General features: G+C 43.4%; 1 protein-coding gene and 1 non-coding gene across 2 annotated transcripts; one reads left to right on the forward strand and one right to left on the reverse strand.

Annotated features, from left to right (window-relative positions):
• Positions 1-27,277: 27,277 nt before the first annotated feature.
• Positions 27,278-57,106, reverse strand: SNX18 (sorting nexin 18). The gene is made up of 2 exons (XM_043887176.1): positions 55,259-57,106; positions 27,278-29,939 (listed from the first exon to the last, which is right to left on the reverse strand). Exons 1-2 carry the CDS (start codon positions 56,892-56,894, stop codon positions 29,686-29,688), a joined length of 1,890 nt encoding a protein of 629 aa, XP_043743111.1. The 5' UTR covers positions 56,895-57,106; the 3' UTR covers positions 27,278-29,685.
• Positions 34,657-34,749, forward strand: LOC122683983. The gene has a single exon (XR_006337891.1). It is a non-coding gene; the product is annotated as a small nucleolar RNA SNORD116 (small nucleolar RNA).
• Positions 57,107-72,089: the final 14,983 nt, after the last annotated feature.

Raw genomic sequence — 72,089 nt, forward strand, 5'->3', positions numbered from 1 at the left:
GAAACCTCTACTGCTTCGTAGAAATGAGGAGAAAATTATTCTAAGGGTTCAAGGACCTCGTGTAGGACCAGAGCAGGAAGTACAGCAGGCTCCACACAGACAACAGGGGAGCCCCTGGGACCAGGTCACTTCTCTCCATCACCGTCTCTCTCCCTGGGGCAGGAGGACCTCTTACTGCTGCTATACACCTAATTTATTCTGGTCTCTCTGGAGATTAGTCAAAAATGCAACTTCAACTCCTTGGTCTCCATGGCCTTCGGCTCACTCCCTGAGGCTTCCCATTCCCAAGTACACACACAGCCAGAGAATCGGCTGGGCTTAGCAAGGGCTGACCAGCTGCTGCATTGGAGACAGGGTGGGTTAGGGCTCTGGGGCCTCTGCTATGGGGCCTGTGGGTGGGGAGGAAATGATTGGCATCTGCATGCCTAAAGCCAGTGAACACACTCAGATTCTATCTCCTCTGGTTTTACCACAGGGAGAATGTCTTTGTTTAGAGAAAGGATTAATTCTCCTTTCTTCTCTGGGGCAACTACCCTGGCAAGTGAAAAGTGGAAATGTCTGTGATGTATCACTTTGCAATGGATGTGTTTGTTTCAACAGTAAATTAAGTCATCAGACTTGATTCATGGGCTAAGGTTGAAAAGTTGGGAGGCATGGAGCTTACGGGACCTCCAGAAACAGCACATTGATTTTCCAGAGCGATGGACCCGGCCCCTCCTGAAGAGCTTTAATTACAGATGGGAAGGAGGTGGGGCCCAGCCAGTCTGGGAGCAAACAGGGCATTTTGTGTCCTAACTTGCAACCTCAGTTGCAAATCTGTGGCATTCTTTTTGCTTTGTGTCAGGCTTGGATCTGACCTAGTTTAGTTCTTCACACCATAGGCTCTCAGAATTCACGGGAGTTTCAACAATCACACGTGGTACTGCAGCCACTTCCTTAGTTCCTACACACAAAACCCAGAAGTGGATGGAAGGAAACAACTATGGGTAACTCCTCCCCCTTCCTCCTGGCCTTTACAACTTCACCCACCCTGTCTCAGTTTTCCACAGGCCTTCAGGAATGCCAAGCCCTCAGCTTACACTGAATCCCACTTCATCCCTACATCCGCCTTAGTCTCCTGCATCCCTTCTCCTCTGTTCAGCTTAATGTAGCTGAAAGAACAACAGGGACTGAAATACTAATCCTAGCTCTGCCATAAATTAACTGTATGACTATGGGCAAATTGCTTAATCTCTCTGGGCTCCAATTTTCTTCTCCATAAAAATGAGGCCCTACCAAAAGCAAAGTCCTAGATCTATGATGCTGCTCTATATCCCCTGAGCTGGTTTTCTCATCTCTCTTCTTACAGATGAAAAATGCTTTCTGAGAAGACGAATGACTTGCTGAGGTGTTGTGGCCAAGATCTGATGGAGTTAGAGGACTGAGATTTAAACTCAAGCTCAGAATCAGGTCTTCATTTAAAACAACATAGCTCCTTGCTCCCCACCAAATAAACACCAGGACCCAGGGCTGCTGTGGCCCCATTAGGAGAAAGGGGAATGATCCTTGCATTGTTCAGCCATGGTTTAAGGTTCACGCTTCTACTCTGATGAATTACATGAGGTCAGGCAGATCAGAAGGGGAGGATGGTGCTGAAGGAGCCAAAAGGCATCAGTAAACTATTCTGTCCTTGGTGCTTACTGAATACCATCAGGGTAAAGGCTGATGATCCCAGGGAGCTGAGGTCTACTGTGATTGAACCCAACCATCTAGTTCAGATGGGGAATCATGAAACTCTCAAAGGACTTCATTCCCACAGGCCACTCTGCTAAAAGAGGTCCCAAGGACTCCAAGCCTCAGGAATACCTGCATCCCGTAGTTGCCTTGTGCTCTAGTTACTATGGTTACATAATACATCCCCACTAAACTTAGTGGTATGGACCAACCACTCATTATGCTTATGGATTCCATGAGTCAGGACTGTATACTTGGGGAGGTGGCTTACCACTGATACACCCCATCGACTGCCTCAACTGACTGACCCAAAGCATCGGGGCATGTGCTTAGAATCATCCTAAGGTTGGTCCTCTCAGATGTTCGGGATCGGAAGACTTGGACAGCCGGGTTCATTGACCATCCCTGTCTTTCCTTCCAGCACTGTGGCTGAGGGTAGTGGGATTCCTCACAGGACACCTCCGGACTCCAAAGGCATGTGTCCCAAGAGAGCCAGAGCCAGGAGGCAGCCGTACCACCTTTCATGACCCTGCTCCAGTGGTCACTCAGGAGCACTTCCACCACATTCAGTTCATTGAGCAGTGACAAAGCTGGAGGGGCTGAGGATGGCAAGGTGCTGGAGCAGATCGTGCTGAAGGTATTGCTGTGACCAGCTTTAAAAACCGCAGTCTGGTATCCTTAAGGTCAAGATTTTTCTCAACAGTTACACGGTCACCTCTATGCGACAAGGAAGCTGGCATCAGGAATAAATCAACCGCCTAGGGCTGAAGGGGTTGGTGTTTTTCTCTATTCACCACCCCTCCCCCCCGCCACACACACACACAATTAGGGTCCGATTAGCAAAGGAAGAAAACTACATCTTGAGGAGGTAGTCAGAGACTTCCCTCCAGCCAGGTTAGTTTTCTGGTAAATCCTAGAGTGTGACGCACAGTAGGAGACCAACAAGCACTCAGCTCTCACTTGCAGGGGGGTAGAACTGGCGGAAAATCCCATGGACTGGTAGGCTGCAGTCCATGGGGTTGCGAAGGGTTGGGCACGACTGAGCGACTTCACTTTCACTTTTCACTTTCATGCATTGGAGAAGGAAATGGCAACCCACTCCAGTGTTCTTGCCTGGAGAATCCCAGGGACGGGGGAGCCTGGTGGCTGCCGTCTATGGGGTCGCACAGAGTCGGACACGACTGAAGTGACTTGGCAGCAGCAGCAGCAGAACTGGCGAATGTGCAGTGCCCAGTCTCCCCCTCCCCACAATACATAAGCTGCCTAAACTGCTTCATCCTGCTTGTGCAAACAGTAGAAGAGGAAAGCCACCTGACCCCGCAGGACTGGGGCCACTAATTGTCCATCTCCACTAGTGACCACAACTTAAAAAACCCAGGGAGCCTGGCTAGGGGCACTTTCTGCAGCAGTCACAGCACCAGCAAGCATTGTTTGTTTTATTTGTTTTTTGCTTTCTTGACTTTTACTTTTTATTAATTTTTTTTAAAACTTATTGAAGTATAGTTGATTTACTGTGCTGTGTTAATGTCTGCCGTACAGTCAAGTGACTCAGATACATGCATGTGTGTTAGTCACTCATATCATGTCCAACTCCTTGTGACCCCATGGACTGTACCTGCCAGGGTCCTCTGTCCATGGGATTCTCCAGGCTAGAATACTGGAGTGGGTTGCCATTCCCGTCTCCAGAGGATCTTCCCGAGCCAAAGATCGAACCCAGGTCTCCTGTGTCACAGGCAGATTCTTTACCATCTGAGCTACAGGGACGTCCTGTGTAGACACAACGTCCATTTGTCCCAGAGGAAATGGGGACGTCTCTGTGGGGGCATTTCCTGAGGGCATCACCTCCCAGATATTCAGAAAACATGAAGATTTCAAGCTCTTCCAATCAGCTAGCCTGCAATGAGCACCTACGTGTGCAGCACAGTTTTCTTTGGATTTCCATACTGAACTAAGAATTCAGAGCAGTTTTTGTTGCACTTTAGTCGTCCAGACTGTTATGTTCAGAGCGGCTAAAGACTTTGAGAAAGTGGCAAAAAGCACTGCCAAGCATCTTAGAGTTAAAAAAGGCTTTATTTTTTTCTACAGGCACTTTTGGAGAAGACTCATGATCTGTGGAAGAAAGGAAAAGAGGAGCTTGGAAGGGCTTGCAGCCACGCAACTTCCAGAGCTAAGCACCCAGCCTGCTGCTCTGACTTGGCACCGGCAGAGACCGGGAGGGGCACCGTGGCTCCCCTCCAGGTTTGCCCCATGCCCGCCCTTCTGTGTAGAGGAAGTCACAAATGAGCCAAGAAACAAAAATGCAGGAGGCCTCATCCAACCCAGGAGCCATAAAGAAGCAGCAGAAAAGGTCTAGAACGCGCGGGGTACGTTTCCGTAGTCGTCTGCCAGGATTACATTTCTGAGTCATTTCTTAACGCTTGGCAAAGAGGCTTAGATGTTTAAAACTGCTTTTGTGGCTGGGGAACTGGAAGTATCACATCAGTAAGAGCAATGGGATTTAACCTTTTTGTACTATAATCACTTTCATTTTAAAATATTTGATGTTTTATAGGAGTGCTCAGTTAAGTTGAAGTTTTTACCTGTCTCTCCAGTCACCTAACCAAGAAGGTTTCCAGAAGGGCCAGGACTGTCTTGAAAACCTTAATATCCTTAATATTGGGCATCCTTTAATATAATGCTGGTAGGTGATCAGACTTGGTATTTCCTGGTACACTCTTGTTGGTGTTTGTAAGTTAATTGATATTTAATGAAAGCTAAGCCCTGTGGAGGAAACAAATGAAGTCTGTGAGAGAGGTTATGAGTCACCCATTTTATTGCATAGAATATAATCTCATGCTAGTTATTGAACTATATTTCTTAGACCTATTTAAGATTGATTAAATAAGTGATGATAAAGCATTCTATGGTTACTGTCAGATCTAATCCCTTGAATCTATTTCTCAAGGGATTTCTCAGGGATTAGATCTGATAGAGTGCCTGATGAACTATGGACGGAGGTTCGTGACATTGTACAGGAGACAGGAATCAAGACCATCCCCAAGAAAAAGAAATGCAAAAAGCAAAATGACTGTCTGAGGAGGCCTTACAAATAGCTGAGAAAAGAAGAGAAGTGAAAAGCAAAGGAGAAAAGGAAAGATATTCCCATTTGAATGCGGAGTTCCAAAGAATAGCAAGGAGAGATAAGAAAGGCTTCCTCAGCGATCAGTGCAAAGAAATAGAGGAAAGCAACAGAATGGAAAAGACTAGAGATCTCCTCAAGAAAATTAGAGATACCAAGGGAACATTTCATGCAAAGACAGGCACAATAAAGGACAGAAATGGTATGGACCTAATAGAAGCAGAAGATATTAAGAAGAGGTGGCAAGAATACACAGAAGAACTGTACAAAACAGATCTTCACGACCCACATAATCATGATGGTGTGATCACTCACCTAGAGCCAGACATCCTGGAATGTGAAGTCAAGAGGGACTTAGGAAGCATCACTATGAACAAAGCTAGTGGAAGTGATGGAATTCCAGCTGAGCTATCTCAAATCCGAAAAGATAATGCTGTGAAAGTGCTGCACTCAATACACCAGCAAATTTGGAAAACTCAGCAGTGGCCACAGGACTGGAAAAGGTCAGTTTTCATTCCAATTCCAAAGAAAGGCAATGCCAAAGAATGCTCAAATTACCACACAATTGCACTCATCTCACAAGTTAGTAATGCTCAAAATTCTCCAAGCTAGGCTTCAACAGTACGTGAACCATGAACTTCCAGATGTTCAAGCCGGTTTTAGAAAAGGCAGAGGAACCAGAGACCAAATTGCCAACATCCACTTGATCATCAAAAAAGCAAGAGAATTCCAGAAAAACATCTATTTCTGCTTAAATGATTATGCCAAAGCCTTTGACTGTGTGGATCACCACAAACTGTGGAAAAATCTTAAAGAGATGGGAATACCAGACTACCTGACCTGCCTCTTGAGAAATCTGTATGCAGATCAGGAAGCAACAGTTAGAACTGGACATTGAACAACAGACTGGTTCCAAATAGGGAAAGGAGTACAACAAGGCTGTATATTGTCACCCTGCTTATTTAACTTATATGCAGAATACATCATGAGAAATGCTAGGCTGGATGAAGCCCAAGCTGGAATCAAGATTGGTGGGAGAAATATCAATAACCTCAGGTATGCAGATGACACCACCCTTATGGCAGAAAGTGAAGAAGAACTAAAGAGCCTCTCGATGAAAGTGAAAGAGGAGAATGAAAAAGTTGGCTTAAAGCTCAACATTCAGAAAATGAAGATCATGGCATCTGGTCCCACCACTTCATGGCAAATAGATGGGGAAACAGCAGAAACAGTGAGAGACTTTATTTTTGGGGGCTCCAAAATCACTGCAGATGGTGACTGAAGCCATGAAATTAAAAGGACTCTTACTCCTTGGAAGGAAGGTTATGACTAATCTAGATAGCATATTAAAAAGCAGAGATATTACTTTGCCAACAAAAGTCCACCTAGTCAAGGCTATGGTTTTTCCAGTAGTCATGTATGGATATGAGAGTTGGACCATAAATAAAGCTGAGTACTGAAGAATTGATGCTTTTGAACTGTGGTGTTGGAGAAGACTCTTGGGAGTCCCTTGGACTGCAAGGAGATCCAACCAGTCCATCCTGAAGGAGATCAGTCTTGAATATTCATTGGAAGGACTGATGTTGAAGCTGAAACTCCAATACTTTGGCCACCTGATGTGAAGAACTGACTCATTGGAAAAGACCCTGATGCTGGGAAAGATTGCAGGCAAGAGGAGGAGGGGATGACGGAGGATGAGATGGTTGGATGGCATCACTGACTCAGTGGACATGAGTTTGAGTAAACTCCGGGAGTTGGTGATGGACAGGGAAGCCTGGCATGCTGCAGTCCATGGGGTCACAAAGAGTCAGACATGACTGCGTGACTGAACTGAACTGATGGTTACTGTGCAACTCTGAAATGGTGACACAGATCTATGTTAATATGGGTAACTGTGTTTGGTTCCTAGGGCTGCTATAACAAAGTACTTGTTATAAACTCTGGTGGCTTAAAATGACAGATATCGATTCTCTTACAGCTCTAGAGAACAAAAATCCAAAATTAAGGTGTCAGCAGGAACGTGCTCTCTGAAGGTTCTAGGTGAGGGTCCTTCCTTAGTTCTTCCCAGTTTCTGGTGGTGCTGGCAATCCTTGATATTCCTTGACTCATAGATACATCACTCCAATCTTTGGCTCCATCTTCACATGGCATACTCCCTCTGTGGACTGTGTGTCTCAGTCTAAATTTCTTTCCCTATACGGACGTCAGTCATTAGATCAGTCATTAGCTTCAACTACCCTGAGGCCTACCATGTCATGAGGAAGCTCAAACCACACGGAAAAGTCACATGCAGGTACTCTCACGTACAATCACAACCGAGTCCTGAATCCCGCTGAGCCCAGCTCAGTTGTTAACTCTGTGAGTATAAAAAGAAGCTTCCAGGTATTTCCAGACCCCAGATAATCCAGTTACCCCTAGTCATTTGAGTTTTCCTAGTTGATGTCCTAGACTTCATGGAGCAGAGGAAAACTATCCCAGCTCTGTCCTCTCTGAACGCCTCACCTAAAGAATTCATGAGCTGTAATATAATGGTTGCTCTTTTATACCTCTAAGTTTTAGGTTGGTTTTGTGTGGCAATACATCGGATGGCTTACAAAACATCATGAATAATACAGTCACATTTTTTTAAAGTATAAATGGATGTGCATGCATAGGAAAAGCTTAGAAATTTTGACCCCAAAATTCTTAACCAGATTATTTGAGGGTTGGGAGGGGGTACCCTCTTCTTTACATCTTTCTATATTTTCTGAAGTTTTTACAATGAGTTCATATTATATAGACAATCAGGAAAAAAAGAAAACAATTTTCATTTAGAAAAAACCTGCCACTTAACTCGGGGTTTTCAGCCACAAGTAATGAAGGACAACTGATGATGGTTGAGGCCTTTCTGCACTCTAACCATTATCAACACCCAAATTATTTTTGAATCAAAGTTTATTTTAGCTAAGTCCTCTGGGCCTCACACTAAGTCTAGCCCCTTCAGGGCTGGGTTATACAGAAGAAGTAGGAACTATAAAAGAGGTTGGGGCAGTTTCTTGGGTGCTGTCCTTTTTCAGACCCAAAGCTCTCTCTCCTTTGGGAATGAGGAGGACTAGGGTTGTGCAGCAGTTTGGAGAGGAGAGAAGGTGGACAGGACAAGAGAAGTGGGAGTATACATTGAGGGCCTAGATGATGGAGGCCAGGTGATGTGGCAGAGAACGGCATAGCTTCTGCTTTTCCAAGGCTTGGCATAGGGATGCCCACACCTGCCATAGAACTGGGCTTGTGTACTGCTGTTATTTCTTTTTTCTGAAAAAAAAAATTATTTATTTGGCTGCACTGGATCTTAGTTGCAACATGCAGGATCTTTAGTTATGGTGTGCCAACTCCTCATTGCGGCATGTGGGATCTAGTTCCCTGACCTGAACCCAGGCCCCCTGCATTGCGAGCTCAGGGTGCCAGCTACTGGACCACCAGAGAAGTCCCCTGTTGGTGTTATTTCTGCCACCACTAGCAAAATTTCTAACCCGAAGTGTGTCACTGGAGCACATCCTTCTTCTCCAGAGATGTAGCACTTAAAGGTTAACAACACGTCCTGCCAAGAGCACAGACACAAATCTTGGCGTGACAAATGAGGCCTTGGCCCTCTTGAATAGTCACACTTTGGAGACTGAGGGAAAGGGGAGAGAAACAAAAGGCCACAATTAAAAAGCACAGTCCTTGTGACTTCCACAAAAAAAAGTGTCAGGACAGAGCCAAGGGTGAATTAAGTATTATATGCAAGGTTTCTAAGGAAACCTTCAAAGCAAATAGTACATTAAGAGGCAGACACTCATTACACACAGGAGAAGTTCCCAAACCCAGGGACCAACATTCCCTTCCAGCAGCAACTCCCCACAAACACAGAACATTCCACGCAGAGACCCCAGGCGCAACTGGCACACCAGCGGTCTCCACAGGGTGGAGGGAGCCCCAGGAGACCAGGCAAGAAGTGGATGCCAAGGTACTTTGAGCTGCTGGGCCAACATGAGATACTTCCTGAGTGTCCTCCGGGGCACCATCACGCTCTTTACAGCCAACAGTCACTTCTGCTAAGTCTGTGATCTTGTCTGTACCACTTGCTTGTTAGCAGATACTCTGATGGTTTACAGTGAACTACTTAAGCAGCTCTGGTTTCTATAGAGTAAGACGTGCAGTGGAAAGCAAGGCACATCCTTCTAGTGCCTTTCTTTTGTCCTTCCATCACATGGCCCTGATGCTTTTCTAAGGACAAAATGAACCATCTTTAACGCCCAGCCAAGGCAGTTTAGGGCTGGGGAAAGCCCCAAATCTCCCTACTCTAAAATGCACATGACACCTTCTGGTTGTTTCTGGTCCCCCGCTGATTTGCCTTCACTGAACAAACAGCTCCAACAGATCTTTCACACCCTGCCCCTCCTCAACCTGTCTTAGGTCAGAAAAACCTCACTCTAATTCTTTCCCAGTGACTTTTGTCCTCACACATAATTCATGAGGGCCACAGCATAATACCAACTCTCCCCATCAGATGTGTGTGTGTGCGCGCGCACACACACACACACACACACACATCCATACTTCTGCTTAAAGGCTAAGTCACCTTTGTTCCCAAATTAGCAAAATTTGATTGTACTCGCACAAGTTTGACAAATCTAAAGAAAGAATGTGGGGTGGACAGTATTTTGTCAAATCCTGAAAGAGAAGAAAACTAAAGAAGCAAAATTATTCCTTTCCTCAAGATTATAAAAAGAAATTCCAGTAAATGTCCACCTTAAATGTTTATGGTTTATGTTTTGTAAAGAAAGGACTTCCCTGGTGGCTCAGACGTTAAGGAGTCTGCCTATAATGCGGGAGACCCCAGTTCAATCCCTGGGTCAGGAAGATCCCCTGGAGAAGGAAATGGTAACCCACTCCAGTATTCTTGCCTGGAAAATCCAATGGATGTAGGAGCCTGGCAGGCTACAGTCCATAGGGTCGCAAAGAGTCGGACACGGCTGAGTGACTTCACTTTGTAAAGAAATCTGATATATATAAGTTTATTATTTTGTTGTAAGAATTATAATTTGTTTTCTGGAAACTTCCCTGGTGGTCCAGTGGTTAAGACTTCATGCTTCTGCTTCAGGGGGCTTGGATTTGATAGCTGGTCAGGGAAGTAAGATCCCACATCCCCATGCTGCAATGCAAAAAATATATATGCAATTTGTTTTTAAACAAGAAGCAAATTGGTCCCAGTTTATTTATGAATAATATCTTTTCTGCAACGATTTGAGGGCCTTATTTTGCATCTACTTGTTTCCATTAAAATTAAAATCTATTTCTAGACATCATATTCTGTTCCATTGATCTGTTTAGTTCTGCCTCCATGTCATACTATGGTAATTATTATAACTTAAGGCTCAATATCTAGAAGGCAAAAAATTTCTTTTGTACTCTTCTTCTCTAGAATAGCACACTTTAATTACTAGATTAAGTTTAGCATCATTTTAATAATTTCCTTCAAAAATTTACTGGAGTTTTGATTGTGTTTATATTAAATGTGGAGACTAGAGGCAAGCTGTATGATTTTTAAGACTCTATACTTTCTAAAATATTGTATCTCTCCATTTATTCATTAGAATCTTTAATATGTGTTTAATGTTTTTTCCTATATGTTCAGTTTTTGCTACTACCATGAATGATATTTTTCTCTATTTTTATAAATGATTATTATTTGAATATAAGGAAGCTGGGTTGAATTTCTTTAATATTAATAATAGATTGCTTCCAATAAAATTATTACCTTCTAAACCATAATTGCGGAGAAGGCAATGGCACCCCACTCCACTACTCTTGCCTGGAAAATCCCACGGACAGAGGAGCCTGGTAGGCTGCAGTCCATGGGGTTGTTAAGATTGGGACACGGCTGAGCGACTTCACTTTCATTTCATTTTTCACTTTCATGCACTGGAGAAGGAAATGGCAACCCACTCCTCTGTTCTTGCCTGGAGAATCCCAGGGACAGGGGAGCCTGGTGGGCTGCTGTCTATGGGGTCTCACAGAGTCGGACTGAAGCAACTTAGCAGCAGCAGCAGCAAACCATAATCGGGGAATGTTACAGAGAGTTTCAGAAAGAGATTATTACATAACGGTGATAGAATAATTCTTTATGAAAATATGAATTCATGGTAGAGAAATCTTTTTTATTTCACATTTTTATATATTATACCATAAGTTTCTCTGAGCTTGAAACAGCTACTGTTTTCTCATTACAGAATACACCACCCATTTTCACAGCATAAATACAACATTAAAATCTAATGATGGAATTGCATATGTCTCTTCAGAGATTGCATTTCCTTCCATATGCCTTTGCACCTACAAAAAAATGGAATCCTAATGCACTCATGCTTGTAAGGAAGAGATGAGAAGATCCCATCATTGACTGAAATAAATCTTTTTCATTAAATTTTATTTATTTTGGCTGTATCAGGTCTTAGTTGTGGCACGTGAGATTAGTTCCCCAACGAGGAATTGAACCTGTGTCTCTTGCGTTGCAAGGTGGTTTCTTAACCACTGGACCACCAGGAAAGTCCCCAAATAAATCTTAATTGTGGTTATTTTAGAACATACAGTAACTTCTAGATCAGAGATATTATATTTATTTACCCACACCACCTATTTCAAAAATCTATAAGGAGATCAGAAGAATGTGCATAGTATATTACCATGTATATAAAAAGGAGAGACAAGTTTACATGTATGCTTATATATGTACAGAATATCTCTGCAATGACATATAAGAAACCAGCATCAGTGGTAGCCTCTGGAGGATACAGGTAAGCAGGAGACTTACTTTGTATATTCTTTTGTACCTTTTGAATTTTCCATGACATGCGGGTGTTGTGTTTATTAATCTATGCCAGACAGATACTGAGGAACAGTAATATTCCAGGCTAGCAGCACTGTGATGAGAATGAGCTGGGAATTTTTAAAACTTTCCAATGGGATATAAGTTGGTACAATTATATTTGACACGTCAGAAGGCTTTAAAATTTTCCTTTATCTGCATCTCAGCTTCTTGCTGCTGGATGGACTCCTCAGAGCAGAATTACTGCATGTGGTAGGCAGAATCATGGTTCTCCCAAATGGTTCCCCACATCCTGATTTCTGGAACCTGTGAATATGTTATGCTATATGGCAGGGAGGAATCAGGCTGCAGGTGGGACTGAGGGAGCTAAGCAGATGACTTTGAGATGGAGAGATGATCATAGATTACCTAGGTAGACACAATGTAATCACTAGTGTTGTATAAGTAAAACAAGGGGCAGGAGAGTCAGTGTCAGAGTGATGCATCATGACAAGGATTCAACCAGCCATTGCTGTCTTTGAAGATGGAAGGGTCCAGGAGCCAAGGAATGTGGGCAGCCTGAGGAAGAGGCAAGGAAATGACTCTTCCCCTAAAACCTCCAGAATGAATGCAGTCCTCCCCAACACCTGGAACTCAGCCCAGTAAGAGTAGTTTTGGACTTCTGGCTTCCCAAACTTCATGTTGTTTTAAGCCATTAAGTCTACAGTAATCTGTCACAACAGTAATACAAAATGAATGCACTATGTCCAAAAAGTACTCATTTATAACAGTAAAAATCTGAAAAGAATCTAAATGTCCATTAATAAAGGAATAGAAGATAAGTGATGCTACATTTATATAAAGGAACATCGAGGCTTCCCTGGTGGCTCAGACCAAAAAGTAAATACTTCACTGTAAAATTTATTCAATATTTCTGAGAAAATATTAACCTGAAAAAATAACTTGTATCTGGTTTTAATTATAAAAATTGCATGTACTATAAAATTCATGTAATAGATATGTCATTATTAGTCCAGGGTTCAGCTCTAGAAAAGAAAATATTCAAGCTATCTCAAACAGAAAGGGAAATATAAAGAATCAGATCCATACAAAAAACTGTAGGAGTGGCTCTTAAGGGGTCTCCTGAGCCGTCAAACCAGTCCTGCCAGGCTTAGAGCTACTACTGCTTGGATCATAAAGTAGAGGGAGGGTCAGGTGGAGTCCCAGCCTGAGAGCCTGCATCCAAAAGGCGGAGGAGAAGAGATGGTCCCTTTTCTTACCAGTCCCTTCTCATAACCACCACATTCTACTCAAATGATACAAAGAATATTTAAATATCACAAACAATTGATCTGCCTATATATTATCATATTTTTATAAAACAGGCCAGAAACAAACAGCGAAGACTATATTATCATTAAGAACACAGGCTCTGGAGTTAGATGGCATGCGTGCATGCTAAGTCGCTTCAGTTGTGTCTGACTCTTTGTGACCCTATGAACTGTAGCCCTCCAGGCTCCTCTATCCATGGGATTTCCAGGCAATAATACTGGAGTGGGTTGCCATTTCCTCCTCCAGGGGATCTTCCCGACCCAGGTATAAAGCAGTGTCCCTTGAGTTAGATGACCTGGATTTAAACCCCTCTGGAGAGTTACCTCACTCTTGATGCCTGAGCACCGTTGTCAGGAAAGGGCTCTTAGGATGGAATGAGCTCATGGAAGCCAAGCACTTAGCAGGGAGTTCTATGGGTAAAGGAAAACTGCTCAATTAATGGGAGCAATTGTTTTTATAACACTTCCTTATACTTAATAGGTATTACTTATCATGTATTAATTTTATCATCAGAAAAACAAAAACCTCATTTCAGAAAAATCCAAACTGAATGCTAAGCTTCCCCCAAATAATCATGGTCTGATGAAAAAATATATATATATAAATTTTTAAAACTTGTTGCTTTGTATGAGATTTTGTCCTTTGTATATCTGCTTCCTGTTGATAAGGGGAACAATAATGACACACAAGCTCTATTTAAAAGTCAATAGTCAGAAGACCTGGAGTATTTTTCATTCTCAAGACCATGAATTCAACAAATGACATTCTCCATATGTGTTTCATAAAAGCACCCTATTTCAGCATTTGACAATGAATGAAGTAAGTTTCGGGGGACAAGAGGGAAATTTCTGCTCATATAAAGGGGTAAAGGAGACAATTGGTTTAGTGAATTACTAGCTTGACTCTTTATCATAGAGCCATCTTAATATGGACACTAATAACTGATAAAATGTAAACTTCTCAGAGCTCACCCTCTTGGTAGTGGCTACTCGATACCCAGCTGGTCTCCTAATGAAGAGCACAAATTCAGACATCACCATCTCTCCTTACAGGACAGGGACCCTACATTTTCACATAGATTTGTCACTCAGTATGCCTCCCTTTGGGATCAGCAGCTCCATCTTCTCTTGCCAAAATGAGGATGTAAGTCCGGTGCCTTTTCTATTACCTCACACTGCATAGGGTACCATCCAAGAACTACATGGGGGTGATTTAGTTTATAATAGCTGTCTTTTAAAATTAATTTTAAAACCTCCATGCTTTTACTCCTTTCCAGCCTTCAGCAAGTTTTTGGGTCATAAAGACATTCACTAGTACATGAGTAGTAGGTAATCCAGGACTCCCGCTGAATTTCAGCATGACATTTTATGGCTTGTTCTTTGTCTACATCAAACAACTTTAATGGTCCCCAGAGATGGAAAAAGCATCCAAGTACATGAACTTTAAGGAACCTAAGTATAAACTCCAATAGGAAGTGGTTTTGCTTTTATTTCTAAATTCCATTACACATAAGTAAAGGAAGTAAGGCTAATAATTTAGTCAGCATTCAAGATAAGGACCAAGCAGGAAATAACTTTTTATGTGATGTCATACAGGGCCCGCATCAGAAGAGGAACAGGAGGGGCAAGCCCTTCGTCCCTTAAAGATCTTTCCCAGCCCTCTCTGGATGAAAGAATGATATGGGTAGAGGCAGCTCTAATTATATATATATTATATATATATTATATTATATTATTATATTGCTCTGTGTGACCATGATGTAGACATTACTCTAATACTGAAAGAATGAAAGGAGGGAGAAAGAAAAGGAATTAACATCCTATTACTTAGTAAGATAAACCTTAGCTGGGGAAGCCAGTGACTGTTTCTAGGAATTTTATATTCCAGCTAGGTGTGTATCCTTGTGTCACTTTTAATATGACCATGTCTACCATGTCCTTGGACAACAAGGAGATCAAACCAGTGAATCCTAAAGTAAGTTAACCTTAAATATTCATTGGAAGGACTGATGAAGCTGAAGCTCCAATACTTTGGCCACCTGATGCTAAGAGTTGACTCATCAGAAAAGACCCTGATGCTGGGAAAGATTAAGGGCAGGAGGAGAAGGGGACGACAGAGGATGAGCTGGCTGGATGGCATCACTGACTCAATGGACATGAGTTTGAGCAAACTCTGGGAGACAGTGAAGGACAGAGAAGCCTGGCGTGCTGCAATCTATAGGGTCACAAAGAATTAGACACAACTTAGTGACTGAACAACAACAACTTTAGAGAATACTTGGGATAGCGTTCCCAGTGTAAATCACTTTCATCTCACTCATGCACCTTCAGTGATTAGGCATGAGGACACAGGAAAAAGATAAATCCAGTTCAAATCCCAGTCTGTGTGACTCTGGGCAAGTTACTCAAGTTTTTTCACCTACAAAACAGATCAAATAATACCTACCACAGAGGACTGTTGAGAGGATTAAACAAAATGATGCATGGAATTGCCCAACACAGTTAGCACTCAATAAATGTTTGCAGTAACTTCTTCCTTTGACTGCTTGGTAGATTATCATCTTTTAGATTTTTAAAAATCATGGGTAAAACATATAAAATTTACCATCTCAATAATTTTTGAGTGTACAGTTTAGTAGTATTTAGTATATTTCCATTGTTCTACCACTGATCTCCAGAAATCCTTTCATCTAATAGCAAACCTGAAACTCTATACCTGTCACACAAGAAGTCCCATCTTCCCCTCTCCTCAGCCCTGGCAACCACCAATCTAATTTCCATCTCTATGAATCTGACTACTCTAGGTACCTCTTATAAGTGGAATTTGTGTTTTTGTGACTGGCTTATTTCAGATAATCAAATTTTTAGATTATTTTCTGAGACTTAAATTTTTATACTGAGACAAAAGTTTGGCCACTACATGTTATATCGATATATTGCTCATTTATCTATTTAGTTAAAAATCATAAAGTTTTCCAAAATAAAGGTGACCTATTATAATGTTAGATCATATAAATTTCAGTGGATGACTTTTACATAAGTACAGTCCATCCTCAAATCATCTGCCATGTACTGGCACTTGTGTCTTATTCCTTTCACTGTTTTGGAAATTCTTGGAGGTCAGGCAGTGCCTGGTGTGCATTAAGAATATATTAAATATCAATGGACTAATTAATAAATTAATAAACCAGTGGATTCGGATTCTATTTTATGAATTGCTAGCAAGAAAATGTTCAACACAGGGTATTTCCCTTCTCACTGATTCTGTGTCACATCTTTAGTCATCAACTGATGGTACTTAGAGAATGCAAAATTATTTAAATATTAACCTAAGCAAAACACAGTGTCAAAGATTAAGTAGATGAAAAAAACACTTTCATTAGACCTTCAAAGTGCAAACTCAATCAAGTTTTGGATCACAGACACTTTTGTGTCTCATCAGCTTCTTAATGTCAATGTACATGTCAGATTTCCTCAGTTTTCAAATTCTGGAGTACTAATTGACTTTTAAGAGTAAGATTGGCAAATGTTTAAAGCATTAAAGATTCAGGACTTAGGAATTCCCAGTCTAGTGGCTAGGACTCGGGGATTTCACTGCCAAGGGCCGGCATTCAATCCCTGGTTGGGGAACTAAGATCCTACAAGCAAAAAAAAAAAAAAAGAATTCAAGAAAAATTTTGTGTGTCTCCCCTCAATCCCCAACTCTGCAAGTTCATTTCTAGTTAATTTATTCAACAAAGACAGTCATATAAATGTTCAAAGATGTGGCTATGTTAAGCTCAATAATGGTCACCCAAAGATGCCTAGCAATTTAATCCCTAGAACTTGAATACCTGTGAATATGTCCTGTTCATAGCAGGAGGTAATAAAGGTTGCAAACAGATATTACAGTTGCTAATAATCTGACCTTAATATAAGATGCTCCTGGATGATACCAGGTGGGCCCAATGAAATCCCAGGGGTTATTTAAATGTGGATAAGGGGTGGGTGGCAGAAGAGTCGGTATAGGAGTGATTCAACGCTGGTGTGGGAAAGACTCATTCAATGTCTGCTGGTTTTGAAGATGGAAGAAAGTCAGGAGGCAAGGAAGGCAGTGATATTCAGAAGCTAGAAAAGGCAAGAAAAAGGATTCTCCCTCGAGTCTCCATAGAAAAAATGCAGCCCTGCCAATACCTTAATTTTAGCTCAACGAAATCTATTTTTGCTTTCTAACCTCCAGAACTGTAAGATAATATATTTATTTATTTTTATTTATTTATTACCTCAACTCCTTGGTTGCAGCATGTGGGATCTAGTTCCCCAACCAGGGATCAGACCTGGGCCCCCTGCACTGGGGGCATGTACTCTACCCACTGGACCACCAGGGAAGTTCCAGTATATTTGTTTTAAGCTACCAAGTGTGTGATAATTTGTTAGAGCAACAACAGGAAATTAATACAGTGAGTAAAGAGGCTCACTGCAGCATTATTTGTGACCAGAAAAAAAATTATAAGCAAACTTAACACCCATTAATAAAAGCCTGACAAAATATTGCATTGTTATCATGGATGTTGAGGATGTTAGGCTTTCACCAAAGAGCAAGCTGCTCCCCGGGAGGTACTCTCTCTTTCTGTTTTTGGCGGGGGCCTGCCCATCAATTTAAAATAGAAGAGAGGAGGCTGCCCTGGTGGTCCAGTGGTTAAGAATCCACCTCCCAAGGCAGGGGACACAGGTTCAATCCCTGGGGCGGTAAGATTCTACATGCTGCGGTGCAACTAAGCCCATATGCCCTAGAGCCTGTGATCCACTACAAGAGAAGCCACAGTAATGCACCCATGCGCCGCCACAGGAGAGCAGCCCCGGCTCGCTGCAACTCGAGAAAGTCCCAGTACAGCAACGCAGAGCCAGTGCAGCCAAAAATGATTTTTTAAAAAGTTTTAAATAGAAGAGAGGTAAAACATAGCAAAGAGATTCCAGTTAATCGTGAATGCATAACAAGTAGAACACAACACGGAGATTACAGTACTCTGGGCTCACCCAGTCTCATTTCCTTCTTATAATCGACCTGTAAATCCACCCAAGCACTTGTTAAACACTGGAAAATACAGAGAAAAGCTGACTGACTAGAGGAGGAAGAGAAGGAGCAAAAGGACTATCCCTCAGTCCAAGACATGGCAAAGCAGAGCGAAGCCTGGGTACCTCGGGGGCACAGGAGGTTCTCATGCAAGAAGTCAGGGGGGGAAGGCGGGACAGGGACAGTCGCCAGGAGGAGGCAATGCCTGAATCCGATCCCACAGGAGGAGTGAGATTCAGCCAGACAAAGAAGACTTGGAAGACCATCCCAGTAGAGGAAACAGCTTACAAAAGGCCAGTTGGTATGAGGTCCACTGTGGGTGTGTGACCTGGGTAGCATTTGAAAAAACCAGTCAACTTTAAAACCCTACACAAGGACTTTCACATAATTAGCTTTGTTACATTCTCTGAACCTCAGTATCCCCACCTTCATGATAGAATCACAAAATCTTCCTTTCAAGAGAGAATTAACGGATCTGCACAATCCTGGGTGGGAAAAGGAAGACCTGGCTCCCAGACGTCCCTCCCCTGCACTCTGCTCTGCAGGCCGAAGCCACTCCTAGTTCTCTAAAGCCCTGATGCATTAAAGAAAGGAAAAACATTTTATGGTATATTCTATATTTAACAGATCATTCGTTTTAACACATACAAAACACAATGAAATAACATTATGTATTAATTCACAGTTCATGACAGACCATGTGTTCTGGGAATGGAACAGATTTGAAATTTATATAATGAACATTTTCTTCTTTCAATCCTTTCCCTGTATCTGACTCTCTGTAAGGCCTCACGTAGAGGGAACACTTGGGAGCCTGGTGAATAAGATGTTGCAACAGACTGCCGCTGCCAGGCCCTGTTTATATTGACTGGAAGAAAGAAAGCCAAGTTGTGCCTCAAAATCATCTGGGCAGCTTTTAAAATAGGCTCTAGCCTGTGACCCACTTTCTAGATTTCGATTCAATCGGTCTAGAGTGGGGTCCAGGCATTTTTATATATATATATATATATTTAAAGTTCTTCAAGTGATGCCAGTGTAAAGCCAAGTTCAAAAAATACCATAAATGAAAGTAGGAGAGACTGACTCAGGAACTCCTTAAAGTTTTATCAGTTCATTTGCGATATTCAAAGAAAATGGTAAAAACAAAACAAAACACAGATGAACAAATGGGAGCCAAAGGAAGTCTCAATAAAAAGTCTCACGAAGGACAGACAGTGGTACCACAGGGGCACCCTGGGTGCCCAGGGGGTGTTGATCATGGTGCAGGCCTGACCATGAACAGCAATGCATCTTCATGCATTTGCAGATGCATAGTGAGAAGGACTGTGAACACTCTGTTAAAGTTGTCAACTCAGTTTGCAAATATCATGTGGCAACACCCTGACTAAGCAACTGGGAGGTCCCCAGGGTGGATGGAGAGGCAAGCACTGGCCCCTCAACTCCTATGCTGGAGATCCCAGCACTGGATATGTAGTCTAGTTCCAGTCAAAGTTTTCCTATTGAAGGAGTGAAAAAAACAGCAGGGCAGTGGTGACTTCCTCATCTTATTTAGGGCTTCAGACTCCAAACAGCTTCCACTGTGGTGAGTTTCTGGTCTTGACCCATGAGACCCCCTCCATGGCAACCAGGCAGACATCACCGTGCCAACAGAGAGGCAAGATTCTCAGGCTGTGACCAGGATAGTCAATCTACTGCTGAAATACAGACGCGGGCATACAGAACCACGGAAGTTAATATTCTGTGTCAGAGCTCTCCGGCTCTTATACCTGGGGACAGTAATGAAGGGGCCCCTAGGGACTTCCATAGGGTATTCTCTGAGAGCTTAGCTACAAAATCAGTACTTAATGGGAAGAGTCATGGTAAGGAGAATGAATGGCTCTTGAATCAGAGCAAGCCAGACTGTGAAATTACAGAGTAAGAAGTTATCTAATTGGAAGGAGTGGTTGTCAGCCATGGAGCCACAGAAAACCAGGAAGGCACTGTACCTGTGCTTCATAAGCTCCATAGTGGGGACACGGCACCCTGGTCAGGGGTCTCCACCCAACTGTCCTCATCTCCCACTGCCTCCATGTTAGTGTGGCCTCCATTGTGGCTGCTGCTGCTGCTGCTAAGTCGCTTCAGTTGTGTCCGACTCTGTGCGACCCCATGGACGGCAGCCCACCAGGCTCCTCCGTCCCTGGGATTCTCCAGGCAAGAACACTGGAGTGGGTTGCCATTTCCTTCTCCAATGCATGCATGCGTGCTAAGTCGCTTCAGTTGTGTCTGACTCCCATTGTGTCTGGGCTATCACAAAGCCTCCCAACTTGTCTCCCTGCTTCAGCTTTTGCTGCTCCCAGCAAGCACCTAAAGTCACCCTGTCAAAATATGAGGCAGGTCATGCTCTTTTCCCTCAAACCTTTCATTGGCTCCCATCTCAGAGGAAAAGCCAAAGTCCTTACAACAGCCTATATATGGCCATCTATGACCTGAACCCACACCTCTGGGCCTCATCTCCTCCTACGCAGCCCTGTGTTACCTCTACCCCTCACCCCACTTCCCACTCCCACCCCACACTGCCTCCCTTGGTGATCAGTCATCATTTTGACTGTCAAATCCTCAAACATGCTGAGGCCGTTGCATTTGCTGTTGAATTTCTAGAATGTTCCTCCCCTGGGTGTCCCCTGAGCTCACTCTCAAGTCCTTCAGGTCTTTACTTCAGTTTGGGAGGCCTGTCCTGACCTCTTTATATAAAATAACAAATTCTCCCACCTCTCTCTACTTATCCCCACCCCCATCTCAGTTTATTTTTCTCCATGCCACTTGTCATCATCTAAATATACCATATTTCACTGATACATTTGATTATTACGTCTTCCCCACTAGAATGTAAATATGTGAGGGCAGAGATTTTGATTGGTTTTGTTAACTGCTATATTCCTAGTAAGTAAAGTAAAAAAGTAAAGTAAAGTAAGTAAAAAAGTAAAAAATTCCTAAGTAAGTAAAGTCGCTCAGTTGTGTCCGACTCTTTGCGACCCCACGGACTGTAGCCTACCAGGCTCCTCTCTGTCCATCGGATTTTCCAGGCAAGAGTACTGGAGTGGGTTGCCGCTAGAGCCTATCACAATACCTAGAAAATAGGCATTCAGTAAATATTTATTAAACAGTCAGGGTATCTCTATCGTGCCAACAGATTCATCAAGCTTTCCAAAAAGTAAGTGATGATGTTGGGGTGACTATATTTTCACAGCAACCTTTTGATGAGGGTTTGGTTTCCCAGAGTAAAGCAGGAGAGGATATGTAGTCTAGTTCCAGTCAAAGTTTTCCTATTGAAGGATTGAAAAACACAGCAGGGCAGTGGTGACTTCCTCATCTTATTTAGAGCTTCAGACTCCAAACAGCTTCCACTGTGGTGAGTTTCTGGTCTTGACCCATGAGACCCCCTGCCCCAACACTCAGAGGCCAGGAGGCCAGTTTTCCTCTTGATTCTGGAGCTCAGCTTGCGCCTTTGTGTTTAGGCAAACTCTGCCAGTTGTGTTTAGGGAAAACACAAAGCAGCAACCTGGCATTTATGGATTTGACAGTCAAAACAGCGGCTCATCACTGCTTTGGGCTAACTGCACTGCCATTCCCCAGCCCCCTCCTCCTGCGGCCACAGGCTCCTTCCTCCTGGAACCAGAACCCAGGTCTGTCTTTGTGGAAAACGGCCTTCACAAGAAGGCTAACCACTTGTGCTGGTAGTGTGAATGCAGAGGGCTAAGATTTTTTGGCCTTTCCTTTTTTCCTAAATTCAATTAGGTGTAATTCGTGAACCAGGCGAGTCTCACACATCCTTTGTTCTCTAAGCATAGTGCCCCTCCGCCCGCACTTACTGCCTGGGCCCTGCATGCTGCTTGCTGGGCCCCCAGGAGGAGGACAGGGCAGGTCCAGGGGAATGTCACGCCCCCCCTTCCCAGGCTCAAGCACTTGCACCTCTGTGCTCAAATAAGACCGAGCTGTGGGGTTAGGTGATCCCAGAGTCGGGTGCGTGCGTGTGTGCTAAGTCGCCTCAGTCATGGCCGACTCTTTGCAACCTCATGGACCGTAACCCACCAGGCTCCTCTGTGCATGGGGATTCTCCAGGCAAGATTACTGGAGTGGATTGCCATGCCCTCCTCCAGGGACTCTTCCCAACCCAGGGACTGAACCCACATCTCCTGCAGCTACTACGCTGCATGCAGGTTTTTTATTTCTGAGCCACTGGAAGCAGCCTTGGAATCAGGTGACCTGGGTTCAGATCCCAACTCTGTCTCTTTCTGGCTAGTGTAACCGTCACAGAACATCTAGAAGCCTGTATCCTTGTTTGCAAAATGGTTTTGTTTAAGTCAGTTCTATAGATAATGTACTTAATGGCCAGTGAGAGTACCACACCTAGAGCATAACACACACTCTAGATATAAGCAGTAGGAAAAAGAAATCCATCTCAGCCCAGGAGACATGTGTGCTTATTTGCTAAATGTCATCACAAAAGTGACAGGGGTTCAGGGAAGGGACCAGACACAAAGGAGCATTGTGGAAGGTTTCACTGGGCAGGCAGGAAGGCAAGAGAGTAAGCTGGACTGCAGAAAACAAGACTATGGTTTGGCCCTACCTCTCTTCGCAGTCTGGCTTACCTAATAGCTTGGTTGGTAAAGAATCCGTCTGCAATATAGGAGACCCGGGTTTGGTTCTTGGGTTGGGAAGATCCCCTGGAGAAGGGATAGGCTACCTACTCCAGTATTCTGGCCTGGAGAATTCCATGCACTGTATAGTCCATGGGGTTGCAAAGAGTTGGACATGACTAAGTGACTTTCACTTCACTTTCTCTCTTTACAGTTTACTTTACCCATGCTGATAACAGTACACTTAGTAATGCTGTTGGATTTCAACAAGGAATATCACAATGAAGGCTAATTTGTCACTATTGTGAGTCCATTGTCCACAGATTGTTCCTTCTACATTTGAACAATCTGCTTCCAGGTCTCCGAGGTGTTGGCACAGAGTTATGGCTCTAATCTTGTTTATATATATATTTTTTTTTGACTAGTACCTCTGTCAACTTTAAAATTTATCTTTATTTTTAAAATAAAAAATACATTCAACCTTTCAAAGATATAAAAAGTCATATAATAAAAAAATCTCCCTCCCACCCCTGTCATCCAGTTCCCAGACCCCAAAGCAAACAATGTTATTCTTGTCACCAATTGCTTGTCACTACTTCCAGAAATAATTCTCTTGGCAAAATTCTATATTAGTATATGAAGATATTTCTTTTTTTTTTTTTTTAGATGTTTGATACCTATTGTCTTAATCCTTCAGGTAACTGTACAATTTTATCATGGGATCACCTATCAGCATGGGTATCTAAAACATCGAATTTTCTTTCCATGGATTCTAGAATAGAAGCTATTAAAAAGCACCACTTGTTAAGAAGGCTCCCCCCTTCCCCCCAAGGAAGGCTTTGCTTTTCCCATAGGTATTTGGGTTCAGATAAAGGACATGGACTTGGTCTCATGTGGCTGCCTCCTTGTACTAAATATGCAGCTAGCACCTCGCTACTCCAGGTGACTCAAAATGAGTTCATGAACAGAGGCCAGGACATAAGTAATCAAAACTACAGGCTCTGAACATCAACAGATACACTGAAACAATGCAGGATTTAAGCTGAAACTAATTTGCTAGATACTAAACCATACTCCATTTGCGAGATACTAAACCATACTCCAACTTTTAAAAAGCATTTTTCTCCCCAAGTGAACCATTTTGAATTAAAAATGAAAACTTTGCATTTCCTAAAACCATGAGGTTGAACAAAAGCTGAACTACCACGTTGTCTTAACCAAACTTGGTCTACATGGATGTCTTCTTTGATACAGGGCATGGTTGCTCCCAAAGTCATTTGAAGCTATTAAATTCAACTTCCCAGAATGAACACAATGATAGTCATTTAGAAATGTGTCTAAATGTGCATTTCATTAGGTCAGGGCTGAGACACTGACCAAAGAGCATGTTACCCCTCTTCATTCATCCTAGGCCTCAAGTACTTAATTTTAGGGTGTGAACACAGCAGACATCAATAAAACCATTATTAACTTGGTGATTGGTGAACAAAAGCAGAATTCTGAGCTGTCTTCTTCAGATATCTTAGTAAGAGCTACAGGACAATTTTGTAAACATACTGGTATTTAAACTCTTTAAAACCAAGTGGGGATCCTTATGGAAAAGGGTTGTTCTCTAGAGAGCTGAGCCCCTGCCCACCCAGCAGGAAGAATTTACAGTCTGAGAAGCAATGAGTTAGGCTTCTAGGCAGAATATGCAAGGATGCTGTGCTAGGATTCTGGGAACCTGGAGAGGGGTCTAGATCTGAGCCAGAGCTGGCCAAGACAGGTACATGGTTACAGTGGGAAGTCCTGTCTGATGGGGACCGGGGTGTGGGTTCCTTATAGCTTATACGAGGTCCCTATAACATCTCATCCCTTCTCACATAATCACAACCTATCATTCTTACTCTTGCCATGCACTGGGCTCAGGGCTCTTTATGTGTCATTCAATTCTTGCAATTTCTGTGAAGCAGTCTACCCTATTCACAGATAGAAAACTGGCTCAGAGAAGTTAAGTGACTACCTCAAGGTCACACAGCATTTGGGAACATTGCTATCATTTACTAAGTACCTACTTCTGGAATTTTTATCACTTCCCATGGTTGTCATTTAGAGAGGGAATACTGCTGAATGGTGAAGGACTGTACATACTGGTTAATCTAATACTCTCAATAATTCAATAAACTCTAAATAGGCCTATCTTACAATGGAGGCTCAGAGATGGGTTGGTGAGTTGCCTGAGGTCATTCAGAGTAGGATATAGGACATGACCCCTGGCTCCAACGCATTCTCTTTCTCACAGATATGCTGGGTCAGCTTCCCCACTATGTTGGCAGAGAAGTCCAGCAACTCAGCAGTTATTAAGTCCTGACAGCTATTTCTTGGAGTAACTGAAAATTCAAACCACTAGAAAAATAAGATCTGATGCATCTGGCCACTTCAAACTTAGAAATCATTTCCACATACACTGATGGGATGCACAGCAAAAGAATGTCATACATCTTGTGTCCTTCTAAGACCCTTTTAAGATAGCTTCACAGGTAATGCTGGCTTCTGACAAGTTCATCCAAGGAAATGGAACTTCCTCAATGGCTCAGCAGGTAAAGAATCTGCCTGCAATGCAAGAGACCCAGGTTTGATCCCTGGGTTGGGAAGATTCCCTGGAGAAGGAAATTGCAACCCACTCCAGTATTCTTGCCTGGAGAATCCCATGGACAGAGGAGCCTGGCAGGCTACAGTCCAAAGAGGCACAAAGAGTTGGACAAGGCTGAGTGACTAAACATGACTTAATAAAACAAGCCACTTTTGGAAGCTCCATCTCTGCCACAGGAATAATGGGATTGGGAAATCAAGACCAAGAAGGAGGAACTCGTGATCCCTAGAAAGGCTTTAGCTATGACTCAATCCTAGATTAACTGCCCACAAAGTCAGAGGCCTGGGACAGAGGCAAATCCCCAAGCCGGGTTTTTCCAGGGGCCTGCCCCCAGACCCATAGCATAGCACCCTTCCCTACTCTGCCTAGAAGTTTACTCCACCACTCCTCAGACTCACCACAACTTAGCACGTGGAAACATCATCTGTTGCTTCTACCTGTGACCAAGGGGAACTTGTCATAGCTGATTCTGACCCTGACCAAGAGGAATTAAATGCTGAACTTCACAGTAGTTCCTGTGGCTTCCTTTCTTCTTTCAAACACCCTTTAAGAGGCCCTCTCCTTCTCATGACCCACCCCCCAATCTTGGGCCACAGGTGATGTCTCCAGCTTGGGTCTGGTTTCTACCACTGGCCTAAGGAAATCTGTGAACTGCAAGATAGCTTGGCCATTTTAGATGTATCAGAAGAGGCTGAGAAAGCTAAGCCACAGGAAAATAAATAAATAAAATAGACCCATAATGATAAGAACCTGACAGATTACAAAGTCCCACATGGATGGCAAGCTTAGTTCTAGATGGGAGTTTGGCCCTGTGTGGAATTTGCCAGGTCCCTGTACCCATTGTGACCCTTCACATTTTGGATTAGGCTTGTTGGAGCTGGCTTGCCAGCTGGCAACCAACAGTAACTATTCCCAACAGAGAAAGCACGTGAACTACTTAAGCACCTACTATGTGTGAGGTGCTAGACGTACAGTAGGTACTATTTCAAAACACCTCACTCACAATTTATTGTTATAAGGTCAGTAGTTACTGAAGTTACTAACAGAAGCAGATATTCAGTGGGACTTCCAAATGGCTTACGGATTTAAATTAATCAAACAGTACAGAATTTCATGAACAATTTATATGGCAACTGCAGATGGAAGCTTAAGACAGTGAATTCAGTCTTCTATTTTTCTGTTTAAGTCTTTCACATTAAATAAATGCCTCCTTGATTACTGGAAAAAAAAATAATTATAATATTCCACTGAGGCTGAGAAATAAAGCAACCTTTGTTTATTTTTTAAAAGATAAACATGGCTGATTTGCACTAATCTAATATTTTGAAGGAAATAAAACAATATTCAATATTTTTAGTCTACAAATAAATAATACCCTGTTTTGCTTATTCTGTAAGCCAAAGACAAGTTTGGAAATGAGGATATTGGATAATGCCTATGGATTTAAGAGTATCAACCATGGTATTCAATTCTGAGGAAATAAAAGCATAAATGGAAAAACTGACTTAGTAAATTAATAGAAAAAAATGAACTTAGGAAAGAATGACATTTAAAGGTTTATATATAAACTTGACATGCTTCACTTGAGAGACCAAAACATTTTTCAAGTCCTTAATGATGAGAACAGCAGCAGAATTCAAGACAACTAAAAACTGGCATTTAAGAAACTGCTGTATTGTTATGAATAAATGTAAGACAACAGTACTAGTGAAGCCCAAGAAAATCCCAGTTACAACTCCATTCAAGCCAATGGGCATTGGCTTTCCATTTCACTTTCCAATGTGTTCCCTTATTCCAGGTTTGAAATATACCTTCAGATAAGAGGATCTAGAAGAGTAACAGAGCTCCAGTGCATAGCTGCATTATAGTTACAGCACATAAACAACTACAACTGTTTCTAATTAAAACAGCAAAGCCAGGCTCAAGTGCACACCCTCTTCTAAATACATATTTAATCATAAATTATGAATTATAGAAAAAAAGACAAATAATGGCATGAAGGGCATGATAGTTTATTTTTTAAAAACTGTACCACACTGATCATAATGACCAGCATACACATTATGATGGCTTTTCTCTTGGGTATTAACATTGCAGTATTTTTGTATACTGAAATGTTTCAATAGGACCGAGAACGTTAGAGAGATAAAGATCTTAGATGAAAATGAACACTAATGATCCTGGTGTCCTACCCCATAGAATTAATTTAAACCCCTTATGAATCAGTGGCATTATGATGTTATGTAGTTCTGAAGAATGAAAGTTCTCTTCTAAATAGGCAGCATGAACCTATACCTTCTTGCTCTTTAATCTTTAGCTCTTACAATTTGAACTATGTCCACCCTGGCCAAAGCACAATCATACAAGACACCTCAGATAATTTCCATGCTACCATTGCACAAGTTTAGTGATTTTTACTTAAACAAACAAAAAATCAAACCACTGTCAAAAAAAGGAGGCAAATAAAAATGATTTTCCAATCATTTGAAAAGCATAGTGCTTATTTGTCCAATACAGACTCAAACTTAAATTAAATGCTATCATTATCATCTCTAAACTTCTGCAATAAAATTAACATATATATATATATATATATGGGTTTCATTTATAGAACTGTATCTTGCAATCAACAGGAGAAAGTTATTTTTGTAGAGAACAATATATTTGGTTACAGTTCCACATGTCGGTAGTAGAGACAAAGCCACATGATGTTAAATCTGGCTCTAAGTTACCTAAGGTATAAAATTTTGATCAAATCTGATCTTAAAAATTAAACCCATGTGAGATTACTTTTTAGAGTAAATGTGCTATTGAGAAATCATTTTAATAACCTTCACTTTGTATGACTATCTGCAAATTGACCCTTTTCTTTTAATCAATGTGACTCACCAACATTTCAAACTGACCTCTTTACTTCTATGTTACCACTTGAATACCCAGGGATTTCTGAGGCAGCATAAGTTTGACTTCATTAAAAACAGTAGACACTTTAACCTTTCAGTGACAGTTTTTAAACCTGTAAACTCAAGAATCACATTATTGAGCTCAGCAACTATAAAAACATTGAGATTCTGGTATTTCAAACCAAAATCTCTTTGTGCTTTTTAGATTAAGCTGCTTTTGAATATTTTTGGTATTTATCAGTCATTTGTATTTCCCTTATAGTAATAAAAGAATATACTTAAAGTAATTTTTAAGGTTAAATGTCCTGGGGGCTTATCAATACTTTAAAAAAAATTACTTTTTTCCATCAGCATTTGGAATAGTAGAAATTATTTCTGGTCCCTCATTAGATCAACCAACATTACTTTTCATCACGTATAACACTGAATTTTATAGACATCCCTGAAAAGTTTTTGATTAAGTAAACAAGTGAATCACAGTGGAGTCTCAACCAGTTAACAGTGTAGATCCATTAAAAAAAACACACACACACACACTGAATATTAAAAGAAAAATTTCAAGCTAAAAAAGAAGAAAAAGAAAAGAAAACTCTCTTAAGAATTAAAACCGAGTGTGTATTGTCACTGATTCTGTGCTCATGTCCCCAACAGATTAGACCCCTTCTCCAGGTTGTAAGACATGTTCGATTAAATCTCCACGTCAAGTTTCCAGGACACTTGAGTGAAGAGACTAGGCTTACTGCAGCATCTAAGGGAACAGAGTGGCACCATCTTCTTCGCTAACAGACACCCTCTCTGAAGGTGAACATGAGTCTCCCTCCACTGTGCTCGCCAGCATCGATCCCGGAGACAAAACTCGCTGGGCAAACTGATGACAGCTGATCCTCCCACCCTGCCCCCCGTGCCAACAGGAGGTTCCCAGCAGTTTGTCATTATGTGCACTGGCCTTTCACTCTTTCCATCAGAAAAGTTGTGGTTACTTTAAAAAGGGGTAGGGGGGGTGGAGAAATGAAAAACCAAGAGTCTAAAGGCACAAAGTCGCATAGCTGCTCTAGTTGGAGTTTGTAAACAGAGAATAGGCTGAATTTAGGTAATCCCAATCTATGAGAGTAAAAAGGCATCCACAGCAGGCTTTTAACCAGCCAGCTTCTTTGAGACCCTTCATGGGTTTTGAGGTCTACAAAGTATGCACTAAAATACCCATACTTCAAAAAGCAATAAGGCAAATAGTATACTCATTATTCCAAAAGTTACAATGGTAGTGTAGGCATACATAGTATAATTTAGTTACAATGTGTGGTACTGTTTCTATTATATAACCATATTAACTGCTTCTTTCCTACATAATTATATATTCAGCCCAGTTTCAGTTGAACACAAAACCATCCTTGTACCACTGCTGATAGTTGGCAATAGTTCTTTGATAGCAGTTTGTATTCTGCTATAGAAATTATCCTTGAACTGAAAAAAAAAGTCCACAATCCAACGTCCAGTCATTAAACACTATCATATTTGTGAAGAGCCTCTTCCAACTTCTGCGTCACTTTTTGGAAAAATATTATTTGTTGTTGTAAGAAATGCTGCATTTGTGATTTAAAGTCTCTTACTCGAATTTGATGGAAGTGGTGAATTTCAGCCAAAGTAGCAAAAGAAATAGTGTTACAGCGATCCTGAATGCCATCAGCCTTTTGGACTTCCATCTTCCCTTCTTCCACGTGTCGCCTACTCTCCTTTACTTTGGTAAGAGCTCCTGTAGTTTAAAAAAAAAATTAATTAAAAAATACATATAAAAAAATAAAAAATACATATGTATCCCAGTGTTACAGCTACACAGTAAACAGAATGTTGGGCATTATAAATACTTGCCTGAACTATTTTGAAGTCCTTTGGCATTTAAAGGGGTGACTATAATTATTTATTAAAAATGAAGAAATCTGGTAAAGTTTCTGAAAACACCTCCACTGCTACAAATTCACTTATCAAAACTAGCCTTTGCCATTGACCAAATAGTATGTTTCATCTCTTCCAGCAGCAGAGATACTATATACTACAGACAAAAAACTGCAAGGAATTTTTCCTAAAAAGACAAACCAAGAAACTCTGCAATTTTAACATCCTTAAGGGACAAAGTGTAACACCATTCTGTGTGAGCGTGTGTGTGTGTGTCTTAATTGTTCAGTCACATTCGACTCTTGGCAACCCCATGGACTAGCCCGTTAGGCTCCTCTGTCCATGGAATTCTCCAGGCATGAATACTAGAGTGGGTAGCCATTCACTTCTCCAGGGGATCTTCACAACTCAGGGATCAAAACTGGGTCTCCCACATTGCAGTTAAGATTTTTTTTTTACCGTCTGAGCCACCAACACCACTATATACACATATATTAAAAAGAGCATCTCTAAAGTGGAGCATACTGCATTGCATGCCTGATTCTGACTCCACGTTCTATCAGGAGATCCATACCTGTAGCATAATGGCCCTGTGCAGTAAACATATGCCTCCTTCTCTTTACAGGCTGTAAAGATCAGTGAGTGTTGAGTCTGCCCGAATGGTGACCTGGGAATGAAGCCGGAGGCGTCAGCCTCCGGCCAAGAAACATCACCAGAGGATGCAGGCCTGGGGGGCTGGGGGGGGGCATGGCGGAGGATGGTTTCTGTGGCAAGTGCCACACGAGGGCAGATCTTCCCCTAGACGCACAGTCATAAAAAAAAAAGCACAAAAGCCTGAGGATGCATAGGAGGCAGGAAAAATAAAAGACTATTCATGTGTACTTAAAAACGAGTGATGATAAAGTTTAAATCACTTGAGCACAGCCAGCTCAAGAATCCAGATTCCTGACTCCACATGCATCCATTCTACTAAACCATGATGAAAACCATGATGAAACACTTAGGACACCTGGCTTGCTGGTCTGAGGACGTGATGACGCTAATTGGAGGGAAAGGTAGCCTGTTTAGAAAGCTGTGTGGAAGCTGAGCAACTTTGTTGTGGAAATGTTGTTTTAGCCAATGGTGAAATACACAGGGGAAAAGTCCTGTATCTAAATTTCTTCAAATCTACAAAATAGAGTAAACCTACTATTCAATAAAATCCTTAAACACTGTTTTGTTTTGTTTTTGCACAACTCAAAAACCTGAGAAATTAAAACTCATCAACAACAAATGTCACAGATATAAATGTATATATGTTTGTATATTTTCATTTATTTATTCTAAAGAAGATCCTTACCTGAAAAGTGGGAGAGCCCTGGAGCAGAGAGAATACCCTGCTTCCCCCGTGACCACACAGTGGAGATGTCGTCCATGGTAACAAGGCTACAGGAAGACCCCTACCCAATCCCCTAAGTAGCCATCACCTCGAAAATGCAGCCCTGTTAACATTTCCCCCACAGCAGACAAGACTCAAGAAGCAATGCAACCTGCCTGCCTATAGTCTACATTAAACAGAGAACGCTCCTCCTCCTTAGAGACAGAAAAGAATAATTTCTTATAGCTAACTTAGGTTTATTATATTTGTACAAGTGTCATCGTTTATATATAAAAATTGAAGTTGAATAAACTAGGAAAGCATCAGACAGAAAACTAACAAAGAAAAGAAAAAACTACCTAAAAGATGGCTGAGAATATGAAACTATAAAATTTATGTTGAAAATGGTTGAGAGAGAGCATGTTATTGTTTAGTTGCTAAGTCGTGTCCGACTCTTTTTTTGCAACCCTGTGGATTATAGCCTGCCAGGCTCCTTTGTCCGTGAGATTTCCCAGGCAAGAATATTGGAGTGGGTTGCCATTTCCTTCCTCAGGAGATCTTTCTGATCCAGGGAAGGAACCTGCGTATCCTGCTTGGCAGGTGGATTCTTTACCGAGCCACCTGGGAAGCCCAAACAAGGCATCATGAGAGCAGAGTCTCAGGCAATCTGACTGTTCGTGTGATTCAGGGCCGAGGTGCCACTATTGAGCATGGAGGACAGGCATTGGCGCCCTGCCCTGCACCGATCCCTGGGCAGCCGTGAAGCAGCTGGGTACCGGGAATATGCTGCGAGTGTCACTTGTTCTAATCACTAGAGTCCAGCACAGAGGAGCTCAGAAACCTGGCCCTGAGCTCTGCCAGTGTCAATGAACCTGCAGCTCATCAGCCTCCAGATGAGATCACCACCTTTTCAGAAACGACATTCTATGACACAGACCTGCAGACATGCATCCATAAAAACCAATTTACAAATGAACAAGCCTGAAGTGTGATTCACAACCTGAATCACATCACAATACATTTTCAAAACTCCTGGACACAGTACAAGTATTAAATCTCTCCAAGGCCTAAAGACCTTTTGGCATTTGTCAACTTGAAGCTTTCTGAGTGTACATACTAAAAAGGAGCTGTGAATTGAAGACTCACTTTTCTCCCAGCTGTGAATTTACTTTGTAAATAACACAGAGCCCTGAACAGCTGGGCTTCTGGGGCAATAATCTCAGCTCATTTACCAACATTCGTGGAGGGCCTGGCTTCCCCAGTGGCTCAGCAGTAAAGAATCCACCTGCAATGCAGAAGCTGCAGGAGACGTTGAGTTAGATCCCTGGGTGGGGAAGATCCCCTGGAGGAGGGCATGGCAACCCACTCCAGTATTCTTGTCTGGAGAATCCCCAAGGACAGGGGAGCCTAGCAGGCTACAGTCGATGGGGTTGTAAAGAGCTGGACATGACTGAGCAACTTAACATACACACACGGACAGCATAGAGCAGGCAAGGGGGACGCACGTGGTGGTGGGGGGGTGGGTCACATCAAGTGTTCAAGTGCCTACCCTCCAGAACTCTCAAGGAAGACAGCTCAAGAAAGCCCACTGAGGACAAGCACACAGCCGTGACGTGAAGTCAAACAGCGCCGCAAAGCACGGAATTCTGCATGGGAGCTGACTATGGCTTCTTCCAAGATAATGTAATCGTGTCACAAGGGAAAACACTTGGAGGACCTGCTTTGTGCCAGGCAGTGCTGAGGACAAAGGGTGCCAGGGTGGGGGCAGGAATAAGCGTAGAGAACAGTAAATGGTAGCTGCCTAAAACAGTCATCATATATTCGAGGCACTTTCTGCATACCAAGTCTAACCCTGCTGCAACTCTGCTACAGACATTACTGCTGTTTTACAAGGGAATTGAGAAAGCCACCCACATTCTTTGAGCCCCAAAGTCAGCAGGAACCCAGTGAGAGGTGGGAGAGATGGGATCTGAATGCAGAACTGACTTCAAAGCAGACACCACAAATATTCAGAAAAGAAACTGGAGCCTGAAGAGGCAAAAAGGCACAGTGGCCTGGTGAGCAGGGTGCTGGGGATAAGGACAGGGGCTCCTGCTCTGCTCCTCTCTCTTTTCACCTTCCTCACTGGTCTCTGGCTTTTATGCTGTCATACACATCAGGAGACCTTGTGAGTATGTAAAATAAACCATATAGGTGTTGAAAATTTCCCTCTGGAATCTTAGTAACCTCATTCAATTCATTAATTGTGCCTGCAAAGCCATTTAATATTTATAAGGTGTCTGATTTTCTTATCTTTGTAGCATACAATTAGGGTGCCACAAAAAAACATTGAAAAGGCAGCACGTATTTCATTCTTTTGAAATTTAAACTCAAACTTACATGGGGGGTGGGGGGTTTTGTCTTCCCCCCACCTCCCCCCATCTCACCGACTTAGATCCTATTGGAAAATTATATAAGTCAAGAACTATCACCAAAACTAGTAACATACACTGCCTGGATGGGATTTGCCTTTGTTTGCTCTAGCGCAGTTGGATAGCCCAGCCAAAACTTATTTTGCAAAATAGGAAGAAAAGAACAAACTACTGAAGACAGTAAGTACCCAAAAGGCAATTTCACTTGGAATTTTGGTTTAAGGCACTTAATACAATTCAAATCTATTAGCATAATGCATCAGGATTGCAAGGAGCAAGGAAACAGGTGAAATATGTTTATTAGGGAGAGACATGGTTCCTATTTTAGGGACTCAAATTATTTTTTGAGGTGACAAGATTTACATGCCTGAAACCATTAAAGACCATTAAAAACCATATACAAGATAGAAAATGAAGGTATTGAACAGCATTCTATAAATGTACAAACTGGTAGAAGAGGGAGTGCTAGGTGTAATCAAGGAAGATTATGTTATCACAAAATTGGACCCATGAATTTGGAGCAAATTTTAAAACCACAACCTCTTTTAACTAAAATCTAGTTAAATTGGTTTCCCTCCAGACTCACCTTCTGAAGAAAGATGATTAACAAAAAACAGGCCGACAGCAATATACTTTTTGAAAAATCGAAAGAGTTTCCAAGTTGACAGCAATCCAGTTCTCTAGGCATCTGGCTGTTACATTTCAGGATGACAACCCCAAAACCTTCAACCCCAAGCCCCCCCAAAAGTAAGTTATCTTTTGTAAAATATTATTCACAGTTAAAAAATTATTTCCTTCAAGAAGAAAACCGATCGATGACGACACCCTCTCATGCATTCCTTGGAAAATCTGAACAAAATGAGTGAGAACTCACTACCGTCTCCTCATCGAAACTGAGGTCCAGCACGTTGAATAAAAAAAAAAAAAAGAAGAAGAAGAAAACCATTCTGCGTTTAAATATTCACCTCACAAGCCTCTGATTAGTTTTTCCCACACATTTTTAACAAATACTAAGGGTTTAGTGTGTTTTCTTATGAGAAAGATAAAGTCAAATCATTCAATAAGCTAATTATGGAAGTTAATTAGTCTACTGTCTGAGAGTATACAGAAAAAAAGAAAAAACCACGGGGGAACTGATGAACAGAACTACTTTCTCGAGTTTCCCTGAAGCTCCCCTCTACCCTACTTCTACCCACTGCACTTCTAAACTCTGGCTTCTCTCAAGGTCAAAGTGGGAACATACTTTTCCAATAGTAATGATATTACAAACATCCATCAGATATAAGTAAAATAGTTTTACTATTAGAACTAGGACCTGCATTTTTGTCACAGATGGTGTATTCTTGCAGTTTATTTGCCAATTCTCAAACTGGGAATTATCTGTACACACAACTATGCTTCCCATATTTCCATATCTAAAATATTAAACATCACAAGGCAGAGATAGCCACATTTTCAATCAGGTTTAGCTTCTAAAGATGGAAGAGTTGGAGAAAGAAAACTATCGGGGGCAGGGTTAGATCCCTACAGACTTGCTACTTCTAGGATAGCTTAAAATATTAACTTGTAGCCTAAGAATCAATTGCAGAGGTACAATGTAACCAGCTGCAGAGTTGTAACAAAGATTACAGCATATTTTAAGTATTCTCTCAGCTGTACCAAACCCAAGAGGAGTGTAAATAAAAGCTAGAAACATGGCCCAGAATCTAAAGACCAACAGGAATTCATACTTTTATCATGTAGTCAATACAAAAACAGGCAAAGGTTTTCAAAACCTGTATTTTTTTTAACTTTATTTTGTACTGGGGTAGAGCCGATTAACAATATTGCGATAGTTCCAGGTGAAGAGGGTAGGAGTTCAGCCATACACATACACCTACCCGCCTTCCCCCAAACTCCCCTCCCCCAAAAGCTGTACTTCGATAGTGGCTAATTTAGGGGGAATCTAACCCCTACCAGGCTTCTTCTGTCACAAACATCACACTGTCACCCTGCTTTTGTAACAGTAAGGAAAATCAAACAATAAGGGGGAGAAATTACAAAATAAAGTCTAATGTGAAAAGTGGTTGCTTCTGGATTAAACAAAAGACCCATAATACTCATGGATAGGGCAACTGTTTTTAAAGTGAAAGAAAATTAAAAATAGGAGAGATCAGAGGGAAACACATTTCAGAGTAGGAACACAAGTACAGAACTACAAAATTATTTCTCAGGCTAAAAGACAAACATTATATGGGGTAATATATGGACAAAATAAGATTTTATCAAGAAAGGAAAATAGAGGCAATTATTAAATTCTGACATTAAATAAGAGGAGGCTGACATTACAGAACAATGAACACACTCTTCATTAAGATACTAATAACCAATAACAAGACAAAATAACAAGAAGGTAATACATGAAAAATGGTGCAGCCTCCCCAAGTTACACAACTAAAAATAAATTCTTAAAGGGTATTAGAAGAACAGGAAAAGGTATTCATGAAAGTGGGCAGTCTATTTCCATCACACCCATGACTGTGCTGCCAACAGGCAAAAGCAATCTAGCTCCCATGCAGGACACTGGGCTGAGTTGGATACATTTAAGGTGTTTTTTTCCTCAGGGAAGCTCTGTGGCGGGGAGGCAGAAAAGAGTACAGAGATGGGCTTCCGAAGTGGCGCTGGTGGTAAAGAACTTGCCTGCCAATGCAGGAGACATAAGAGATGTGGGTTTGATCCCTGGGTCGGGAAGATCCCCTAGAGGAAGGCATGACAACCCAGTATATTTTCCAGTATTCTTGCCTGGAAAATCTCATGGACAGAGGAGCGTGGCGGGCTACAGCCCATGGGCCACTAAGAGTCTTTTCATAATACAGAGATACCCCTCCTAAAAAGACTTCCAGGCTGAGAAGGAACTTGCAGCTGAGCACTCAATCTAACTATTAAAATGGTTATTAATAGTTTAATAATTAAGTTATTAATATTTAATCTAACTATTAAAATAGTTGAACATCATTAAAGGATCTCCACAGGATAGAAAGTTCACTCAGGAACTGAACACCCTGAGCCTTTATTCCAAACGACGGAGCAGGACCATGACAGACTTCCTCCTCATCCACCACTCCACCTTGGCAAGGCACCCACTGGGGAAGCCGGGAGAACTCAGCCTTTGGTGAGAAGGGCAGAGTTGGGTCTCCGATTTTTTTTTTTTTTCCCCAATGAGCTATAAGGTTAGGTTAGATGAGTTTTGGGTACAGTTTTTTTTCAGTCTCTCTAGCAAGAGGCTGTGACTTGTCCAAAGTCCCACAGCTAATTCCTGGCAAAGAACTCACCCTTCCTACCTGCCTGCCAGCCCTGCCACTTAACATTCCAGTCAGGGCCTCTGCTCCACTCTGTTGAAAAGGGTCCTTCCCTTTCTACATTTGGAGTCATAAAAGGAAAACTAAACCAGTATTTCAACTTTGCTTTAGGACCTGCTGTTAACAAATTTCCCAGACTATTTTGGCCTTCTTAACTGACTCTGTACATGCAAAATTCCTAACTGTGTTCATTATGATACTTATTGAAATTACCCAGGCTCAGAAAATGGCATCTTGCCCACTTCCCCATCACCAAACCCAGCAGAACTCATGTCCTAACTTCACTCCCACTCCTCTCCTCCCATGTTCTCGGTATTTTACCAATGTGAGAATAATTTTAAAGCATGCTCAGGCCAGAAGGAGCATCCTGCTTCATAACCAACATGCACTCAATTTTAGAGGAATGATATTATGCATGTTTGTGGGGAACACAAAATAATTACACATAAAAGAATTCAATCACATTACAAAGTTCATTATTATTATAACCTTAAGGGGCTCAAACTCATAGATTAATTACAATCCAGGAAGTCAACACCATTTCAAAAGCATCACATTATTTACACAGAATGCCATTAAATTATGTACATCAGTAAAACTGTTCAGGAAGCATTTTATTGCCATTTTGGTTTTTCTAGAATGAGAGCACCGAAGCTCTGGTATCATCTAGTCAGTGAGAACATGTGAAGAAAAGCCAACAGTCATGAACAGTCTTCCACTTCTTTAACTTTTGAGAGCAATCGCTTAGGGAAATGTGTTTGGAAAATGTACCCAGTTTTCCTTTTTAAAAGATAATGTTTATTTTTTCCCTGGCAATTAAAAAAGTAATACACATTCATGTAGAAAATGTGGTAGGATTTCAGGCTTGGCCAGAGACTGCCTTGCTCTGGAAGGGATGTCTGCGCCCTAGAGAGCGAACAGTGATGCCAGGGCAGAAGAGAACAGGATGGCAGTTGGGGCGGTCGACCAGCCGGCTCTCTGTTGCCCTCAAACAATGACAACTGCTCAACCCTGCTTTCAGAGATTTGATCATTCCGTGTTACATTTCATCAGTTTTGATCAGTTCTGTGAGCTGAACTATAAAGCACATTAGCAAATACAGTTACACTACACTAAACTCTGCTGTATCATTTCCTTCTGATTTGCAGAAAGAAAGCACTGCCCTGGCAAAGTCTGACCCAGCAAAACCAGAAAGGGGGCAAAAAGAAAAAAACAAAAACCCAACCCACTCACATACTGCAGTGCCTCAGACATTTTCACCAGGGAGGCTCTAAACTCAGTTGAAGTTATCTGGCCTCCCTTCAGTTTCTCTGGTTAAGGTCCTCTCCTCCACCTTCACCTTCTCAGGCCCTACCCTACCCCCCAGGCTTGCTGGCTGCTCCAAAAGTTCCTAACCCACTAGTTTCTGCACCTGAACTTTGCCTTCCTTTCCTTAACCAAATCTCTTATTCTCTCTCGGACCAATTATACAAAAGGTTCAGTCACTAAGCAACAGGGGATCCAAAGGCTACATTTTCTTCCTTTTAAAAAAAAAAAAAAGAATTAGAAGAAAAAAGTAAGCACTTCATTTAATTTTGAAATCATGAATGTGCCAAAAACATTAACTAGATTTTGTCTTCCTGGGGCCCTGCCCCAGAAAACCCAGGCAATGAGGGACAGAACAGGAGACCGGCTGAAGGGCACAGAGACAGCTGTAGAGAAGCTGGGTGAACTAGACCTGTTTTTCCTCATTCCCTGGTACTTGTAAAATGTTGAAAGAAAATGCTAATTTGGCCAACATGGCCTATTTTGCCCTTATCCCCTCATCACTGGTACCCACCCCCCTGGGTTCCTGCTAACTCCCTATTAACTCTTTCCCCTTCCACTTTCCTCCCTCCTTTTGGTTTCCACCCACCCACTCGTTGATTCCTCCTTCCCCTCTCTCTGCTCCAATATTTACTTTTCAAATTTTTTTTTTTAATTAGTAAAATAGCTCCAAAAACAAAGGCTGACATCCATATAAAAGGGGCAGGATAGGATGGCCATCCATCCAGGTAAAAGAGTCCCAAGTGAGCACCTGCTCTATGCAAAGCTGTGGTCTGTACCCCGCAGGTCTAGTTTCTTTTTAATCTTTAACCTGGAAAGAAAAGCAAGGATGACTCTTGTTTTCAGAGGCGGACAAGAGGCTGAGGCAAGGGAAATAACTTTACAACGCGTCAGCTACATGTGCGTCTGGGTCTGCCTCCCAACCACACAGTCCCCTGTGCCTGCCCAAGTGGGGCTGCCTCCTGCCTGAGATCTCAAAGCCCCACGGACCAGGCCCCGAACACGGGGCACCACACCACACCAACCTCCAGAAACCTCATGGAGGGCTAAGCAACCCATGATCCACCTTCATGGAGAAGGAAATGGCAACCCACTCCAGTATTCTTGCCTAGGAAATCCCATCCCATCGACAGAGGAGCCTGGAGGGCCACAGTCCATGGGGTCGCAAAGAATCGGACACGACTGAGCGACCGAGCAGGCACGCACGAACCGCCTCCAGGCCCTCACAACTCTACTTATTCCTGCAGCAAGTCTGACTGAGTGGGCTCCAGATTTGGACCACATAAATAAACCTGAGACGGTGCAAACAGTACCACTGAACTCAAGTCAGTGAGAGCAACTTTTTGAAGGGACAAAATGTCCCTAGAGCCAAGAACTATCAAAATTCAAAGATATAAGTAATTTAAAATTCACTGTCAATTCACAAAGAGAACTTCTGAGTCATTTAAAAAAAAAAAAAAAAAAAAAAAAGAAAGAAAAAAAAAAAAAAAAAAAAAAAAAAAAAAAAAAAAAAAAAAGAAAGAGAGGGTCAGGACCAGGATAATAAATTACAAAAAAATTAATAAATAACAACAACAACAACAACAAAGACCTGATTATTTGATGATGAAAAAATCACTTAAAGAACTCGGGCCTCTAAGTTTTGGTCCTGAAGGTACAATAAGAAGCTGTTTGTTCTGGTAAACGTCTTATTATTTCCTAATTAAGCAGCCCTTTTAGCTCCATTTAGCAATCACCAGAAGTGTACAGGCAGGATGACATTTAGTATGAATGAAAACATTCACTGGAGTGCACCACATCTTAAAACATTTGATTACTTCTACTCACTATGTACATACATCCATACAGCTCACCTTGTTCCAGAAATGAAGATGGAAATCATGTGATTATATCTCTTGTGGCTCATTTGGTAGCATAGGTTGTTCTATTCACAGCTAGGAAATGTGATACATAATAAAGGTTCTTGTGTTTCAGCTTATATTGAGTAGTAAATACGTGATAAAGATACTAGGATGATAGATTCAAGAGAATACTGTAAAAATAGTGCTTTTATTTCAGAAGATTCTGGATACAATGGTGAAAATGTTGATGTGCCTGTGGTCAGGCAAACAGAGACAAAGACCAAAATTTGAGGATAAGAAAAACATGTATCATTTTCTTTCTTAAAGGTTTTCTACTCACAGAACCATAATAAAATAAGGTAGAAGGAATATCCTTGATAATCATGAATATACAATAAAACTCGAATAAAACAACTGATGTTGTAAAACAGAATCCATAGTGTGGTTAAAATTCAGAGAATACACTTGATGCCTGAGGTGCACAGTGGATAGTTCCTAATTCCTAATCCTTTTGTTTCCTGATATACATGCATGGATATCAGTCTGTACAAATAAAGCGACATTAGGGCTATTTGCAAGCTGTCAGCACTTTGGATTTAAATGACCTTTGACATACAACAAAACATACCTACACCTAAGACTAAAATGGACTTTGGAAACTACCTTTAACCAAAGGTAAAACCTTAGTTTCTTTTTTTCTAGGAAGATAAAGGGAGGCCCAAGCTAAGAGGTGGCACAGTAGTAAAGAGTTTGCCTGCCAATGCAGGAGATGCAGGTGCAATCCCTGGATTGGGAAAGATCCTTGGAGAAGGAAATGGCAACCCACTCCAGTATTCTTGCCTGGAGAATCCCATGGACAGAGAAGCCTGGTGGGCTACAGTCCATGGAGTTGCAAAAGAGTCAGACACGACCGAGCACACACACACACAGACTAACATAAATCTAACAGAAGCTGCTGAGCAGACAGGCCCCTCTCTGTGGGGCAGGAATAGAGCGAGGTGGCACTGGCCCTTTAGAAAAGACACAGACACACGAGGTACACATCCAAAGCCAGATCCGTGATTCCCAGGACTGCTTCTGAGAGGGCTGCAGTTACTACTACAGTTAGAACAATATTTTCAAAGGACCTTTTTCTTTCTTTCACATATTCTTTCCAAATAATATCTGGTTTTTAACTTTAGAAATGTAATTGTAAACCCCAGTGTTACCAGCTGCTCCTTAAGCTACCGGGGGTACTAAGTGGTGAGCAGCCCAGCATTAATGGCTTCCCTCAGTGCTGTTCGCTGTGGCCATTATGACCAGCACTTCACATCACTACAATCACTACACTTTGGGGATGATTCCTAAGCCAACAGTTTTAAACTTAAGAATACTCTTGGCCCTGGGGTGTCCCTGCTTTCTGCCAATGGCGGGGACCAAGTTTCCACTGGCTATGAGTCTTTACTCTGGCCACATCTAGACTTCCTGAACCAATCATAAATAAACAACTGAAGTCAAAACAATCTAGAAATACAGTATTTTAAAACAGACATAAAATATAACTCAAAAAATATGAAAACTTATAGATTACCCATGCTGACATTTACTAGCATGTATAAAGATTTCTTACTGCAGGCAATAGGTGGGCTTTTGTGAAAATCACAAATGTCAATATAATGAAATATAATAAAAAGTCCAGAAAATGGGATTTTCTAAGGATCCCTTCAGCCCCATTCCTTCTCTTTCCCTCTAATCCTTCTTTTCTTAAACCTACCTGTTTCTATTCTTGGCATCACTACTTTCTGTCACTCAAATTTAAAACTTCAAAGGTAACTCTAGACTCAAGCTTCCCTGGTGGCTAGTGGTAAAGCATCTGTCTGCAATGCAGGAGACACAAAAGACGTGGGTTGGATCACTGAGTCAGAAAGATCCCCTGGAGGAGGAAACGGCAACCCACTCCAGTATTCTTGCCTGGGAAATCCCTGGATAGGGGAGCCTGGCAGGCTGGAGTCCATGGGGTCACAAAAGAGTTGGACATGACTTAGCAACGAAACAATAACTCTAGATTTAAGAGAGCCCCTCCTCACCAGTCCTACCACTCTCCCTGACAGGTGTCTTCAGGTCACCTGCTCTTTCAAAGCCCGCCTCAAGCCTGGTCTACTAACAAGCCTCTGCAGGTCTGTACTCAGCCAACAGGAGCAGCTTCCTGGGAAACAGGTTGCACTTGGGGGACGCATGCCAAGAGCTCACAGTTAGGTTCTGTGGCTCACTACCTTCCTGCCTGCAAAGTGGGGATAATGAGAGAATTTACCTCAAAATCTTCCATGAGGTTTAAATAGATATAATCCAGTGCAAAGAACCATGCCTGGCACACAAAAACCCTCAATTTATATTTGCTACTTTTATCTCAATTCAGAAGTCACTCTTCAGTTTCAAACCGTTAGTTGCTACTGACTGCCTATAGGATAAAACAATTTTCTAGCAGGCATCCTACTTATTGTAGCATAAAGAGTATTGATCTCAGGTCAAGGCTAAAAGTGAACTCAAATCCTAGGTCTCCTTATTAGCTGTGTGATTCTGGAAATCACTCAACTTCCTTAAGCCTCATCTGGCACCCAGCTGGGGAGTTAAACAGCTATCCTGGGTTGAACAGTATCTCCTCACACAAATTCACATCCACCTGGAAACTGTAACTGTGACCTATTTGGAAACAGAGTCTTTGCCCACATAATTAGTTTGGGTGAGGTCATACTGGATTGGGCTTCCCAGGTAGCTCAGTGATAAAGAATCTGCCTGCCAATGCAAGAAATGCAGGTTTGATCAAAGATCCCTGGGGGAAGAAATGGCAACCCACCCCAGTGATCTTGCCTGGGAAATCCCATGGATACAGGAGTTTGGCGGGCTACAGTCCATGGGGTTGCAAAGAGTCGGACACGACTGAGTGAGCATGTAAGCACAAGGTCATACTGGAAGAATGGGCCCTCAATCCAATGTGGTAGTAGCCTTAAAAGAAGAGGAGATGAGCACAGAGGGAGAAGGCCAGGTAAAGATGGAGGCAGAGACTGGAGCCATGAGTCTACACGCCAAGAACAGCAAGGGTTGCTGGCAACCACCAGAAGCTGGAAGGATCCTCCCCTCCAGCCTCTGGAGAGTGGCGCTGCCGATGTCTTCATGTCAGATTTCTAGACTCCGGAACTAGGAGAGAATAAACTTGTACTTTTCTTAAGCCACCTTGTTGGTGGTAATCTCTTACAGCAGTCCTGGCAAACTAGTACAACAGCTAATCATTAACGCTTAGAGACATATTTGCCGTAGAAAAATGGTTATTCCAGGTGTCACACAAAGAAACCGAGGCTGAATGAAGCTGCTGGTGGGAACTCAGCCCCAGATGGTTGAGGTCCAGGCTCACGACCTCTCTGCTGTCACACCCACCCCTGGATAGAGTCAGATGCAATGGATGTGACTGCATCTTGGATGTTACTGCTGCTCACACAGTAGGCATTCAAAAATGGTAGCAACAGCCACCCATACACCAACTCCCTAACCTGCTTGACCTCCAAGTCAAGGGTCAGCAAACATTTTCTTTAAGGGTCAGACAGTAAATATTTGACGCTTTGCAAGTTGAGGCAAAATTGAGCCTTATCTAACCATTAAAAAATAAATATAAAAAGCATCCTTAAGCTCAAGTGCTATAAATGAACAGGCACCTGGGTGGGTTTGCCAGTCAGCTGCAGACCCCACTGCATCTTCCAGCATCTTTGCTGGCAGCTCCACAGGCTCAGCATGCAGGGCATTTTTATTCTCCTCCCTGTCCCTTGCCCCACTCCTGTTGGCCAACACCTCCTTCTGTCTCCTCTTCCCCACCCCCACAGACATTTTCTCAGTTTAGTATTTCACCATGTCTTGCCTTAATTATTGCAAGAACTTCCCATCTTGCCCCACCCCGAGCCACCCTTCACACCTGTCACCAGGCCTGCAGGCCCGAGCACATCAATACCCCTGTTGATCTTCCATGAGGCTCCCTCCATCACCTCCAGCATCAAAATCTCATGAGGACCTTTCTTAAGAACACCAGTGTTTAGGCTACAAGTTCCCACCTTTCAGATTCAGTGCATCCAGAAGGGGCCCTCTATACAGCTGCAACCATGCCAAGGCTGATGTGAGAGGCGGCCAGGGTTTAGCCCCTGATTTTTGTACTTATGGTTCCCTCTGCCCAAAATGTCCTTCCCTGAGCTGCCCACCAGACAAACTCCCAACTGCTTTTCAAAACTCTTCTTCCACTGAGACAGGGAGAAGCCACCCTTGAACTCTGCATAGTTAACCACGCCTCCTCTGTCCTACTTCACACCATGGCACGTGCTACCATGACTGAATGGGTCACACTGTACAGTGACAGCTAACTCACCTGTCAGCCTCCCTCAGTGACCTAAGCTCTGGGCATGGAGTGTATCAGCTCTTAAATGCTTATCAAACCTATCCTAAAGCATTGCCAGGATCAACCACGCACTGTCCATGGATGTTCCTCCAAAAGGCAAAATACAACTATCTTTCAAAGGGAAAACCAATGCTACCACCCAAACCTCTAACACAACCCTGGACTCTCACGCACTATTATTATATAGGCACTAAATTAGACCCACCTCTGATTTCAGTTTTCTGCACACACATCCTCCCTCCCTCATGGAACTGCATCTTCCCTGAGGGCAGGCACCTCCTGCTCAACACCCACACCCAGCGCTTTGTGTATCCAAGTCACTCAACACCATGAACACACACGCTCTAATTCACATGTTTTAAATTAAGCAAAAGGGACCCCAGGGAAAGAGTAGTCTCATGAAAGCTTACCAAAAAGGAGAGAAACATACGATACACAAGTTTAAACACCAAGAATCAATATAAAGTTTAATCATGAGATACATAATCTTTCTGGCACATAAAATGAAGCATTTTCAAATTTCCTCTCCTCCTCCCCACTCCAATGAATTTTGGAAAGTCATTTCGTAGATACTTAAGACTTAAACTGCTCACATGTTCATGACTTCACCCATAAAACACATCCAGATCCTATCTTTATTTCCTGTACGCTTTTAAATCCTGTTATCCATCATCATATAAATAGAAAAACAAAAACATTCTATAAATCACAGGAGAAATCTATTTCAAAATTAACCAAGAAGTACTTTGGCGTGCCTACTTCATTAATTCCACAAGCATTCATTAAGTACTTACTATGCATGTATGAAACAGTGGAACTTTATACTTGAGGAACATAAAAAGACGATCCCTGCACACTAATCAACATACAGTCTCTGGCACACCAGTCAGCCTTCTGTCAGCAAAGACGACTTAGAAAAGGGCTGGGATACTCCAAGGACAGGAACTTGACCTGTGGCTTGACTGTGAACGCGCTGGGTGGGGGAGATGTGGAACGGAATGTAGGAGCCTGTCTACCCTCAAGGATTACACTGAAGTCCTAATAGCCCATCCCCACCTCTGTGTCACTCGCAGCCTTCCTCATCTCAACTGATGGAAACTCCATTCTTAGCGTTGGTGAAGCCCAAACCAGAGTCACTCTGTCTCCTCTTCCTCTCAGGTGCCACATCCGATCCTTTAAGAAAACCTGCTGATTCTATCTTTAAAATAAATCTAGAGTGGGACCTCACTGTCTCATCATCTCTCAGCCACATTATCAGATTTACTGGCTCCTAGCTCCTACGACTGAAGCGACTTAGTAGCAGCAGCAGCTCCTACCTTTGACCTCCACCCTGCCTCCTCCCTGCCCATTCTCTTCTCAACAGAGCAACTGGAGTCAGTCTGTTAAAAGGTCTACTGGTACATCACTCCTTCCCTCAAAACCTGTAATGGCTCCTGTCAAACTCGGGCTTTCACTCCAAATCCTGACAATGACCCATGAAGCCCTGTAAGTGGAACTTTCTGGGACCTCACCTCCTACTCAGACCCTCTTAGCACCCATCACCTGGTCTCCCTGCAGTTCCTCAGCAGGCCCAGCACACACCCACACTAGCACCTTTACTCCAGCTGGATCTCCTGCCTGAAGAGCTCTTCCCCCATACCTGTTTGGTTAACCCCCTCACCTCCTTAAATCTCATCTTCTCGATGAGGCCTTGATCATCATGCTTTTCATTATGTACCTCATTCCGCCTCCGGCCTCCCCAAGTCCACTTGTTCTGTTCCACTTTTATTTTCCCCCTAACACATATCATGAGGTGGGTGACTGTCACTGCGCTCCAGATCCAAGCTCTGGGGTCGCCTGATCAGGTCGACCAGCATCTCCCTGTGCCCCTCCAGCCGCAGAGACCAACTGACCCAGCCTTACCTGGGCCGGGACACCCGATGAGCAGGGAGAAGGTCTTCTGCACCCAGAGTACCTGTGGCTTGGCGGTCTGGCCCTCAGGAGCAATCACTCCCCCTCGGCCCCAAAGCCCCCCAGTGACCTGCTCTGGAGGTGGGGACAGGCCCAGACTGTGGCGTTGGGGCAGGTGGTGGGCACACTTGGGTCCCAGTTGTCAGATTCTTTCTGACCGAGGTGTTTTTCCCACTGCACTCTGGAGGTGGGGACCAGCCTGGGTCATGAGGGGTGACCCAGAGAGGCTGGTGTGGGTGCCGGTGAGGTTCCCCAAGAGTCCCTTGGACTACAAGGAGATCAAACCAGTGAATCCTAAAAGAAATCAACCGTGAATATTCACTGGCAGGACTGATGTGGAAGCTGAAGCTCTAGTACTTTGGCCACCTGATGCAAAGAGGGACTCACTGGAAAAGACCTTGATGCTGAGAAAGATTGAAGGCAGGAGGAAAAGGGGATGACAGAGGACAAGATGGTTGGATGGCATCACCGACTCAATAGACATGAGTTTGAGCAAGCTTTGGGTGATGGTGAAGGAGAGAGAAGCCTGGCATGCTGCAGTCCATGGGGTCACAAAGAGTCAGACACGACTGAGTGACTGAACTGAACACATACCGTACTTGGACACACATTATAATTACTCAGTGTGTGTTTTTCCTTGTTGTCTCCACCCTGCTAGAATGTAAACTCTACAAGGGTGGTGATCTTTGCTTTGACTCCTGGTGCAACCGTAGCATCTTTACTAGTGACTGATCTATGATGGGCACTGAAATATTTGTTGAATAAAATCAGGTTTACCTTTCAGAGGATCCCATGAATAAACTGAATGATGTTAAGCTCCCCTCCCTAACCACTGTCTCCCTACCTGCTAAATAACACATAAAACTTATCAGAAGAAAAAAGTCACACCACAGTGAGAGACACAAAGTTCCAAGGAAAGGGAGAAGAAATGACATGAGGACTAAAATTCATCCACACTGAAGTTTAACTGAGCTACAAATGCAAGATCAACAATACAAGACTGGCTCTACGTCTGAAGAGGAGACAGTATTTAGAACTCAAGGTGAAGTACAGCTTGTAGGAGGGAAAACAGCCGATCACACCTTCTCTCTTTGGTGGCCCTATTAATTAAACCCTCATCTGGGTCAGAGGGAAGCTGCTCCAGCGGCCCAGCACGCCTTGGCGTCGGAACACCTGGGAGCTCTCATCACAGGCAGGAAGCCAGGGAGTCATCACTTTCACATTCGCAGCACCTGGCAGGGAGAAGCCCTGGATGCATGTTTGCTGATCTGAATTAAATGTGCGTGACTTCTTTCATGCCAACTGATAAAGGATTTTCATGCTCCTAGATTACAGAGTCACATAAACAAATAGAATGCTCTTGAAACTAGCCGAAACAAGGTCAAAATGTTCATTATATGCTTTGGAATATTTTATTTTCATGTTTTTTTTGGGGGGGGAATATTTTATTTTCAATGCAGGAACAATGCTATTCAAAGAGTTAACCAACAAAACGATATCTAGGAAATCATGAACTGCATAGTTTCAGGTGATGTAACTGAAGCTCAGAAACGCCAACACTTGTGTGTACAAGGACACAAGTAATTTGGAGGAAGAGAGAGGCTGACAAGAAACAATTTACATAAACTCCTTAGTGTGAACAACAGCAAACTGCTGACTCCAATAACACTGATGATTATTCCTGTCACCATTTTTCCTGGTGTGCAAAACAACAGCTGCATTAAAATACAGCACTCAACTACTGTACTGATGATTCCATGGGGTTTTATACTTTGTCTGCAATTCTGGTGGTAAAAGGCCGCCTGAAGGGATGATAAGATCGCTGGAACTGTCTTTTAAGGGAGAGTATCTCCCATCTTAAAAGTACCTTTATACTTTGCAAAATCAATTGCTTAGTGAGCAATTACTAAGAACCGTAACATTTGGTCCTCATGATGACCTTATGAGGAAGTGTTCCCTCTCTTGTCAGCAAGAAAATGGGGCTCACAGAGGTTAAAACAGCTGCCCAAGGATCCCCTCACATCTGGTCACCCAGATGTCAGGCTGGCCCATGGTGACCAGACTCTGCTGTGGGGCCCCAGAGCCGAATCAGCCCCCCATCAGACCCAGACCAGCCCCATCTGCTCTGTGAAGCCCCGGGGATTCTCAGCACCCTGGCACACAGCTTCCCTGCCACCAGTCAAAACACTCCATGATGGGACTTCCTCTGCACCTCCACTGCAGGGCGTACAGGTTCGATCTCTGGTCAGAGAACTAAGCTCCTGCCTGCTGCCTGGCACAGCCAAGAAACAAAATAACAACAACAAAAACCTCCATGAGGATCAGAGTCCTGTCCATTCCTCCTGCAGATACAAATCAAGTCTGTGCTCTGTAAACATAGGACGAAAAACAGTTCAGGTCTTCTGGGCACAGTCTCTCTAAACAGAAAGCATTACTGTGCTATGTGTGTGTGTGTGTGTGTGTGTGATCATCATAAGTAGATAGCAAATTAAATCTAATTTGTTATGAAACTTTAGTTGTAAAACACTTTGAGAAGACAGCACATTTTTAGTTAGCTTGAAAAGAAGGAATCTGTTTAAGAAAAGTGTCATGTTGGTAAGGGTTGTTTGGGTTCCACACGGTCTTTGAAAATTCAAAGATGACCAGATAGGAGCCTGTACATATGACACTTCAAGAGGACAGTCCAGCTGAGTCCAAGATTCCTCAGAAGACCGTGAGTGGCAGTTCGGGTCCCTGCCACCTCTGGGCTCTACAGTGACTGACCTAACAGACCAGACTTCCTGATACAATTCTGCGGAGGGCTTCACAACTCAAAAACGAAGTCGGAAAAGACCAATGACAAGGTGATGTGAGCAGTGTCCCCACCTAGATTGTGACCAAGACATTCGGTGGCCAGTCACGCTGATGCTTTAACCCAGGGATTCAGCCATCTATAACAAGACAGTGGAAGAAATGTCAGACTTTATTTTTTGGGGCTCCAAAATCACTGTGGATGGTGACTGAAGCCATGAAATTAAAAGACGCTTACTCCTTGGAAGGAAAGTTATGACCAACCCAGACAGCATATTAAAAAGCAGAGACATTACTTTGCCAACAAAGGTCTGTCTGGTCAAGGCTATGGTTTTCCCAGTGGTCTGTATGGATGTGACAGTTGGACTGTGAGGAAAGCTGAGCGCTGAAAAATTGATGCTTTTGAAGTGTGGTGTTGGAGAAGACTCTTGAGAGTCCCTTGGACTGCAAGGAGATCCAATCAGTCCATCCTAAAGGAGATCAGTCCTAGGTGTTCATTGGAAGGACCGATGCTGAAGCTGAAACTCCAATACTTTGGCCACCTCATTCGAAGAGCTGACTCATTGGAAAAGACTCTGATGCTGGGAGGGATTGGGGGCAGGAGGAGAAGAGGACGACAGAGGATGAGATGGCTGGATGGCATCACCGACTGGATGGGCATGAATTTGAGTAAACTCCAGGAGTTGGTGATGGACAGGGAGGCCTGGCATGCTGCGATTCACGGGGTCGCAAAGAGTCGGACACAACTGAGCGACTGAACTGAACTGAACTGAACAAAAACCCCAAAGGCAACCTTGTCTCCACTAAGAAAATACAGATTGGGCCAAATCTCAAGGCTGGAACTGAAGTCTCCTTAAAAAATAGCTGGGAGTGGATGGGAGAGAAGAATGGTTCAGTTAAAGATGAGACTAAAGCAAAAAAGGTGAATGACCTCGGTTGCTAGTCCAGAGGTTTCAAAGTAAGGATGAGCTTGTAAACAGCCCGCTTAATAGACCTCTTCTCTGTACTTCTGGCACCATCTTCTCAGGGCTATGTTTAGACACAGGAGAATGGGGAGCAGAGAGGGAAGGGCTCACAGTGGCCCAGCCTCACCTCGAGTGCCCTGTCGGGACTCTGGCTATCTTTAATTAATGTCTGAGGGACATGAGACCAACCGCCCCTGTGCTGACAGGAAGCACAATGGTGAAATTCTACCCACAAGACTGCCAGGCTCACTACCGATGTACCATTCCTGAGGTCCTGGGGTTGTTTTCTGTTCAAAAGAAAGCTCCCTCTGGAACCTTTACAGAGGGCAGTGAAGTAGACCCTGCATGTTTAATTTACGAGCACAGAAAACAGGACTGCCTGTTTGTCTGGTTCTGCATCTCCACTTCACATACTCAGACTATACTTTACCAACCAATCACTTTTACATGACTTTATACCTTTTCTCTGGAATACAATTTCCCTTTAAGTCACTGCCTCTGGCTATCTAGTCCAATTCATCAACAAAGATGAAACCAACATTTCTCATCATCTAACATTACTGTCTTTCCCTTTCACAGTATTCCCCAAGAGATAAGCCCAAAGCTTTTAAACCACCATCACTCGCTGCCTTCCAGATTAAGCTTCATTAAATACCAGAGATTAATCGTATCTTTGGAAACAGAATTGAATACGCTAAGAAACTGATAGTGAAATATATTCTACACACCATACCAAACTCACTAAAACTGGCATTATAAAATCATACAGCAGGCAGGGACGATGAAGAGGAAGGGGATAAGCGGCTGCCATTTCAAGAAAAGAAAATCAAGACCACGGGGCTACAAAGCTCACTGATAGACCTGTGTAGGCTGGTTAGTCAGCAATCAATGAACCATCCATGAACAAAGAATTTAAGGGGCTCCTGTGACAACAAAGCAAAATATGAATTAAATTCAGACAGGTTCTGAATTCCATCTTCTGTCCCTCAGACTACAGAAAACTGCCTTCTTCCTACACTGAACTCCATGAACCAAAATAGGTCTGTTTATCTGAGACTTCATCAGTAGATTAAAAAAAAAAATCAGAATTCTAACATTCCCTTTTTGCTGAAGGAAACAGAAGGCTCTCTTCATTTTTGCAGAAAGCACTTATACTAAAACCATTATTAAGTGTAAGTGGTGGTTTTAGTACTAAGTACGGTCAGTAAACCCCAGCTGACCACACTGCAGGGCATTTATGTTCTCCACCCTCTTTCTGGAAACAGTTCCTTATGAGCCTCAAATGTCCATCTGGAACCCAGTTGGGTTTTCTGAACGGGGCATGAAGGCAGGATGCAAAGCCGGTGGACTTCCTCCCGCTGCACAAGTATTACTCGATGGTTGGGTACCCAGGATGTTCTGTAGAGAAGGAGCTAGCAGGACCTGTTTCCCCACCTACTTTTTATCCCTTAAGTTCATACAGAGAGGGGATGCCAGGTGATGATCGAGAGAAAAGAAAACCATCTGGAAGTATGTGAAGAGATCATCGATTTGCCAGAGAAACCCATGACAGGATTGACAGTTAAACTCTGGCCAACAGTTCAGCTCAATACGGTCCAATGAGAACCTAGGGCAAGGATGGAAACAGACCTCACCTCTGTTGTCCAGTACAGTAGCCGCTGGCTATAAAGCACTTGAAGTATAACTAGTATGACTAAGGAACCGAATTTTTTAAATTTTACTGAACTGTAACTAACTTGAAGAGTTACGTGTGGCTTACAGACTCAGCATGGAAGAACTCAGGTCCAAAACTCTGGGAAAGCTGGCTGATGGCAGCAGTCTCCTGGCTAAGAAAAAGGCTCCAGAGGAGCCTAATGGTCCCGTCCTCTCCCCCAAGAATTAAGGGAGAAAAAGAACTAATTAACTCCCCTTTTTAACTGCTTTAGTCATTAAAAAGTACTTTCTTATAATTTTCTGACTCAACTGAATGTGGGTCTCCTTAATATATGATTGCGTGCGTGCTAAGTCGCTTCAGTCGTGTCCGACTGTGCAATCCTATGGACTGTAGCCTGTCAGTCTCTTCTGTCCGTGGGAGTCTCCAGGCAGGAATACTGGAGTGGGTTGCCATGATTTTCTCCAGGGTAATATATGATTAGAACATGTAAAATGTAAAAGGGATAAAACCACTTTTCTCTTACTGAAAACAACAAAGACTTAATATAAACTTTGGACCAAATACTTACAACAAAAGATCGCATAAACTGCTTAAAGATTTTCACTTTTTTTTTTTTTTACGCTCCTCTCAAAAGTCACAGTAAGGCCTACAATATGATTATGTTTTGAGATCCTGAAGGAAAAAACAACTTGTAAACAAAATTCCCAAGTGCTCAGATGAAGAAAGATTCATTCCAACAGCAACTGTGTAGTAGGAGCGGGAGGGGGCTGTTTCTTCTGCTCTGTACAATCATGTGAACATCCAGAACATGTTCAAAAAGCTTCAGCCGGGCTTAAAGCTCATCTGTATTCCTAAAACGGCCAACACTAGCATCCCTGATAAATGCTGGCTGTAAACAAATGCTTTTAGCTTTATGCACTGCACGCTATAGCTTTAAATGGCTGTACATTCTAAAGATATGTTTCCAGGGACACAGGCTCCCTGTACATCACACACCAAGGCTACAGCAGAAACAAACAAAAAGTTGATATGTTGAATATCAACTGATGTTCTTTCTGAAGTTCCTGAAGATTATGTTTAGGGCCCTTGAACTGTTTTAAACAAGGTAAAAATGGTACTGCTTTTAACGAAGGAAGTTTCTCAAATCCCAACAAGAGACAATTTTAGTTCTAGTGTTAAAAAAAAATAATAAACTATGTATATGGCTTGACAGACTATATATAAACTCAAAATAGACTTTATAGCAAACATCAAGTATTTTCTAATCACTTCGACAGCAGAGTCACTCAAGAAGGCTGAGTGTGTGGTCTGAAGACAGTAAAACCACTGAATGAACTGACGCTGCCCTGTAGTAGCCAGCCACCTGTGTGACTGCACGATCTGTACCTGGCTCCACCCTTTCAACTGTTTACCAACAATAGGCATAAACTCACAGAAACATTTAAAAAGGCACCCAGCGCTGGATCCAGAATGATGTAACAGTGGATTTAAATGTCAGATCCTGCATTAAAGGCTCAAAGAGTCAGTTGCACCAGCACCGACTAAAATATCAAGAATTCATAGCAATTTATGCAAAAAAGGGGGGTCACAGGGAACAAAGACGCAGGTTCAATGCAGGTCAATAGTGATATGTCTGCCCAAACAGCTAATTCAACCTTATATTCACTTACAAGATGTAAATTGTCAAAAAAGTTACTGTTCTCCACTGAAACTATTGCAGATAGTTACACTGAAAGTATTGTAGATGTTTGGGGCAGTGCATTTTAGCAGGGACTACCCCAGCATCAGCATATTTGCCGGACCCCTCTCTGGGGAGTTAGAAGCCTGTCACCTACTCGGAAGAGGCAGGAGTGCAGCAGAGGGGAAGGAAGCTGCTGTCCCAAAAGGTCTGATGGGCTGACATGACGAGGAAGAAACTTACTTTGTGTGTTTCCAGGGAACAGAAAGACAATCAAGAGAGGCAAACTTTAGTTTAATACCAGGAAGAACAGGTTAAAGATCTGGGCTGTTTGTAAACCGGCTGTCCCACCTCAAAGGGCAGCAAGCGACTCATTACCCAGGGCCAGACTCATTGGCCCAAGGAGGTTTCCACCCCCTCAGGAAGGTGGTTAGGTGACGTCTTCTTCCCCTCCCCCACAGCGAACTGAAGACCTTCTCAGCAAGGCTGCCTCCCCATTCCAACCCCTCCCCATTCCCCCTCTCTCCAGGCATGCTATCAGAATGCAAGCCAGCGAGTAACCTTAAGGCAGGAATTACTGCTCTAATTCTGCTCTAATTTATTTTCTAAGAAAACAATCTGCAAACTTCAGTCTTTAGGGACACTAACGACGACTAAATAAAACATGCTCTGACAGTTGGGCAGCTAACTCGCTGAGATACCAGAAACACTGCTCTCAAACACAATACTCAGACCCTATACATTCTACATGGCTTCCCTACACCATTTTCCTAAATAATATTCTTAATTTCAGTCGGTTAGTAGACACCAAATTCAAAATGACCAAGCTTAAAGAGAGTAATTTTCTTAAAACTTCCTGAAATTTGGCTGAGTCTTTTACCTTATTTTACAAAGCTTGCAAGCAAGAAGCCTGTGCAGGAAATTCCTACGCCTCCCCATTTAAGTGGTACCTACAGAGAACTGACCCTACTTTCTCTACCAATGCAGGGGCTGAGACGAGAAGAGGGGCAAAAGCAGGACTTACCTTTATCTGCAGATATCCACTCTTGCCCCTGATTTCCACACTTCCCGAAACCCACAGCTAAATGACACTGCCAGTGTTCAAATGGATGCCTAACATGGCTTGGGTCCCCTTCTAATTCTACCCTAGACACAAGATGACCGATCCCAGAAGCTCATTACCCAACTATTCACACTCCAAAATGACAGCACTGTCGTCAAAAGTGCCCTCCCAACCTCCTCTGAAGAGTGTACCCGCAGCCTGTCTGGAAAAGCCTGTCTGGAAATACTTTAAGGAGGAAGCCACCAGCCCACCATCCGCCCTACCCTTGGGGCACCGCCTGGCTGCCCACATCCCTGCTGGGATCCCGACCTGTGGGATATTAATCTGAAACAGACAATGGGACTTCTGTCAAAGTGACCCTCTCAGCCTGAACAACACATCCCACACCGTCCTCTCTTAAGGCCAGGCTTTACCTTTCTGGACGTGGATGATGTCGGGGAAGTTGGCCAGGTGGCCCTGATACAACGCCAACAGGTCCATGACCGGGTCCAGGTCTTGCCTGGGCTGCTCGGCGAACAGCTCGCCGATGGCGTCGTAGGCATCTCCGGTGAAGGCGATGGCCTGGTTCAGGCCGGCCGAGAAGGCCTGCTGGTCCAGCTCAAAGGCCTGGCTGAGGCCGCGGAAGGACTGCCCCACCCTCTGGTACTCCTTCTTGAAGCCGGTCACCTGCTTGCGCGCGAACTCGTTGGCTGTGTGGTTGAGCTGCAGCGCGCTGTCGTCCATCTTCTTGGTGAAGCACTTGAAGCCTTCGATCTTGCTCTCCACCTCCTGCAGGTCGAGGGCGGCGGCGGGGGGCGTGCTTAGGGTCAGGAAGAAGTTGGCACCCACCATCTCATCCTTCTCGGCCTTCCTCTTGCCCTGCTTCCAGGCCTTCTCGTCGGTGCTGCTGGGGCAGGTCAGGAAGTGCTGGAAGACGTCGCACTGAGCCAGCACCGGGTGGCTGGCCATGTGGTTCATCCACCAAATCAGGCCTTTTCTGCGCTTGGAGATGAAGTCCTCCTCAAAGCGGCCGGTGGCCTGCTTCTCGGGCAGGTGCGGCACCGAGATGACCGGGAACTTCTCGGCCAGGCGCGCGTACAGCCAGTCGAAGTGCTTGTAGCGCCGGTGCACCGGCACCTGCGTGTGCGTGGGCACCAGCTTGTACGAGATGTAGCTCTTCATGCCCTTGAACTTGGTCTGCTTGGTGGGGTCGTCGATGGTGCACTGGAAGGGGTAGGGGTTCTCCTGCCACTCGGGGCCATAGGGTCCCAGCACCACGCACAGCTTGTCCCCATCCTTCACGAAGCCCGACGCCTCACCCAGCACGAAGGCCTCCCCGCCCGACTTGACGAAGGTGGAGAAGCGGTTGAGGTTGCGGCTCACGGTGGCCGAGCTCTTGGCCCCCGACGGGTGGTGCTGCGGGGGCGCAGAGCCGCCGCGGGAGCCCAGCGACAAGTCGGAGCGCGTGGACAGGCTGTAGCGGCCAGCAGCGCCGACGCCCCCAGACGACGAGCCGTCGAGGTCCGGGTAAGCGCCGCTCCCCAGTGCGCCCGGCTCGTCAGCCACGGTGGAGCTGTCGTCCCACTCATCGTCCCAGTCATCGTCGCTGCCCTGGCTGGCCTGGTAGCCGCCGCCGCCGCCGCCGTAGAGCTGTTGCGGCGACGGCTGCAGGGCGCTCCCGCCGTACGAGAAGCCCTGCGGCTGGAAGGTGCTCACCGGCGGCGCCTGCTGCGGTTGCAGCAGCGGCTGGAAGGCGTCGGGCTGAGGCTTGAAGGAGGTGGGCGGCACGGCGGGCAGGGGTTCGAAGCCGCCGGGTGGCACGTTGGCGTAGCGGGCCGGGGCGCCCGGGGCGCCCGGGCCGCCGTCGCTCGCCGGGCCGGGCTCGGGGGCGCGGATCACCTGCACGTAAGAGGCCGGGAAGAGGCCGCGGTCTCCGCGGCTGTTGATCCCCTCGAGCCAGCCCTCGATGTCCTGTTCGCTGCACAGGCTCAGCACCTCGTGCTCCCGCAGCGAGATCTCGCCCGGGTTCTCCGACCTGAAGTCGTAGAGCGCCCGGGCGCGCAGCGCCATGGTCCCGGCACCCCGGCGGGCTGCCCCCCGACTCCCGGCGCTCTGAGCCTGGCGCCCGCCCGAGGGGCCCGCGGTCGTGCCCGCGCCCTGGCGCGCTGAGAGGAGCTCCGAAGGCAGCACACACTCCTGGGCCCCCACCCTCTGGTCGCGCCCTCCGCGCCGCTCCGCTAGCAGCGCAGACTGCCGCGCTGGGCCGCCGCCGCCGCCGGTCGGGGGCGGGGCCCGCGGCCTCCCACGTCCCCAGCTGCGCTAATCCACGGCCGAGAGCCGCGCGCTAGGCGAGAGCAAGCGATGGCCGAGCCGCCGCGCACGCCCCCAGGTTCGACTCCGTGGCCGCCACTGCCCCCTTGTGGCCAATGCCGTTCAATGAGGCGCAGGGGTGAGAGCTTGAGGGTGAAGGTTTCTATTCAGAAGTGAACTGAGATCTTTCTTTTTTAGGCTTTTAAGTTAAAAAAAAAAAGTATCTTAGAAAGTAAGTTAATATTTTCATTGCTGATTAACGTTCCCACTCTGAGCGCTCAGTGAATACTCGTACAATGACATAACCCACGCGTCTGTTGAAGGATTTTCAATGAATGTTAGCTATTGCGCTAAGAAAGACGGGATGCCGGGAGGTGCGCTGTAAACTGACGGAGAAGCTCCCTGACATCTTCTACCCACTGGAGGCTTTTGGTCAAAAAAGAGAGGAGAGTGACAAGAGCAAAGTAAGGAAGGCGCTGCGTTTCACCAATTAAGAGCTAAGGGTGGTGTAGCAGAGGGGGGCACTGGAGAGTTTACACTAAAATAAATTTGCTGAGAGAGCTGGCGTTTTGCCTGTGTCCCGTCCCCTTCCTAAAACACGTGAATGAGAGTTTAAGCTTCCGCTCCAGGCTACTGGGGTCGATCTGTCTTCTGATAATCCCTGCCTGTATGACCTTGAGCAAGTCACTTTTTGCACTCCTGGATTTGTTGTGGGGATTTGATAATCGTGGAATCTCTATTTACAGATGAGGAAAATGAAACAGATAGCTTGCATTATAGGTGGGAAGCACAGTTTAAGTGTTTGCTGCTGCTGCTGTTATTTTGAAAAGCAAAAACCTTGTCCTCTTTCATAAAGAGAATGCTAAATCGCTTCAGTCGTGTCCGACTCTTAGCGACCCTATGGACTGTAGCCCACCAAACTCTTCTGTCCGTGGGATTCTCCAGGCAAGAATAATGGAATGGGTTGCCATTTCCTTCTCATCATAAAGAGAATAGGGTTCCTAAAATTACAGCCCCCGGATATGTGCTGGAGGAAGGATACCAGTGTTCAGACCCCTGCTCCTAGCCTGGACTCAGTGACCACCCCGCTCCATCCATTTGTCTCACTATGTTTATACTATTTTTAAGATAAGTAGATAAAATCACTTCCTGAAGTTTTAATCAACTCCAATCTCCTAGAGTTGCCTTATTTCACATCTTCTTTTCTTTTAGAGTGTAATTTGCCTAAAGCTTTTTCTTCTCAGAATCCCCTCTTATTAAGTCTAGCCTAATTATTCCTTTGAAGACACCTCTAATTGGGTGTTAGCATTCATATGTCATTAATTTCATCCTGTCCTCTGACCCTTTTCAAGCAAATCTGGGAAAGGAGCCAGAAGAGTATACAATCATTATAAGAGCTGTGGTATTCTAAACTTCCTGCACAAAACCACCAACCCAATATACCAGAATTACTCCCACAGTATTTATCCCTAATACAAACCCTTAATTCAATTCAGTAAGCAAATTCTGAATTACACACACTTGTAGCTAAAAATTCTGGGTTAGGACAGTTCTCACAGCAATTAACAGAGGTCACTGAATTTTGATGTCAGCAATTGATGTGGTCAGAATCATGATGTCAACAGGTATGAACCATCAAGAATACAATTTATTTTACTTATTAGCTTCTGAGAAGCTAATCCAAAATATTTAAGATAAATATATTCTGTTTCACCTTTTCTATTCATCTGGTAGTTAACTTTTTAGATTAAAAAGTGATTAAAGTAGCATGAAACTTGCAATGCTTTGGGATTTCAAATAGGGAGGGAGACTGGAAATCTGTTTCAGGTGTGAATGTTGCTTAAATTTGAGGGGATGGCATTTATAGACAGGTTGGGCTTCTCTGTAGAGTCATGGCTGGGGAACTGCTGGATTCCAGAGATTGTTTACAGAACCAGTGCAGGAGCAAATGTTTAGGGGTCATGAATGACAGGGACATGGTTCCTAGCCCCATGGCACCTTAATAGCAGGAAAGACACCACCCCTTAAAGGCCATGGATACCTAGAAAATATACTCAAGTATTAAAAACTTGTTACTGTTCACTCAAGGAAGTAGATACAGTAATACATTATAAAGAGATTTCTCTAGAAAATGAAGCATATTATTTATAATTCAATTTACAGAATCATCATTATAACCATCAACTTTCCATTTCATTATGCTTTTCTAAAAACAAGTCACTAGGGAATACTAAATGGCTCCAAACAACCACATTTTCACACTTCTTTCCTTGGCCTCAGAGGCCTTAGGTGGCTGGGCTCCTGCCCCTCTTTCTATCCTTCTCTTCCACTGGAGAGAAACCACAGTGGTTTCTTTGCTATTTCTGGAACAAGACAAATATGCCTTGCTTTTTTTTTTTTTCCAGTAGACTTTGTTTTTTTAGAGCAGTAGTAGGTTCATAGCAAAACTGAGCAGAAAGTAAAGAGATTTTTCCGTATACAGCCCGTCACAACACCACTACCCCCACACACAGCCTCCCCATGGACACATCTATCACCCAAAGTCCATAGCTTCTGTTAGAATTCACTAGTGTTGTACATTCTATGGGTTTGGACAAATGTATAATGACATGTATCCACCATTATATTATCATATAGAATACTTTCACTACCCTAAAACTCCTCTGTGTTCTGCCTACTAATCCTTTCCCTCCTCCCTCCCTCCCTCCTAATCCTTGGTAAACACAGATATCTCTTCTACTCCAAAGTTTTGCCTGTTCCAGAATGTCATATAGTGGGAAACATACTATGGAGCCTTTTCCAATTGGCTTCTTTCATTCAATAATATGCATTTAAGATTCCTCCATGTCTTTTCATAGCTTGGTAGCTCATTTCTTTTTAGCACTGAATAATATTTCATTGCCTGGGTATGCCACAGTTTATCCACTTACCTACTGAAGGACATCTGGGTTGCTTCCAAGTTTTGCCAATTATGAATAAAGCTGCTGTAAATATCTCTGTGCAGGTTTTTGTGTGACTATAAGTTAGAAACTCCTTTGGGTGAATATCAAGTAATGCAATTACTGAAGTATGTGTAATTTTGTAAGAAAATGCCAATGGTCTTCTGCAGTGACTGTACCACTTTGCATTCCCACCAGCAATGAATGAGAGTCCCTGTTACTGTAAATCCTCACTATCATTTGGTGTTATCAGTGTTCTGGACTTTGGCCCTTCTAATACTTTGCAACAAAGGTCCGTCTAGTCAAGGCTATGGTTTTTCCAGTGGTCATGTATGGATGTGAGAGTTGGACTGTGAAGAAAGCTGAGCACTGAAGAATTGATGCTTTTGAAGTGTGGTGTTGGAGAAGACTCTTGAGAGTCCCTTGGACTGCAAGGAGATCCAACCAGTCCATCCTAAAGGAGATCAGTCCTGGGTGTTCATTGGAAGGACTGATGCTGAAGCTGAAACTCCAGTACTTTGGCCACCTCATGCGAAGAGTTGACTCATTGGAAAAGACCCTGATGCTGAGAGGGATTGGAGGCAGGAGGAGAAGGGGACAGCAGAGGATGAGATGGCTGGATGGCATCACTTTCTCGATGGACATGAGTTTGAGTAAACTCCGGGAGTTGGTGATGGACGGGGAGGCCTGGCGTGCTGCAATTCATGAGGTCGCAAAGAGTCGGACACGACTGAGCGACTGAACTGAACTGAACTGAATAAGCTTGGAGTGGTATGTCGTTGTTTTAATTTGCATTTCCCTGGTGACATATGATGTGGAGCATCTTTGCATGTGCTTATTTGCCATTTGTATATCTTCTTCAGTGAGGTGTCTATTAAGGTCTTCAGCCCATTTTTAAATTGGGTTACTTTCTTATTTTTTATTTTGAAGAATCCTTTGAATATTTTAGATAACAGTCCTTTATCAACTGTGTCTTTTGCAAATATTTCTCCCAGTCTGTGGCTTGTCTTCTCATTTTCTTGATGTAATCTTTCACAGAGCAGAAGTTTTTAATTTTAATGAAGTCCAACATCGATTATTTTTTTTTCATGGATAGCACCTTTGACGTTATATCTGAAAAGTCATTGTCATACCCAAGGTCATCTAGGTTTTTGCCTATGTTATTTTCCAGGATTTTTATAGTTTTTCATTTTGTACATTTAGGTCTCTGATCCATTTGAGTTAATTTTTGTGAAGGGTATAGGATTTGCGTCTAGATTCATTTTTTTGCATGTGGATGTCCAGTTGTTCCAGCACTATTTATTGACAAACCTATCTTTGCTCTTTTTTCAAAGGTCAGTTGAGTCTATTTATGAGTTTGTTACTGGGCTGTCTGTTTCACTGATTTGTCTGTTTTGTCTTTCACCAATACTACACTGTACTGATTACTGCAGCTGTAGAGTAAGGTTTGAAGTTGAGTAGTTTCAGCAGTCTTAACTTTTGTTCTTCTCCCTCAACTTTGTGTTGGTTATACTAGATTTTTTACCTCTCTGTATAAACTTGAGAATCAGTTAGTGGATATCTACAAAATAACTTGCTGAGATTTTGATTAGAATTGCATTGGATCTATAGGTCAAGTTGGGAAGAATTGACATCTTGGCAATATTCAGTATTCCTATTCATGAACATGGAATATCTCTCTGTGTAATTGTTCTTTCATTTCCTTCCTCAGTTTTTGTAGTTTCTTCATGTACATCTTGTGCAAGTTTTGGTATATGTTTGCCTAAATGGTTCATTTTGAGGGGGTACTAGTATAAGTGGCATTGTGCTTTTAATTTTAGCTCCACTTGTTCGTTGCTGGTATGTATAGGAAAACAGTTGGCTTTTGTATATTATCCTTGCATCCTGCAACCTTGCTATAATGTATTATGAATTTCATGGGGGGGGGGGATTTGTTGTTGATTCTACTGGATTTTTCTGCATAAATAATCATATCCTCTGCAAACAGTTTTATTTCTTCCTTCCCAAACTGTATAACTTTTCCTACTCTTCATTACCTTAGCTAGGACTTCCAGTATGATGTTGAAAAGCAGTCGCGAGAGGTGGAAGGATGGGGACAAGTTGTGTATGGTGCTCGGCCCCTACGGCCCCAAGCGGCAGGAAGAACCCCTACCCCTTCCAGTGCACCATCAACAACCCCACCAAGCAGACCAAGTTCAAGGGCATGAAGAGCTTCCTCTCCTACAAGCTGTACCCATGCATCCTTTCTTCAGTCATGTGCAATCTACTATAAGTCCATCAAAGGCGTTCTTCATTTCTTTACAGTGTTTTTGATCTCTAGCATTTCTTTTAGTTCCTCAAATTTCCATTTCTCTGCTTGCACTACCCATCAGTACTTGTATACTGTCTCCTTTATTCATCAGAGCCCTTAACTTTTTAATCATAGTTGTTTTAATTTCCCAACCTGATCATTCCAACATCCTGGCCATATATGAATCTGGTTCTGATGCTTGATCTTTCTCTATTCCAGCTATATTTTTTGCCTTTTAGTATGCCTTGTAATATTTTCTTGCTAGCCAGGCATGATGTGCTGGCCTTTAGTGATATATGGTAAGGTGTAGGGGGCTGGGAAACATTTTAGTCTAGGATTAGGTCTCAAACTTTTAGTGAGGTTGTGTCTCTGAATTGTGAACTTCACATGTGCTTCTCTTAGGTGAGGCTAGAAGGCTAGAGGGTGCTGGAGTTGAGCAGTTCCCTGCCCCCAGATCAGCTGGGCTGCATTAAAGCCCAGGCAGCTTAGGCTCTGGTGAAAGTTTCTCCTGAGGGAAGTTCTTGTTAAAAAGGACAGAATGCTCTGGAATATTTCAAAATGGTTCCTTTTTCCCTGCCAGAATATTTCTCTGATATTCACTGTGAGCACATGGTAGAGATACAAGAGGTAAAACTCACAGATGTGTGGGACCCTCTGATGACTGGGTCTCCCTAGAGTTTGTGACTCTCAGAGTTGCCCACGCTAAGCCTCCAGCAATTCCTGAATTACAGTTCAGGTTTTCCTATCCAGCCCTGGTTCCTGCAGAGGTTTCTACTTTAGGAAGTTGTGATTCTCTATATTCTCCTGTGGGTCTCTCCAGTTTGGGGAGTTTGCCCTGTGACCCCACTTTTCTTACAGATCTAAGAAGGGTGGTTGATTTCCCACTTTGCTCAGCTTCACTGTCTTTGCTGTTTTCTCTGTCTGGATTCCTCTTCCCCCAGATCCACCATACTGCACCTTCACTTCATTCCAAATCAGCATGGATCCTCCATTGCTCCTTCCTTCTCCTGCCTTGGAGAACCTGGGAGTAAGACGGAGGGAGCCTGGGCCCCTGAGTCACAACCGCAATTGGATTTTGTGAGAGGAAAAAAAACCTTTTGTTGGGTAAGCTAGTGAGATTGCGTGGTTTGTTTATTGAGGCACCTGGCTCCAATTACTCTGACAAATACCACCTCCCCTTTCCCCATCTCCTTCTTTCATCCTGTGCTATTTTTCATCATAACACTTACTACCTAATATAAACACACTAATATAGTCACTGTCTCTCCCTGTTAGAATGTAAACCTTTTTTAAGGCAGCAAGTTTGTTTGGAGGTACTAAGAATACAGCAATGAACAAAACAGACATGGGAGGAAACCCACAAATATTTGCTCAGTGCACAAATGAGGGGATGTCCACTTATCTCCCTGGAGGTCAGCTCTTCTCAATAGCTCTTCCTGTGTCTGGCTCTACTTGCCCATGCCTCTCAGCTGCTGGCAGAAACTGTTTCTAAGGACAGCTAAATATATTTATGGGCTTCCCTGGTGGCTCAGTGGTAAAGAATCTGCCTGCAATGCAGGAGATACACATGTGATCCCTGGGTTAGGAAGATCCCCTGGAGGTGGGCATGGAATGCACTCCAGTGTTCTTGCTGGGAAAATCCCATGGACAAAGGAGTCTGATGGGCTACAATCCATGGGATCACAAAGATTCAAACACAGCTGAAGCTACTGAACACACACACTCACACACATATATATGTGCATGTGCTAAGTTGTTTCAGTCGTGTCCGACTGTTTGCAACCCTATGGACTGTAGCTCACCAGGCTCCTTTGTCCATGGTATTTTCCAAGCAAGAATACTGGAGTGGGTTGCTTGACCTCTTCCAGGAATTCTTCCTAACCCAGGGATGGAACCAGCATCTCTTAGTTCTTCTGCTTTGGCAGGCAGTTTCTTTACCACTAATGCCACCTGGGGAACCCATATATGTACATATATATTGTGGTTCAGATGGTGAAAGAAAAAATCTGCCTGCAATGTGGGAGACCCAGGTTTGATTCCTGGGTCAGGAAGATTCCCTGGAGAAGGAACTGGCAACCCACTCCAGTATTCTTGCCTGGAGAATCCCATGGACAGAAGAGCCTGGCAGACCATGGAGTCACAAAGAATCGGACACCACTGAGCAACTAGATGATGTGACATGATCTCTCTCTCTGTCTCTCTCTCTCTCTCTCTCTCTCTCTCTCTATATATATATATATATATATATATATATATAAATTTTTTATTTATTTATTTGGCTGCAGGTCTTAGTTGTGGCACACGGGATCATCCATCTTCCTTGCACCATGTGGGATCTTTAGCTGCGGCATGCAAACCCTTAGTTGCAACATGTGGGATCTGGTTCCCTGACCAGGGATCAAGCCCCCTGCAGTGGGAGTGTGAAGTTTTAACCACTGAACGATGAGGGGAGTCCCAAATGACACCTCTTTAAAGCAACAACATTAAAGCTAACTCAACCACCTAGAACACCACTCCACATTTTCTGAGACTGCTGAAAATTTCACAGCTGGCTAACCTATGTTTGTATCCGGTTATTTGTATAATATTATATCAAACACTGCATTTACAGTTTACTTAGAAGCTCTTCATTTATTGTATCAAGCATTACACATATATGTACATAGGATTTTCCAAGCACTCCCATCCTTCAAAATCTTATTTGCTGGTGTATTTTCACAGAAGCTCTTCCATGAACAGAGCAGATGTAATCTCCACTGTCACAGACTGCATGGAGGGCTCTCTGCTGAGGTCATGAAGCTGGGGAGAGGCCCAGAGGTTACTTAGTTGCCCTGAGAACTTCCATTGTCATAGGTCTGCCCCCTGCTGACTCCTCAAAACTGCTATTGCTAAAGAGTACTGACTATTTGCTAGATGTTTTGTAAAAGATTTAACAGGAGGCCTGGGTTCAAGGACAGCTCTGTGTCTGAAAGGAAGGCGAATTATTATATCTCTGTGACCACTTGATTTCACCAGGAGAATAAGTTCCATGAGGGCAGGGATTTTTTGTCTGCTTAGTTCACCGTTGTATGCCCAGCTGCTGCTGCTGCTAAGTCACTTCAGTCGTGTCCAACTCTGTGCAACCCCATAGACGGCAGCCCACCAGGCTCCCCTATCCCTGGGATTCTCCAGGCAAGAATACTGGAGTGGGTTGCCATTTCCTTCTCCAGTGCATGAAAGTGAAAAGTGAAAGTGAAGTCACTCAGTTGTGTCCGACTCCTAGTGACCCCATGGACTGCAGCCCACCAGGCTCCTCCGTCCGTGGGATTTTCCAGGCAAGAGTACTGGAGTGGGTTGCCATTGCCTTCTCTGTGTATGACCAGCATATTAAATCAAATAAATATTTGTCACATGAATGAATGAATGAACGAACCTTTCTGATCAATTGTTTCTTAGTGTGAAAAAATGAGAATAAAAATAACTCAATTCATAGGTTTGCAATAGGATTTAATGAAGTACTTAGTTCATGTGGTGTTTTATAATGTTCAAAGTATAAAAGTAATTTTAATATAATTTAAAACATAGTCCAATTCTTAGTTAAAATCAGTTTCCCAAAATTGTGCAATTCATTCCTGAGGTGAGCAGAGAGCTGACTGACTTAGATACACTTTCATATTTGGATTCTATGTTATTTGCTTCTTCTGCAGTGTTATTGAATATAACACAAGGACCTAAAAGCTATTGAACAAATCCCTCTTTTTCAGTACTGGACCTCTTTAATACACAGCTCATTCCTACTCCAAAATCAAATCAAGAACCTGATTCAATATTCAATTTAATGACATCTTTTATAAATTTTCCATTTTCTTCAAACGTGTTTCCTAAGTTAACTCAGCTATTGACTGATAAGGTTGTTCTTATAGATAGATTTCCCCATTTGCTTTTTAACTTTTCCCTTTTGAATTGTGGCCTCTGTCTCATTTTCAATATATACAAAAATTGATAGTGTTTCATTTTGGTTTTGGCCATATGGCATGCAGAATCTTAATTCCCTGACCAGGGATTGAACCCATGCCTCCTGCAGTGGAAGTATGGTATCCTAACCACTGGATCACCAGGGAATTCCCCACAATCTGATGGTTTAAAATTCAACATTCTTCAATGTTTTGTACTAGAGCTTACAACTCATCAAGCTAAAGCCTGAATCTGGCCTAATGTTTGGTTTGACCAGCTTTTCTGGTAGCTCAGCTAGTAAAGAAACCCCTGCACTGCAGGAGACCCTGGTTCAATCCCACTCCAGTATTCTTGGGCTTTCCTGGTGGCTCAACTGGTAAAGAATCTGCCTGCAATACAGGAGACCTGGGTTCTATCCCTGGGTTGGGAAGATCCCCTAGAGAAGGGAAAGGCTACCTACTCCAGTATTCTGGCCTGGAGAATTCCATGGACTGTATAGTCTGTGGGGTTGCAAAGAGTCAGGCACAACTGAGTGACCTTCACATTCTTTAGTTTGACCGGCATTTAAAATGTAGGAGATTTCTCATTTATCCAGAAATATATTTATTTCTGATTTCTTTGGGGAAAAAAATTTTAAAAAGATCAGAAGCTCTGGGTACCCTGGACTAGCACTTCTTCAAAGCAATTGTTTTTTAGATAGGGACATTCTTGCCAGTCCTCATTACTCATTACTGGAGAACACCTTCCATCTCGGCTCCTACAGACATGGAAGAGTATGTCCCTCACACATCCTCCAGGGCAGAAGCAATCACCCCAGTGGCATCAACATGGGTAATCCACATCTGTCTCTGCCATAGACTTCTTCCAAGCCCCATACTCATTTTTAAATGCAAAATTCCTGTCAGTTTGTCCTTCCTTCTTTGCTTCCTTCCAGCAAGTAAGTAGGCAGTAGGATATAAAGAAGATACCTACTTCATTCTTTAGGGAGTTGGTGGATGAACTTGTCATGGAAGCCATCTGCTATGAACTATGACTAGGGCATATGCAGGAAATTACAGCACTTAGCAGATCATGGAGGGAGGTGGGATGATAGTTAGGGAAGTCTTTCTAAAGCAAATGGTGCTTGGTTTGATCAATTCAGACCAAAGCGGGATAGGAGGAGGGTAGAGAACAGTTTTTATTCCAAGAGGATTGACAGAAGTCTGAAACCTAAGAACCCAGTCTGCCTCCTTCAATTATTGTACCTATACACATCTGCTATGTGTGGGCCACTCACTGTGCTAGTGGTGACCAAGACTGACATGGTCCTGTGAAACTTAGAATTGTGAGGAGCCTGGGCAACCAAGTGGATGGAGGAGTCATCTGCTGAGATGAGTCATACGTGGGAGCAGGTTTGGCTTGGGAAGATGAGAGTGCAGTGTTGGACGTTGAGTTTGAGGTGCCTGTAGGACACCCAGGTGGAAATGTTCAGTAGGCAGTTGCCCAAAAAGGTCTGGAATCCAGAGAGAGATGAGGGATGCAGATGTGGAACTGGAAGTCACCAGTTCATAGGTGGTGATTGAGGAGCTGTAAAATGGGAAATTACCATAGTAAGAGAGCATAGACAAGAGATAGGAACCATAGCCTATTCCAGATAGTCTCTTTCAGGCACCTCTTTTTGTCTACATACTTGAGAAGGAGGGTTTGGATAGGTAAGAAGAAATGCAAGAGAGTGAAGTCTTCGAAAATGAAAGAAAAAAATTCACAGAAGAAAAGGGGAAAGTCATATCAGAAAATGAAAATGAAGAACATCCATTAACATTTAGCCAAAGGGGTCATTCAATGGGATCAAAGTGTCAAAACCTGCTGGCTGACCCCAGACCTGCCCACCCTGGGTTTTCCTCCCCTAGTGATAGTGTTAGAATACAGAAGTGCTCCCAAAGTGGAAACTTCAGTTCAGTTCACTTCAGTTCAGTCACTCAGTCGTGTCCAACTCTTTGTGACCCCATGAATTGCAGCACGCCAGGCCTCCCTGTCCATCACCAACTCCTGGAGTTTACTCAAACTCATGTCCATTGAGACGGTGATGCCATCCAGCCATCTCATCCTCTGCTGTCCCCTTCTCCTCCTGCCCCCAATCCCTCCGAGCATCAGGGTCTTTTCCAGTGAGTCAACTCTTCGCATGAGGTGGCCAAAGTACTGGAGTTTCAGCTTCAGCATCAGTCCTTCCAATGAACACCCAGGACTGATCTCCTTTAGGATGGACTGGTTGGATCTCCTTGCAGTCCAAGGGACTCTCAAGAGTCTTCTCCAACACCATAGTTCAAAAGCATCAATTCTTCGGCGCTCAGCTTTCCTCACAGTCCAACTCTCACATCCACACATGACCACTGGAAAAACCATAGCCTTGACCAGACAGCCCTTTGTTGGCAAAGTAATGTCTCTGCTTTTTAATATGCTATCTAGGTTGGTCATAACTTTCCTTCCAAGGAGTAAGTGTCTTTTAATTTCATGGCTGCAGTCACCATCTGCAGTGATTTTGGAGCCCAAAAAAATAAAGTCTGACACTATTTCCACTGTCTCCCCATCTATTTCCCATGAAGTGATGGACCAGATGGCATGATCTTAGTTTTCTGAATGTTGAGCTTTAAGCCAACTTTTTCACTCTCCTCTTTCACTTTCATCAAGAGGCTTTTTAGCTCCCCTTCACTTTCAGCCATAAGGGTGGTGTCATCTGCATGTCTGAGGTTATTGATATTTCTCCCGGCAATCTTGATTCCAGCTTGTGCTCCTTCCAGCCCAGCATTTCTCATGATGTACTCTGCATATAATTTAAATAAGCAGGGTGACAATATACAGCCTTGGCGTACTCCTTTTCCTGTTTGGAACCAGTCTGTTGTTCCATGTCCAGGTCTAACTGTTGCTTCCTGACCTGCATACAGGTTTCTCAAGAGGCAGGTCAGGTGGTCTGGTATTCCCATCTCTTTCAGAATTTTCCACAGTTTATTGTGATCCACACAGTCAGTTACACTTAATTCCTGCTGCTCCTTCCTCCCTCACCTGTGTCCTGAGGTTAACCCCTCTCCTCCATCCATTCTACCTTCACTTGAGTTTAGGCTCATTTCTCACTATCAGTTCAGTTCAGTCACTCAGTTGTGTCCGACTCTTTGCAACCCCATGAACGGCAGCATGCCAGGCCACCCTGTCCATCACCAACTCCTGGAGTCCACCCAAATCCAGGTCCATCGAGTCAATGATGCCATCCAACCATCTCATCCTCTGTTGTCCCCCTCTCCTCCTACCCTCGGTCTTTCCCAGGATCAGGGTCCTTTCCAATGAGTCAGCTCTTTGCATCACATGGCCAAAGTATTGCAGTTTCAGCTTTAGTATCAGTCCTTCCAATGAACACCCAGGACTGATCTCCTTGCAGTCCAAGAGACTCTCAAGAGTCTTTTCCAACACCACAGTTCAAAATCATCAATTCTTTGGTGCTCAGCTTTCTTCACAGTCCAACTCTCACATCCATACATGACCACTGGAAAAACCATAGCCTTGACTAGACGGGCCTTTGTTGGCCAAGTAATGTCTCTGCTTTTTAATATGCCATCTGGGTTGGTCATAACTTTCCTTCCAAGGAGTAAGCATCTTTTAATTTCACTGCTGCAATCACAATCTGCAATGATTTTGGATCCCAGAAAAATAAAGTCAGCCACTGTTTCCACTGTTTCCCCATCTATCTGCCATGAAGTGATGGGACCGGATGCCATGATCTTAGTTTTCTGAATGTTGAGCTTTAAGCCAACCTTTTCACTTTCTTGTTTCACTTTGATGAAGAGGCTCTTTAGTTCTTCTTCACTTTCTGCCATGGACTGTAAATGCCCTGGTATTACTTGCTTCCCACTTCAGCAATACTAGCATTCCCATTGTTTCCTCAATAGGCTCTGTGCCTATCCAGACTTGGGACTTTTACACAGGCTCTTTCCTCTACCTGGAGTAGTCACCTGTCTTAATCTGCTTAGCACAACTGTTGCTCATACTATGAAATCCTGTTAACTTTCTCCCAAGAACCATCTCTTGGCAACCCTGGCAGAATAATTTATTCCTTCCCTTGTGTTCTCGCAGCATTCTGTTTATACCTGTTTTATGGCATCTATCTCATTGTGTTACAGATTCATCATCAGTCTGTCCCCTTACATGGATTTCAGAGTGAAAATTCTAGGAGTTTGAGGTGATGGTTCTTACAGACTAGGTTATCCTTGGTTCACACCTATATTCTCTGTAGCTATCCTAATGGCAGGAATATAGGAGACACTGAAATATTTCATGTTGGAAGTCAACAAATATGTAGTAGCTATAGGGAAGCAAAAAACAAAGGAGAAAAGGAAAGACATACCCATTTGAATGCAGTGTTCCAAAGAATAGCAAGGAGAGATAAGAAAGCCTTTCTCAGTGATTAGTGCAAAGAAACAGAGGAAAACAATAGAATGGGAAAGACTAGAGATCTCCAAGCCAGGCTTCACCAATACAATGAACTGTGAACTTCCAGATGTTCAAGCTGGATTTAGAAAAGGCAGAGGAACTGGAGATCAAATTGCCAGCATCCGTTGAATACTCAAAAAAGCTAGAGAGTTCCAGAAAAACATCTATTTCTGATTTGTTGACTATGGAAAGCCTTTGACTGTGTGGATCACATCAAACTAGAAAATTCTTCAAGAGACGGGAATACTAGACCACCTGACCTGTCTCTTGATAAATCTGTATGCAGGTCAGGAAGCAACAGTTAGAACTGTACATGAACAACAGACTGGATCCAAATCAGGAAGAGAGTACATCAAGGCTGTATATTGTCACCCTGCTTATTTAACTTGCATGCAGAGTACATCATGAGAAACTCTGGGCACAGCTGGAATCAAGATTACTGGGAGAAATATCAGTAACCTCAGATATGCAGATGACACCACCCTTATGGCAGAAAGCAAAGAAGAACTAAAGAGCCTCCTGATGAAAGTGAGAGAGGAGAGTGAAAAAGTTGGCTTAAAACTCAACATTCAGAAAACTAAGATCATGGCATCTGGTCCCATCACTTCATAGCAAATAGATGGGGAAACAATGGAAACAGTGAGAGACTTTATTTTCTTAGGCTCCAAAATACCTGCAGATGGTGACTACAGCCATGAAATTAAAAGACACTTGCTCCTTGGAAGAAAAGTTATAACCAACCTAGACAGCATATATTAAAAAGCAGAGACATTACTTTGCCAACAAAGATCCATCTAGTCAAAGCTATTGTTTTCCCAGAGGTCATGTATGGGTGTGAAAGTTGGACCATAAAGAAAGCTGAGCACCGAAGAATTGATGCTTTTGAACTGTGGTGTTGGAAAAGACTCTTGAGAGTCCTTTGGACTGCCAGGAGATCAAACCAGTCAATTCTAAAGGAAATCAGTCTTGAATATTCCTTGGGAAGACTGAAGCTGAAACTCCAATACTTTGACCACCTGATGCGAGGAACTGACTCATTGGAAAAGACCCTGATGCTCGGAAAGATTGGAGGCAGGAGGAGAACGGGATGACAGAGGATGAGATGGTTGGATAGCATCACTGACTCAATGGACATGAGATTGAGCAAACTCCAAGAGTTGGTGATGGACAGGGAGGCCTGGCATGCTACAGTCCATGGGGTCACAAAGAGTCAGACATGGCTGAGTGACTCTACAACAAATAGAAAATACATAGTTCTATAGTCAAAGCTATGGTTTTCCAGTAGTCATGTACGGATGTGTGAGTTGGACCATAAAGAAGACTGAGTGCTGAATA

The sequence above is a fragment of the Cervus elaphus genome, chromosome 25, assembly GCF_910594005.1.
Source record: "Cervus elaphus chromosome 25, mCerEla1.1, whole genome shotgun sequence".
Taxonomy (NCBI): Eukaryota; Metazoa; Chordata; class Mammalia; order Artiodactyla; family Cervidae; genus Cervus; species Cervus elaphus.

Bases quoted from the DNA above. Each gene is read 5' to 3' on its own strand.
- SNX18 (XM_043887176.1), bottom strand. From the start codon at position 56,894: ATGGCGCTGCGCGCCCGGGCGCTCTACGACTTCAGGTCGGAGAACCCG. The intron at 29,940-55,258 runs GTAAAGCCTGGC...TTTAAACTACAG, and splicing joins CATCATCCACGTCCAGAAAG to GAGCTCTTACCAAAGTAAAG.